Source organism: Nicotiana tomentosiformis, chromosome 4 (assembly GCF_000390325.3).
Source record: "Nicotiana tomentosiformis chromosome 4, ASM39032v3, whole genome shotgun sequence".
In the NCBI taxonomy this organism is placed as follows: domain Eukaryota; kingdom Viridiplantae; phylum Streptophyta; class Magnoliopsida; order Solanales; family Solanaceae; genus Nicotiana; species Nicotiana tomentosiformis.
The window spans coordinates 104,587,449-104,659,537 of record NC_090815.1 but is presented as its reverse complement, the minus strand read 5'-3'; the positions used below and the strand labels follow the sequence as shown (position 1 = coordinate 104,659,537).

General features: G+C 40.3%; 3 protein-coding genes and 1 long non-coding RNA gene across 4 annotated transcripts; 1 reads left to right on the top strand and 3 right to left on the bottom strand.

Moving 5' to 3' along the window:
* The first annotated feature begins 23,508 nt into the window (after positions 1–23,508).
* Positions 23,509–23,922, top strand: LOC138910278 (uncharacterized). The gene has a single exon (XM_070201507.1). The coding sequence runs from the start codon at positions 23,509–23,511 to the stop codon at positions 23,920–23,922; it is 414 nt and encodes a 137-aa protein (XP_070057608.1).
* Positions 23,923–38,122: 14,200 nt separating this feature from the next.
* On the bottom strand, positions 38,123–39,392 carry LOC138910672 (uncharacterized). The gene is made up of 2 exons (XR_011415821.1): positions 39,273–39,392; positions 38,123–38,407 (listed from the first exon to the last, which is right to left on the bottom strand). It is a non-coding gene; the product is annotated as an uncharacterized lncRNA (long non-coding RNA).
* A 15,647-nt stretch (positions 39,393–55,039) lies between these two features.
* Positions 55,040–56,065, bottom strand: LOC104113540 (putative clathrin assembly protein At4g40080). Its single transcript, XM_009623729.1, has one exon. It carries the CDS (start codon positions 56,063–56,065, stop codon positions 55,040–55,042), a length of 1,026 nt encoding a protein of 341 aa, XP_009622024.1.
* Positions 56,066–61,717: 5,652 nt separating this feature from the next.
* Positions 61,718–63,162, bottom strand: LOC104113539 (E3 ubiquitin-protein ligase ATL15-like). Its single transcript, XM_009623728.4, has one exon. The coding sequence runs from the start codon at positions 63,016–63,018 to the stop codon at positions 61,822–61,824; it is 1,197 nt and encodes a 398-aa protein (XP_009622023.1). The 5' UTR covers positions 63,019–63,162; the 3' UTR covers positions 61,718–61,821.
* Between the last annotated feature and the right edge of the window lie 8,927 nt (positions 63,163–72,089).

Here is a 72,089-nt window from a genome sequence, read left to right as displayed (position 1 = left end):
ACTGGGTACCGTTTCGGTGTATTCATACTACTCTTCTGCACATATTCTTTTGAGTGTAGATCCAGGTACTACTTAGCATCCCCACTATTAGCTGAGAGTGCTTGCTGATGTACGGATACTTCAAGGTATATCTGCCGTGCTCGCAGACCTCGGAGTCCCCCTCTGTTCTCTCCTATGTCATTTACCTTCCGTACTTCTTTTGTTAGACTCTGGTGTATAGAGATACTAGTTTCCTTCTGTAGCTTGTGACTTACGATGTTCTGGGTTTTGGGAAGACTGTGTATTATAGGGTATTGGTTATTGTACATGCCGAGTGGCATTATTATTAGTTATTCAGTTATCCACTGCTGTTAGTTGCCAAGTTTTACTTTTGTTTTTGTTATATTTTCGCAATTTATTAGGTTTACCTGGTCGTAGAGACTAGGTGCCGTCACGATGTTATACAGAAGGAGTTTGGGTCATGACAAGTTGGTATTAGATCTCAAGGTTCATAGGTGTCGTGAGTCACAAACCGGTCTATTAGAGTCTCGTGGATCGGTACAGAGGCATATGTACTTATTTTCGGGAGGCTATGGAACTGTTAGGAAAAATTATACTTCTTTGATTCCTTGTCGTACGAAATTTGTTGACATAAAAAAAATTCTAAACTTCGGTATTCTATTCTCTCACAGATGGTGAGGACACGTACATGCAGATCTGATGACCAAGCACCCGCGCCTCCTACTAGAGTCGCGAGAGGCCGGGGCTGGGGTAGAGGCCGAGGACGTCCACACGGTGCAGCCAGAGCACCCGCATGAGCTGCTACAGAGGAGCCCCCAGTAGCTCCAACTAGAGGGAAGACACCTGAGACACCTATTGCTGCACCAGCTCTCCAGGAGACTCTAGCCCAGTTTTTGAGCATGTTCAGCACCTTAGCTCAGGATAGATTGATTCCACTTTCTCCTGCCATATGTCAGGCCGGGGGAGGGGCACAGACTCCCGTAACCCGTACTCTTGAGCAGAGGGTCCAGGCTGACCAAGTCCCAGAGTTCATCCCTATGCAGCCGGTAGCTCTGGTTCAGCATGAGACTAGGACAACAACTTCTAAGGCGGAGCAGCTCAAACTTGAGAGGTATAAGAAGTACCACCCACCTACCTTCAGTGGATTGGCATCAGATGATGCTCAGGGTTTTCTGGAGGAATGTCATCGTATTCTCTGTACTATGGGCGTAGCGGAGACGAGTGGTATTTCTTTTACCACCTTCCAGCTTAGAGGAGAAGCCTATCAGTAGTGACGTGCTTATGAGTTGAGTAGTCCGGATGAGGCAGCTTCACTTACATGGACTCAGTTCTCAGACATGTTTTTGAGAGAGTATGTCCCTCAAAGCCTCAATGATGCATGGCGTACAGAGTTTGAGCAGCTACGCCAGGGTGCTATGACTGTGCCAGAGTATGCAATTTGTTTCAGTGATTTGGCCCGACATGCACCGGCCTTGGTTGCCACAGTTCGAGAGAGGGTTTGTCGGTTTATTGAGGGACTCCACCCCAGTATTCAAATTAATATGGCCAGGGAGTTGGAGATAGATATTTCTTATCAGCAGGTTGTGAGTATTTCCACGAGATTGGAGGGCATGCTTGCCCGGGATAGAGAGGAGAGAGAGGCCAAGAGGTCTCGAGAGACTGGTTCTTATTCTGGTGCTTGTGCCCCAGTAGTTCACCATGGTAGGGGTTATGTGAATCGCCCCATTCATTTAGCTCTTCCAGCCGCCAGTGGTATTCCGATCCCTTCTAGGCCCAGGAGCCTTATTATGCACCGCCAGTATTGTTACACCCCATGTTTTCGTACATAAAAGTACACCATGAGTAAATTGATATAAGCTCGAAGATAAGATTATTTTTGAGGTTATAAGTATTATGTTATTTCAAATAAATGAAAAGTAAATTCGTGAAGGTGCGAGGGTAAGCAAATCAAAGAAAATGAGTTTCGTCAAAGTTGACATTTTGAGGTAAAATACGGTCCAAGCTATAATACCCTGTATTTATGGACAAGTGCCATACAAGGTACCACATGACTATGATAGTAAAGGGTATAAATGTGTTAAAAGTAATTAGTATTTTAAGTAATTTGAGATAATTCCTAAATATGTGGATAATTGGATAATTATTGGTTAGTGGGGGATTAGCAAATTAATAATCAATGAATAATTTATTAGGATCTTGGATAAGCCTAAGAGGCAAAAATGTGGCAGCCCCTCCCCTTAAGATTTAGATGACTCATAAAGTCATATGAAATGTGGCAAATTAGGGACATGAGTCTTATATGTGAGGCAAATGAGAGATGTAAGTCTTACAACATTTATACTCTCATTTTCAAGCAACAGTAACTTTCTTCTACAAATATTTCAGCCAAGATTCTTTCCATAGAAATTGAAATATTATTTCCTATCTCTTAAGAAAGAGTTTCCTACAAAGATAAATTTCCAAATAGCAACGTTATTTCTTTGGGTATTTCATAAGAATTGTTCCCTATTTCGATCTCGTTGTTATGTGTTTCGTCGCAATTGGCATGTGTTAGAGGGATGATCAAGAGAATCGGCTCAGGTATGTTAAGGCTATCCCTTCTTTCTTTTTGGCATGATGAATACGATACAAATGAAATGAGCAAATGCACAATTTTCATAAATGACTCTATTCATAGAAATATTAGGGGTGTCTATATTCTTGATTCCCCATGTGAATTATTATTATATCTTTTGTTCATGAGTCTCAGAAAAATACGTATTTGATAAAATTTATCCAACAGGCATATTATTTTTACGACATTCCGAGAAAATTTTATTAACGTATTTCTTATGCATTTCATGCATTTATACATGTACATTGACCCATGACCAGATGGCGTTATATATGCGTATATTATATGTGTATGGGATATGGAAAAAGGTTATGGCATTATATACGCACCACCACCAGATCAACTGGTATACATTGATGATTTGCCCACAGTGGCCGAAATGATATGATGGGATGCCCTCAGAGGCTTGATGATGTTATGAACACATATACATATGCATGCTATGACATTTATACGCATATGCATGACGTTATAAGAAATGAAATGACTCACAGAGCTATGCAGATGTGCATGTCGAGTCTTTTACTTCATGTTTTTCTCATGTCTATTATTTATTGATTTTCATTCCTTACATACTCGGTACATTATTTGTACTGACATCCCTTTTGCCTGGGGATGCTGCGTTTCATGCCCGCAGGTCTCGATAGATAGGTCGAGAGTCCTCCAAGTAGGCGATCAGATCAGCGGAAGATGTTGGTACACTCCATTTGTTCCGGAGTTGCTTATGTGGTCACTATGATTAGGACATGTACTGACTAGTATGGCGGGGCCCTGTCCCGACCTTTATGATATTTATGTACTCTTAGAGGCTTGTAGACATATGTCGTATACGTGAAAGATTGTACGGCCTTGTCGGCCTATGTTTTGAGTTTATAAATGATGATGTTGGCCTATTAGGCCTGTATGTTACGTTTATATGATGATGTAATAAGAAAGATACGTTACGTTGGTACTCGATTGAGTAAGGTACCGGGTGCCCGTCGCGGCCCATCAGTTTGGGTCGTTAAAAAAGTGGTGTCAGAGCAGTTCTTCCCTAGGGAGTCTACAAGCCGTGTCTAGTAGAGTCTTATTTATGGGTGTGTTGTGCACCACACTTATAAGCAGGAGGCTACAGGGCCTTTAGGACTATCATTCTTTCTTCTTACTCTAGATCGTGTGGTAGAGCTCAGTTGTAGGAACTCAATTTCTAAACTCTATCTTATTCATAATACGATGATACCTACATCCAGAAAGACAGTTGGTAAGAGATTGAATGTGGCTATGGAAGAGTTGAGCCAGAGGAACTCGATTTTTCATGATGCTTATGATAAGTAAATGTAAGGTTTTCAGTAGATCATGTGTGTACTAAGACATGTAAGCTTCTTGATAAGGATCCCTAAGGCAAGAATGCCTATCCACTCTTATGGTAAAAAGTAATGAAAGATTCAGAAGATAGATACAAGTTTCAACAAGTAACAGAAACAAGATGAAGAAGGGTACGAGGTGCCTAGTTAATGAAGATTATTAGTATTTACAATTCAGGCGGAGGAATATAAACCTTTTGAATTACCTTCAACAATAACAGAGGTATGTATAATTGGCCACGCCCATCTAATTTATGCCCTATGGGGACTAAAAAAAGTAGTATAAGAGAAGGACGGGTATCAGGCTCCGGCTGGGGTTAGAGTGACCCAAAATGATGGATGGATTGTTTGCGTTAGTTGACATTTCTGAAGGATATTGCAAACGTGTTAATAGATGGTGTACTCTAAAATAATACATCTAGATATGAGTACTACAAGGATAGGCAATGAAATCCTTGAAGGGATAAATATTACGTTAGTGTGGCTCCCGTCCCTAGTAGACAGAAAATGTTAGGTAACCCGAAGTGCCAGTGGATGGAGCAAAGGGGAGCTAAACCAAAAGAATGTCTTGTTGAGGTTTTTAGTATAAAGTGATAGACAAAAATGTTAGCAGAGAAATAAGAAGAGAGATAATGAAGCATTATGAGTAAGATATGATATATGGATGACAACGGTAGAGTATTACAGAATCTATAGTCAAGTGAAGGAATAGACGAGAGGTGATGGGCCTTAAGACAACAAAAGAGTATAGGCCATACAGTCACATCCTCATTTCGAGAAATACATTCTGACTCTAACATGATTACCAGAAGGAAAAAGTTAGATCCCAGAGTAACAAAAAAAGTCAGTATGGGTAGGTGAACGAGATAAACTAAACATGCATTAGGGACTGAGTGATTTGATAATAGTCAGCATCATGAGAATTTCAGATTGCATTCCGGCAATAATAGAATGGACAACAGAAGAAGATTCATGAGAAATTCAGAGAATGGTCATTCAGGAAGACAAGTAAGAAATATGAGCAAAGTTAAGCTTGAGGGACTGTGTGTGCCAGTTACATTAGGTGTCTCCCTCATGAGTAAGGAATTTTGTTATCCTTGGTACAGAAGGATTACCGCAAGGCGAGTAAGGGTCATCGCCAAACATGAAGAGGTAAAATATCTATAGGTAGATAGTCGTAGCTCGAAATCTTAGCACTCCCCTAAAGGGGGGAATATGGAGTGATGTGGCATGAAGTCAGAATTAAGTGGTTCTAGTAATCATGGAATGGTAAAGGAAGAATGCGGTAAAAAAAAGGGGAATGAGATTACACTTATTCACCTCCTACGTATATGCTACGATTCCAGAACATTATGCAAACACAACGTCAAGGAGAGGAAGTGCGGGTTCCTGCTCGAGATGTTATTGATTAATAAGGAGCCAGTGCGAGAAGAAAGTTAAGACAAAGGAAATAACCCAAGAAAGATCACGTGGAATATTGATATGAGAATGGGTCAACGAATAGTTAATAGTTGATTCAGGAATAGCCTAGTTATGGCTAGACAAGAGGTTACAGACAAATCAACAGATCGTGCAAGATAAACATAGTAAACCCCAACATGGGAATTCAGTCTCGCAGATACGACATCGTGACCCTTGAGAAATATTCTGATAGGAGTTGGGATAGTCAAAGGTACCGTAAGTGTTACAGAAATAAAAGAGAATGCCACTGGGAAGACAATCAAAATATCAGCTCAGAAGCAACCCTACAAGTACACGAGCGTGGAGGTAAGTAACTGCGGATAATTATAGGCAAGGAAGGACATCGAAAATTCCGTCGAGTATATGATATAACAAGCTTGCAACTTTATAAGAGCCAGAAGGTCTCCTTAAGTACTATACAGAAAGACTAGCCAAGAAAATAAGGAAGAAGGCTTCAACTTAAGCATAATGACATAAAGAAGAAATGGTCCTGTAACAATAGTTTCACTACAATATTGTATACACTCCATAAGAAAGTGGCATCATCGTGGCTAATGAACAGGAAGTAAAGTAAAAAAGTAATATTCGAGATCATATGAGTTGCACGAATATTTTGGCATGTGTGGGAACTAAGATAAGCTAACCATGCACGCAATAAGGAGGCAAGAAGACCGGGAAAAATAATAGCTTACGTTTAAAGAAAGCTGAGGAGGAATGGAAGGAATTATTCGATCAATGATCCAAAGTTAGTTACGTTATGAACGCACTTAAGTTTTTGGAGCATTATCCATACAGCATATATGTTAGCAATCACACAGTCGTAGAACACTCTGGTATAAGTTAAAGGAAAGAAATTGAGTCCAGGTCATAGACAAAGGATTGAATTGTTAGATGAAGGTATCATGGATATTCCATAGCGCCCATGAAAGGCTAAAGTAATAACTAATACCATGAGCTGCAGATCGGAAGATAGCTTAAGCCTACATAAAGGTTGATCAGAGGAAAGAGGAAACTAAAGAGTTACAACAACGAAGTAAATTAGGAGTCTGATTATTGGACCCAGAAAATTATAGAAATCGTGATTGAGAACATTGCAGAATCACTCTTAATATCAAAGGTCCAAGAGAGATAGTATAGTTGCCATATTTTCTAATGGCTCTACGATAGAGCCAGTTAGAAGAGTACTAGCCTCATAAGAAGTCAGTGTGAAGCTCTCACCGAATCATGTAAAGAGGTGCACGTATTATAATAGAAGTTCAAGTTGTGGATGTGAACTGTACCTATGTGGAAGGGAGGTCACGAAAGAGATAGAAGATATGATGCGAGATTTTAAGATAAGGAAGGTAAATGTGGACAACGTACAAGATACTCAAATGCAGAAGGTTGTGAATAGTCCTTACTTCAAATAGAAGGCTAGAAGTGTGGGGATTCAATATCCAGGAATGATAGCAACGTCATTTGTGGCATATCTTCCAGCCTATGGTTTCTAGGTACCGAGATATATAGCCAAGATAGTAAAGAAGAGTTAGAGACGATGTGATGTCTCGTTTGATGTTCCAGAATAACTTAAGGAAATCTATGGTGCAAGCAAGTTGAAGGGAGGTTGCGAATAGTATAAATAGAGATGTATAGGTCGCAAGCTAAAGTATAGTAAAACAACAAGGTTTTATGACAGGAGTAAGGATAAGAAAGGGCAAGTGAGAAGGTGACGAGAAGGGATAAGTCCTCGGGATTAAGCCCATGAGAACAAGAATTATAGAAAGCTCAGTATAGCCTGAATATACTCAAAGGAGTCTAAGACTATTAGAATTTAAAGGAGATGGAATGCTGCCCTGGTAATAGAATAAGGGTGTAATTGTGATCGATAAAGGATGACGTTTGGGCCTTCGATTGAGTAATGATTTGAAGAGGATTGCATGAATTGTACGGGATCAAAATACCCACGTAAGTGAATCACATTGGGATGCTATAAAATACGGTTATTGAAGTATAGTATCGCCACTAAATGGATTAGAAAAATCACTTCAAATATTCCTCGATGCAACGTAAGCCCCAGTGGCAATGTATTACGTAAGAAATTTCAAGTTATCAGTGGTATATTATAGATAAACATTGAGGTGAATCAACAATGGATTGATAAGTTACAACAGTATGACATGAGATCAGTTTGTCATTCTTAAGATGAATAGTAATGAGGAAGCAGTAAAGGACTTAGACATATGGGATAAGCAATGAAAATAACCTGGAGTTCAGTAGCAGACCTCAGTAACGATAAATCGAAGTAAGAGTTATGATATAGTATGACCTACCTAGATGCAGTAAAGTCCTACGAATGGATAACCAGGCCTATGAAATAAGATATAGCAATATTCGTAAGTTCCACAAAGTACCGAGCGAAGAACTTCGGTATAGATGCCCAGGGGGACATCTTATTAAGCTTTGTATATATTTACCAAGTGAGGCCTAGAGGTTGGCTAAAAGATGGAGGAAAAAGGAGAGAAGAGTCGCATATGTGCATTTACAAAGTCAGAGTCATACATGCTGCATGATAAAAGGTAACAACAGTTACAAGATTGGAAGGATTCCAACCACGAGTCATGGTGTGAGAAAGAGGCCTAAGGGGGGTAATGCCCTGGCCTTTGGGATTCATTCACAGAACAGTTGCCTAGATGGCAAGAGGAGTACTAAATTATTCGGAGGGTATAGGTTATGAAAATGATAAATGCACCATTTAACATTCGAGGAAGAATGTTCCAAATGGGGGAATGATGTTACACCCCATGTTTTCGTACATGAAAGTAGACCTTGAGTAAATTGATATAAGCTCGGGAATAAGATTATTTTTAAGGTTATAAGTATTATGTTATTTCAAACAAGTGACAAGTAAATTCATGAAGGTGCGAGGGTAAGCAAATCAAAGAAAATGAGTTTCGTCAAAGTTGACATTTTGAGGTATAATACAGTCCAAGCTATAATACCCCGTATTTATAAACTAGTGCCATACAAGGTACCATATGACTATGATAGTAAGAGATATAAAGTGTGTTAAAAGTAATTAGTATTTTAAGTAATTTGAGATAATTTCTAATTATGTGGATAATTGGGTAATTATTGGTTAATGGGGGATTAGCAAATTAATAATCAGTGAATAATTTATTAGGATCTTGGATAAGCCTAAGAGGCAAAAATGTGGCAGCCCCTCCCCATAGAAATTGAAATATTATTTCCTATCTCTTAAGAAAGAGTTTCATACAAAGATGAATTTCCAAATAACAACGTTATTGCTTTGGGTATTTCATACGAATTGTTCCCTATTTCGATCTCGTTGTTACATGTTTTGTCGCAATTGGCATGTGTTAGAGGGATATTCAAGAGAATCGGCTCAGGTATGTTAAGGCTATCACTTCTTTTTTTTTGGCATGATCAATACGATACAAACAAAACGAGCAAATGCACAATTTCCATAAATGACTCTATTCATAAAAATATTAAGGGTGTCTATATTCTTGATTCCCCATGTGAATTATTATTATATCTTCTGTTCATGAGTCTCAGAAAAATACGTATTTGATAAAATTTATCTCCCAGGCATATTATTTTTATGACATTCCGAGAAAATCTTATTAACGTATTTCTTATGCATTTCATGCATTTATACATGTACATTGACCCATGACCAGATGGCGTTATATACGTGTATATTATATGTATATGGATATGGGAAACGGTTATGGCGTTATATATGCACCACCACCTGATCAGCTGGTATACGTTGATGATTTGCCCACAATGGCCGAAATGATATGATGGGACGCCCTCAGAGGCTTGATGATGTTATGAACATATATACATATGCATGGTATGACATTTATACGCATATGCATGACGTTATAAGAAATGAAATGACTCACAGAGCTATGCAGACGTACATGTCGAGTCTTTTACTCCATGTTTCTCTCATGTCTATTATTTACTGATTTTCATTCCTTACATACTTGGTACATTATTTGTACTGACGACCCTTTTGCCTGGGGACGCTGCGTTTCATGCCCGCAAGTCTCGATAGACAGGTCGAGAGTCCTCCAAATAGGCGATCAGCTCAGCGAAAGATGTTGGTACACTCCATTTGTTCAGGAGTTGCTTATGTGGTCAGTATGATTAGAACATGTACTGACTAGTATGGCTGGGACCTGTCTCGACCTTTATGACATTTATATACTCTTAGAGGCTTGTAGACATATGTGGTTTACGTGAAAGATTGTACGGCCTTGCCTGTCTATATTTTGAGTTTATAAATGATGATGTTGGCTTATTAGGACCGTATGTCACGTGTATATGATGATGTAATAAGAAAGATATACTACATTGGTACTCGGTTGCGTAAGGTACCAGGTGCCCGTCGCGGCCCATTGGTTTGGGCCGTGACAAGTATCTAGTGTGGCTCCTGCTCGGGGTTCTTTTAGCGGTGAGTCCAGCAGACCTGGCCCGAGTCAGTCACAGCAGCCACGCCCTCCGAGGGGTTGTTTTGAGTGTGGCGACATCCGCCATATAGTGAGGGATTTCCCCAGACTTAGGAGGGGTGCACCTCCACATACTTCTCAGCCACCACGTGCTCTACCGGGTACTCCGGCTATGATTCCAACACTTGATACCGCACCACCTACTCAGCCAGCTTAAGGTGGAGGTCGGAGAGGTCGAGGTCGCCCTAGAGGAAGAGGCCGGGCCAGATATTATGCTCTTTCGGCTCGTATAGAGGCAGTTGCTTCTGACTCTGTCATTACAGGTATTGTTCTGATCTGTCATAGAAATGTGCCGGTATTATTTGACCCATGCTCTACATATTCCTATGTGTCCTCTTATTTTGCCCCGTATTTGGGCGTATCTTGGGATTCTTTGAGTTTCCCTATTTATGTGTCTACTCATGTGGGAGATTCTCTTGTTATAGACCGCGTGTATCGGTCGTGTTTGATTGCTCTTAGTGGTTTTGAGACCAGACCCGATTTATTATTACTCAGCATGGTAGACTTTGATGTTATCTTGGGCATGGACTGGTTATCGCCCCATTATACTATTCTTGATTGTCATGCTAAGATCGTGATGCTGGCTATGCCAAGTTTACCGCGATTTGAGTGGAGAGGTAACTTTGAGTATACTCCCAGAAGATTTATTTCATTTATTAAAGCTCAACGAATGGTTGAGAAGGGGTGTAACGCGTATCTAGCTTATGTGATATATGTCAGTATTGATACCCCTACAGTTGAGTCAGTTCCAGTAGTGAGGGACTTTCCAGATGTGTTTCCAGCTGATCTCTGGGCATGCCGCCCGACAAAGATGTTGATTTTGGCATTGATTTGTTGCTGGGCACTCATCCCATCTTTATTCCTCCATATCGTATGGCTCCTTCTGAATTGAAGGATGTGAAGGAGCAGTTACATGAGTTGCTAGATAAGGGATTCATTCGGCCCAGTATGTCACCTTGGGGGTGCTCCTGTATTATTTGTGAAGAAGAAGGATGGTTCTATGCGGATGTGTATTGATTACCGCCAGTTGAACAAAGTTACAGTGAAGAACATGTATCCATTGCCTCGTAGTGATGATTTTTTGATCAGCTACAGGGTGCCAGGGTATTTTCCAAGATTGATTAACATTCCGGCTATCATTAGTTGAAGATTCGGGAGCTAGATATCCCGAAGACTGCTTTTAGGACTCGGTATGGTCACTACGAGTTTCTCGTGATGTCATTTGGGTTGATCAATGCCCAGCAGCTTTTATGCACTTGATGCACAATGTGTTCCAACCTTATAGAGACTCATTCGTCATTGTGCTTATTGATGACATTCTGGTGTACTCCCGGACTCGTGAGGATGATGAACAACACCTGAGGACTGCGCTTCATACCTTGAGAGAAAAGAAGTTATATCCGAAATTTTCAAAGTGTGAGTTTTGGCTAGACACAGTGGCATTCTTGGGTCATGTAGTATCGAGTGATGGGATCCAGTGGATCCGAAGAAGGTGGAAGCAGTTCAGAGTTAGCCTAGACCGTCATCAACGACGGAGATCTGAAGTTTTCTTGGTTTGGCGGGGGTATTACTGTTGATTTATAGAGGGTTTCTCATCTATTGCAGCACCTATGACCAGGCTGACCTAGAAGGGTGCTCCGTTCAGGTGGACAGAGGAATGTGAGGAGAGCTTTCAGAAGCTTAAGACACCTTTGACTACAACTCCAATATTGGTATTACCTACAGGTTCAGGGTCTTATACTGTATATTGTGATGCATCGCAGATCGGTGTTGGTGCGGTGTTGATGCAGGACAGTAGGGTGATTGCCTACGCGTCCAGACAACTGAAGGTGCATGAAAAGAACTATCATGTCCATGGCCTTGAGTTAGCAGCTATTGTTCATGCCTTGAAGATTTGGCTGCACTACTTGTACGGTGTCCCTTGTGAGATTTACACCGATCACCGGAGTTTGATGCATCTGTTCAAGTAGAAGGATCTTAATTTGCATCAGAGGAGGTGGTTAGAGCTGCTTAAGGATTATGATATCACCAATTTGTACCACCCTGGGAAGGCTAATGTGGTGGCCGATGCTTTGAGTCGCTGAGCAGAGAGTTTGGGGAGCTTAGCATTTCTACCAGCAGTAGAGAGGCCATTGGCATTCAATGTTCAGGCCTTAGCCAGCCAGTTTGTTAGATTGGATATTTTTGAGCCGAGTTGAGTATTAGCTTGTGTGGTCTCTCGGTCTTCTCTTTATGATCATATAAGGGAGCGTCAGTATGATGACCCCTATCTGCTTGTCCTTAAGGACACGGTCCAGCACGGTGATGCTAGGGAGGTCACTATTGGGGATGATAGTGCATTGAGGATGCAGGGCATACTATGTGTGCATAATATGGATGGTTTGCATGAGTTGATTCTCTATGAGGCTCACAGTTTGTGATACTCCATTCATTCGGGTGCCGCGAAGATGTATCAGGACTTAAGGCAGCATTACTGGTGGAGAAGAATGAAGAAGGACATAGTGGAACATGTAGCTCAGTGTCTAAATTGCCAGCATGTGAAATATGAGCATCAGTGACCAGGTGGGTTACTTTAGAAGTTAGACATTCCGGAGTGGAAATGGGAGCGGATCACTATGGACTTCATTGTTGGACTCCCACAGACTCAGCGGAGGTTTAATGCAGTTTGGGTGATTATGAATAGGCTGACCAAGTCAGCTCATTTTCTTCCTGTGATGACTACCTATTCTTTCGAGCAGCTGGCTCGAATATATATCCGCGAGATTGTCAGGCTTCATGGCATACCGGTATCTATCATCTCTGATCGGGGTACGCAGTTTACATCACGGTTCTGGAGGGTTGTACAATAGGAGTTGGGTACTCGGGTTGAGTTGAGCACAATATTTCACCCTCAGACGGACGGACAGTCCGAGCGCACTATTCAGATACTGGAGGATATGCTCCGCACTTGTGTGATAGATTTTGGGGGTGCTTGGAATCAGTTCTTGCTACTTGTAGAGTTTTCCTACAACAACAGTTATCAGTCGAGCATTCATATGGCACCGTATTAGGTTCTTTATGGTAGGCGGTATCGGTTTTCAGTGGGTTGGTCCGAGCCAGGCGAGGCTAGATTACTGGGTACAGACTTGGTTCAGGATGCCCTGGATAAGGTGAAGGTGATTCAGGATCGACTTCGCACAGCCCAGTCCAGACAGAAGAGTTATGCGGATCAGAAGTTTCGCGATGTTACATTCATGGTTAGAGAGCGGGTCTTGCTCCGGGTTTCGCCTATGAAGGACGTTATGAGGTTCGAAAATAAGGGCAAGTTGAGCCCAAGGTTCATTGGTCCCTTTGAGGGTTTGCGGCGAGTTGGGGAGGTTGCTTATGAGGTTTGCCATACCTCCCAGTCTAGCAGGAGTCCATCCAGTATTCCATATTTCTATGCTCTGGAAGTATCACGGCGATCCGGCTCATGTGTTGGATTTCAGCTCAGTCCAACTGGACTAAGATCTATCTTATGTTGAGGAGCCAGTGGCTATTTTGGACAGGCGGGTTCGAAAGCTAAGGTCAAAAAATATTTTTTCAGTGAAGTTTCAGTGGAGGGGCCAGCCGGTCAAGGAGGCGACTTGGGAGACCGAGCAGGATATGCGCAGCCGTTATTCTCATCTTTTCACCACTTCAGGTATGTCTTTATGCTCGTTTGAGGACAAACGATTGTTTTAAGAGGGGGAGGATATAACGACCCGGCCGGTCCTTTTGAGAGTAATATACCCGATCCCCTATTAATTTATTCCCCCGTATCTTTTCTGCTTATGTGACTTGTCGGGAGGTCTTATTTTTGGTTTCGGAGTGATTTGGGTACTTAGTCCCTAAAATGGAAGTTTAAGTCTTAGGATTTTGATCGTAGTCGGAATTGTGTGAAGACGACTCCGGAATGAAGTTTCGTTGGTTCCGTTAGCTCCGTTGGGTGATTTTGGACTTAGGGGCATGTCTGGATTATGTTTTGGAGGTCTGTAGCTGATTTAGGCTTGAAATGGCGAAAGTCGAATTTTATTGGAGATTTTGACCGGTAGCGAACTTTTTGATATCGGTGTCAGAATCCGATTTCGGAAGTTGTAATAGGTCCATAATGTCATTTATGACTTGTGTGCAAAATTTGATGTAAATCGGACGTGGTTTGGTAGGTTTCAGCATCAGTTATAGAAATTTAAAGTTTCAAGTTCATTAAGTTTGAATTGGAGGGTGATTCATGTTTTTAGCGTTGTTTGATGTAATTTCAGGGCTCGAGTAAGTTCATATGGTGTTTAGGACTTGTTGGTATATTTGGTTGAGGTCCCGGGGGCCTCGGGTGAGTTTCGAATTGTTAACAGATCATTTTTGGACTTAGGAGATTTTCTGGTGCTGGGCTGGTTCTGGTGTAATCGCACCTGCGCAAGGCTAACCACAGGTGCGAGCCCGCAGGTGCGAGAAATATGGCACAGAAGCAGAGTTGGGTGGATTGGTCAGGGGTCACAGGTGCATGGAAAAGGCCGCATCTGTGATGCCCACAGATGCGCAAGGCTGACCACAGGTGCGAAGTGAGACCGCAGAAGTGGACGAGATTCCGCAGGCGCGCACACGCAGGTACGGCCCCTTCATCGCAGGTGCGGAGGAAGAGGGGAATAAGTGAACTGCGTAGAAGCGCTCATTATTTGCACAAGCGCACGCGCAGGTGTGAGCCCAGGCTCCGCAGGTGCGGAAATGCTTGGGCAGTGTTTAAAACCGAAGGGCTTCATGATTTTTGTCATTTTGGACTTTGCAAACTCGGTTTAGGACAATCTTTGAGAGCATTTTCGAGAGATTTCTTGAGGTAAGTCCCTTTTGCTTATTTTTTATCAATAATCTTGCTTTCCCATTTATTTTCCCACCTAGTTAGGGTGTATTTAAGGTGAAAATTGGGAGTTGGAGGTTAGGGATTTGTTGAGTCGATTTGAGGAATTGAGTGGCGATTTGGTGTCGGATTTTGGTAATTTTGGTATGGGTGAATTCATGGTCGAGTGGGTGTTCGTATTTTGTGACTTTTACCTGATTCCAAGACGTGGGCTCGGGTAGACTTTTTAGGACGGATTTTGGAATTTTTGTTAAAGTCTTGATTTCGTTAATTAGATTAGTCTATTATAGTTGTATTTATGATATGTAATTATTTTTGGCTAAATTTGGGCCATTCAGAGTCGGATATTTGGAAAATGCATTGTTACCGATTGATTGAGTTTGGTTCGAGGTAAGTGGCTTTCCTAACCTTGTGTGGGGGAGATCCCCTTAGGATTTGGTACTGTTGTGATATGTGAGAGCCGGGTACGTGAGGTGACGAGTACGTACACGAGCTATTTTTTGAGAAATCCGATTTACTTTTACTGAGTAGCGACTTGTTTCCTTTAATTTGACTTATACTGTTTAAATGAGTATTAGTCTGTTTTTCATTCTTAATTGAGTTATTCCAACATGCGTAGTTATCCTGTTTAGTCTAATATCGCATGTCTACGTGCTTTAACTGCTTATTTGAACTCTATGAAGCATGCCTAGTTGATTTCCTGTTTTTCCTTGTTCTTTATTAGTCTTAACTGTAAAATTCTTTCTTTTGACTATGGTTTTTATCGGTTGAGTTGTGTGTTTACTTTTGAGACTACGAGGCGGTAAATCGGGATTTCTCCTTGCACATTTACTTTTGAGACTACGAGGCGGTTCCTCGGGAGTTCTCCCTGCATATTTACTTTTGAGACTATGAGGCGGTTCCTCGGGAGTTCTCCCTATATATTTATTTTTGTGACTACGAGGCGGTTCCTCGGAAGTTCTCCCTACACATTTAATTTTGAGACTACGAGGCGGTTCCTCGGGAGTTCTCCGTGCATATTTACTTTTGAGACTACGAGGCGGTACCTCAGAAGTTCTCCCTATATATTTATTTTGGGACTACGAGATGGTATCTCGGGAGATCCCCTGCTGTTTACCCCTGTGTGTTGTGTCGTTGCCTTGTTGTGTTTCCTTTTGTTAAATTCTAGTCTCTTATTATACTGTATATTCTCTTGCTTTATTTATTATATAGCAGCGGGCCTGACCTGACCTCGTTACTACTCGACCGAGGTTAGGCTTGGCACTTACTGGTACCGTTGTGGTTTACTCATACTACTCTTCTGCACATATTCTTTTGTGTGCATATCCAGGTACTACTTATCAGCCCCGCTATTAGCTGAGAGTAATTGTTGTTGTACGGAGACTTCAAGGTACATCTGTCGCGCCCGCATACCTCGAAGTCCCCCTCTATTCTCTCCTATGTCATTTACCTTCCGTACTTCTTTTGTTAGACTCTCGTGTATAGAGATACTAGTTTCCTTCTGTAGCTTGTGACTTACGATGTTCCGGGTTTTGGGAAGACTGTGCATTATAGAGTATTGGTTATTGTACATGCCGAGCGGCATTGTTATTAGTTATTCAGTTATCCATTGCTGTTAGTTGCCAAGCTTACTTTCATTTTTGTTATATTTTCGTAATTTGTTAGGCTTACCTAGTCGTAGAGACTAGGTGCACAACGTTATACGGAGGGAGTTTGGGTCGTGACATAAAGCCTCAATCTTTATCAAAATCTAAAAATCGATCCAAACGTCGACCCCCAGGCCCGCACCTCAAAACCCGGCAAATTTCACAAAACCCGAACACCTATTCCAATATGAGTTCAACCATACTAAATTTATCAAATTCCGATACCATTTTGTCCCTCAAATCATGATTTTTTATTTTGAAATTTTTCTTCAAAAACCTCTATTTTTCTCAACTCAAAACACAAATTAAATGATAACAATAAAGTTAAAATCATGGAATATATTAAATTCTAGGTGAAGAACACTTACCCAATTGATTTGCTTGAAAAACCCACAAAGCATCGCTCAAAACCGAGCTCTAGAACTTCAAAAATGTTTAAAATGGCTAACCCTCGGGATAGAGAACTTTATATTCTGCCCAGGTATTTGTACATCGTGATCGCGGAACAAATAATGCGATCGCGAAGAAGAAAAATAACAACTGCCGAAATGAATTACGCGATCGCGTAAGGAACAATGTGATCGCGAAGAGGGAAAAATGTTAGGGCCAGGTACTGCACTACGCGACCGCATGAGTGTGCATGCGATCGCGAAAGGGGAAGGGGGAAATCACCAGCTATTACAACTGAGCTACGCGAACGCGGGAAATGAAGTGCGAACGTGGAGAAGGCAGAAGCACACGTACGCAATCGTGAACAGGATTACGCGAATGCAATGAAGGAATGGTCAGCCCACCAAACAAGCCTTCGCGATCGCATAGAAGGGGACACCAGATATTAGCATAGGTATACCAAACAATGAGAAAATGGCCCGTAGCACATCCGAAACACACCCGAGGCCCCCGGGACCCCGTCTAAACACACCAACAAGTTCCATAACCTAACATGGACTCGCTCGAGGTCTCAAATCACATAGAACAATGTCAAAACTATGAATTGCACCAAGAATCGAACTTATGAACTTTCAAATCTTCCAACTTCTAAAACTCGTGCCGAAACCTATCAAATCAACCCGGAATGACGTTAAATTTTGCAGGCAAGTCCAAAATAACATAACGGAGCTGTTCGAACTCTTGGAATCACATTCTGACCCCGATATCACCAAAGTCAACTCTTGGTCAAACCTCTCAACCTTCAAAACTTCAACTTTTCCAACTTTCGCCGAATTGCTCCAAATTACCCTACGGACCTCCAAATCCATATCCGGACGCACGCATAAGTCCAAAATTATCATACGAAACTGTTGAAATTATCCAAAATCTATTCCGGAGCCGTTTACACAAAAGTCAAATTTCGGTCAACTCTTACCGCTTAAGCTTCCAAAAATTGAATCATTTTTCCGATTTGACTTTGAATCATCCGGTAACTGAACTCGACGACGCACGCAAGTCAATACACATAATATGAAGCTGCTCAAGACCTTATGCCGCCGAACGAGAATTAAATTCTCAAAACAGCCGGCCGGGTCGTTACACAAATTAAGAAAAGAGACATTCCTGGACAGTGAAATATTAATTTGATTTGATTTGATTTTTTTTTAATTTTTAAAGACAAAATGGTTTACATAAAAAAGTACTGTAATAAAAGTAAAATGTCCGGATTACCCCCTAAAATAATCCGGATGCAGAAAAGATAGCAAGACCGGCTACCGAGACTCCCATGTGACAGAGAACTTTTCAGGTTTGGCGCTCATTTATAGGTTTCTCTTCTGCCGAGGAAATGACTACTTTGGCTTTTAGTGCTAGATCATCAAGTCTTCAACTGCCTTTTTGAGGGTCCAACGGTCCTTTGTATCATGTTTCACTGCTCCAGAGTGGTATTCACATCTAGCATTAGCTTGGTGCAATGGGGACTCAGGGTTTGGCCGGTTCGGGGCCACTACTGCAGCAGACCTAGCCCGATTAGCTTTTGAAACAAACTTGAATATGATTCACCAATAGGGGTGAACTGATTCCTTCTGAGGGGCTCTCTTGGGCAAGGATTGTATTGGGAACATTTGGTTGGGGATTATATAGAGCTTGGTAGGGACGGGCATTTCTGGGAGGTGGAGCTCGATTTTGTGTATAATGTTGTGGCCGCGTGTAAGGTTGCGCGTTCATCACCACATAGGGAGGCGATGCCACAGCATAAGCAACATCTTGATGGGGATAATAGTGTTGTGGGACCTTAGGAAGCATATATGATTTGGTTGAATGACATGCAGGTCCCACTCGAGCTTGAAGCCATCATGGCTCCCTCTTCTCTCCCGTTTTTGTTCATCAAAACCCCCAAACCATTCATAACGGCTTGTGATGTGGCCTTAAAGGCAGCATGACTCAAGATTCGGCCCGTTTTTAAACCATTTTCGATCATATCCCCAATTTTGATAGCCTCGGCGAACGGATTACCCATAGCGGACATCATGTTCTGGAAGTAGTTCACCTTTTGGGACTGTTGGAAGATCGTAACTATTTCTGCTTTATCCATTTGAGGCTTTATCCTAGCGGCTTACTCGTGCCATTTGACAGCTTGTTCACGGAAACTTTTCGTGGTTTTCTTTGTCAAACTGGACACAGAGTTCTCTTTTTAGATTTTTCACTCTTGCTTTCTTTTTCTTTTTTCCTTTTTTTTGCTCTTATTTTTGTCACTCTTTACTTTCTTTTTCATTCTTCTCTTTTTTTTCTACCCAGTTTATTTGATGACAATGATTGAATTAGATGGGGGTTCCCTATATATCATGACGCCACATGAATCAGATCTTGTGTAGTTCGGAAATAGACTGACCCATTTTTCCTTTTTCTTCTTTTTTTATAAAGACTTTTAAATATTGTTGTCTCTTTTTTTTGGGGGGGGGGGGGGTTTCTTTTTATGGAATTTTGATTTTTTTTAAAAGAAGGAAGAAAATATTTTGGATTTTGACTTGAATTTTTTTTTTCTCCTTTTTTTTATCGAATGAAAGACTTCAAAAAAGAAGGAAAATATTTTTGGATTTAGTTTTTTTTTTTGGATTTTCTAAGGAAAGAATTCTTAATAAGGAATTAAGGAAAGGGAAAATATTTTTGAATTTTTTGAAAATTGGGGCCGGAACCGATGAGGTTTGCCTACGTATCTCACATCCGGTGAGAATCAGACCCGCGTAGTTTGGTCAAAAGCGGGAAATATTTCAAAATCTTAGTCTATTTTTGAACACCTTTTGAGTAAAATCAGACGCATATCAATTTTTGAACACATGGATTTTATGAGAACCATGTGAATTTCACTCTCTTATTCTCCCTCTCTTGGTTTTTTTTTCAATTGTCTTTCCCTATTCTAAAAGCCGTCAACATACAAACCCGATCAAAAAAAATACAAGTAGCACGTAAGATGCATCAGGATGGTCTAACTAGTTTCGGGTACACCTGTCCTAGATGGACCCAATGTTACATCTCGTATTTTCGTACGTAAATGTTTCGTCGTAAGTTAATCGACGTAGACATAAAGGGTAAGCGAATTAAAGAAAATGAGTTTCGTCGAAGGTGGTCAATTTGGGATATAATACGATCCGAGCCATAATGTCCGGTATTTATGGACTAGTACCATACAAGGTACCATATGACCATGATAGTATGATGTATAAGGTGTATTAAAAATAGGTAGTATTTTAAGTAATTTGAGATAAGTCTTAATTATGTGGGTAATTTATTAATTATCGGGTAACGGGATATTATCTAATTAATTAATGAGTTATGGGATAAGATTAACCCCTCCCCCCAACCCCCACGTGGCAGCAAGCCACTATCAAAACAAATGACTCTTAGTCATTAGGGGTAGGTGGCAACCAATTCAGGACTCTTAGTCATTAGGGGTAGGTGGCGACCAATTCAAGCATAAGGAATTTTTAAATCAAAGAAGGCTACATATATTTGGACAATTCAAAGATAAGCATTGTAATTCAAAGTAGATACACATCTTTCACCATTTAAAAGAATAGCAAAGTAGAAGGCAATCTGCAGTAACGCAGAAGGGTACGAACCTTCAAATATTTAAATAAAGATTTCATAGTATCTTAAGCAACGTGAGATTTTGCAATTTTAAGGAAGTACGGTGTAACCCTTCTTAAGAATATCACACGGATTTTTCCTTACTCCAGGTATGTTAAGGCTACCCCTTCTTTTTTTTTTTGGCATGATCTATACGACACAAACGAAATGAGCAAATGCACAACTTCCATAAATTACTCTATTCGTAGAAACGCTAGAGATGCGTATATTCTTGTTTTCCCATAAGTCTTATTATTCTATCGTCTGTTCATGGGTCTCGGAAAATAAGTAAGTTGATAAAGTCTATTTCATGATATTAATCAGAGGCATAATGGTCTTATGATACTCCGAAAGATTTTATTGGCGTACTTATCATGCATTGCATTCATTTACATTGACCCATGACCAGATGACGTTATATATGCGTATATATGTATAATATATGTATATGGGATATGGGAAAAGGTTACGGCATTATATACGCACCACCACCTAATCAGCTGGTGTATGTTGATGATTTTGCCCACAGTGGCCGAGATGATATGATGGGATGCCCTCTGAGACTTGACGATGTTATGTACACCTATACCTATACATGACACGAAATTTATACGAACGTGCATGACATTATAAATGTTTCAGGATTTACAAAATTATTTAGACTTACAGGTGGAATTCTTTATTCCATATTTCATCTATGTCTTTTATGTACCGATTTTTATGCCTTACATACTCAGTACATTATTCGTACTGATGCCCTATTTCCCGGGGCCTACGTTTCATGCCCGCAGGTGTAGGTAGGGAAGCTGACGGTCCCCCTTCTTAGGATCCTTGGTCAGCGAGAGTTGGCGTGCTCCATTTGATCCGGAGCTGCTTTTGATTTTGGTATGATATGCTTGTATAATGTATGGGTATGACGTGGCCAAATCCTGTCCTTGTACAATTGTATATTCTATTAGAGGTCTATATACAGTATTTATAGTTGGATAGTATGTGGCCTCGCCGGCTTCCAGGTTTGGATATATAGTTGTCTATAGCAGCCTTACCGGCTCGCCCAACTGTATTCCGCATGTTTATGTATATATGTATTTTGGACAGGTTTCCCTCACGTACAGTAATCATGTTTATATCTTAGACGCATGATTAAAGGTGTTCGACATGTAGGACTCGGGCATCTGTCGCGGCCCATCGGTTTGGGTCGTGACAAAAGTGATATCAGAGCAGTTCTATCCTAGGGTTGTCTACAGACCGTATCTAGTAGAGTCTTATTTATGGGTGTGTTGTTCACCACACTTATAAACAGGAGGCTAAAGGACATATAGGATGTTATCCTCTCTTCTTATCTTAGATCGTGCGATATAAGAATTCATGTTCCTAATGATATGTTACGTTTTCAGCGATGCCTCCGAAGACTACAGCCGCCCAGAAGGGAAAGTCCATGGTTGGTGAGGTTACTAGTCGAGCGCCACGAGTTACCAGGGCTCAGAAAGAGTCTCATAGTGAGATTCCATCTCAGACTTCACATTCCCCGCCCTCTCCCGAAGGGCTCCGAGGAGCATCAGCTCCAGCGCCCGCCCTTGTACGTTCAGCTCCTCAGCCAGATGAACCGGGTCAGAAGATAAGAGATGCTATTCAGCTATTAACCCGATTAGTAGCCGCACAGGCTCGGTGTCAGGAAGTAGGTATTGGTCATGCAGATAGGTCCATCAGTGCGAGGGTTCATGATTTCATTAATTTAGACCCTCTGGTATTCACGGGGGCAGATCAAATGAGGACCCTCAGGTATTCATCGAGAGAATGCAGAGGACTTTGAGGATAATGAAGGCCATTGCGACTAAGTTAGTTGAGATAGCTTCCTATAGACCCCAAGACGTTGCAGTTAATTGGTATGAGTCTTGGGAATTGTCCAGAGGTGGGGATGCCCCTCCAGCGGTATGGCAGGAGTTTACAGAATCTTTTTTTCATCATTATCTGCCACCAGATCTTAGACGGGCCAGAGTTTATAGGTTCTTGAGGCCGGGTAACATGAGTATTCGAGAGTACAGTCTTCAGTTTGATTTGTTGGCTAGGTATGCTCCCACTATTATATCTAAGATGGAGGATCGGGTTCACCGGTTCGTGATGGGGTTAGAGCCGCACTTGCTTAACGATTGTATGCCGGTCTCACTTCAGGCAGACATGGATATTTCTCGTATTCAGGCATACGCTCAGGGTGTAGAGAAGCGTAAGCAGAAGCAGAGGGCCGATCGTGAGCATGATAGGGCCCAAAATAAGAGAGCGAGGTCTTCTGGTCCTTCTGATGAGTTTCGAGGTGATCAGAGACAACAATACCCGAGGTATCTAGCCCAACCATCGGCTAGCACGCCCCCTCAGTTTGACGGTAAGAGATTTGATCATTCCACATATTCAGGGCCTGGTCAGAATTCCAAGGCCTCAGGTTCTCAGTATAGGGGTGAGTCAAGTTAGATGAGGTCACCCTTGCCCCGATGTGCTCAGTGTGGTAAGCAGCATGCCGGGCAGTGCCGTATGGGGTTGGGTATTTGTTATACTTATAGTTATCTAGGCCACGTTATGAGGGATTGTCCGACGAGAGGTGTTGCAAGTATAGCTCAGCCAGCAGGATATGTAGCTAGTTCGTCATCATCAGTACGCCCCCTGGGCAAGGTTCACAAGACCAATGAGTCGGGGTAGAGGCAGAGGCGGAGCATTTAGCTCGAGCGGTCCTCAAAACCGCATTTATGTGTTGGTAGGACGACAGGATTAGGAGTCATCGCTCGATGTTGTTACAGGTATATTATCAGTCTTCTCATATGATGTATATGCACTGATTGACCCAGGTTCCACCATATCATATGTTACTCCGTTGGTTGCTAGTAAGTTTGGAATAAAACCTGAATTGGTTAAACCTTTTGAGGTGTCTACACCTGTTGGGGACTCAGTAATTGCTAAGCGAGTATATAGAGGTTGTATAATAGTAGCTCATAGTCGATCTACCGTAGCGAACCCAATCGAGTAAGATATGGTAGAATTTGATGTTATAATGGGTATGGATTGGTTGGCTTCTTGTCATGCCAACGTTGATTATAGATTGAAGATAGTCCGATTTCAATTTCCAAGGGAGCCTGCTTTGGAATGGAAAGGTAATATGGCATCGCCGAGAGGTAAATTTATTTCCTATCTCAAGGCAAGGAAGATGATCATAAAGGGCTATATTTATCACTTAGTTCGGGTTCGGGATGTGGAAGTAAAGTCACCAACCATTCAGTCCATCCCTGTGGTTAATGAGTTTTTCGATGTTTTTCCCAATGAGCTTCCTGGTCTTCCGCCAGAGCGAGAAATTGTGTTTGCTATTGACCTACTACCAGATAATCATCCAATATCTATTCCTCCCTATAGAATGGCCCCTGCAGAGCTGAAAGAGTTGAAGGAATAACTAAAGGACTTACTTGAGAAAGGCTTTATCAGACCTAGTACATCACCGTGGGGAGCACTTGTGTTATTTGTGAGGAAGAAAGATGGTTCCTTACGGATGTGTATTGATTATAGACAGTTGAATAAGGTGACGATCAAGAATAAGTATCTGCTCCCGAGAATTGATGATTTATTTGATCAGTTGCAAGGTGCCAAGTGTTTCTCAAAGATAGACTTGAGGTCCGGGTACCATCAGGTAAGGGTTAAGGAGAAAGATATTCCAAAGACAGCATTCAGGACCAGATACGGGCACTTTGAATTTCGTGTTATTTCGTTCGGTTTGACCAATGCCCCAGCAGTATTCATGGATTTGATGAACTGTGTATTCAGACCCTTTTTAAATCTGTTCGTAATTGTATTTATTGATAATATATTGATTTATTCTCGTTCAAAGGCTGAGCATGAAGATCATTTGCGTACTGTGCTCAAAGTTCTACAAAAAGGGAAGTTTTATGCAAAATTCTCTAAATGTGATTTCTGGTTGAACTTTGTAGCCTTCCTCGGGCATATCATTTCGAGTGAAGGTATCCGGGTTAATACACAAAATATAGAGGCAGTAAAGACTTGGCCTAGACCCACGACACCGATGGAGGTTCGTAGCTTTCTCGGTTTGGCAGGTTATTACAGGAGATAGTATGTGGCCTCGCCAGCTTCCAGTTTTGGATATATAGTTGTCTATAGCATCCTTGCCGGCTCGCCCCACTGTATTTCGCATGTTTATGTATATATGTATTTTGGACAGGTTTTCCTCACGCACACTAATCATGTGTATATCTTAGACGCATGCTTAAGCGTGTTCGACAGGTAGGACTCGGGCATCCGTCGTGGCCCATCGGTTTGGGTCGTGACACCCAACCCCCGTGTTGAGTCCCCAAAGTCAAATGCACGTGATGCAAACAAACGTTCCTACTAGGGATCAGTCATGAGGCTATGTTATTCTAGGTTTGAATCCTAGGGTGTGTTGTTCTAGACCTGGCTTACCCGAGTGGACAACTCGAGCCGAGGGGGGCAACGTACCGGGAACCAAAAGACCATCCGGCTTTGTAACTGATCCGATCCTCGTTCTAAAATTAGGGATATGACACTCTAACAGAAAAGAAGCCACGCCAGCTTGTGCTTCCCATAAGATTTAGAAGACGCAGAGAGAAGAAGGGTGGCGTAACAGTTTATATATACAGTTCACAAAATATCAAAGCGATAAATGAGCGGCTATTAGCACATTAGGCTCAAACATGTAATATCAGACAATCACAAGAAATCCAAGCATAACAGTTGTTCTTAGCTCGAATTCTGAATCCTAAACCAGAAGTTTTGGGTTCTTGTCCCTAGCGGAGTCGCCAGAGCTGCCACACCTCCTTTTTTCCGAGGGATATGGGAGTTTTTCCAATTAAAGAGATATTAATCAAAATGGAATTATTTATTTAATTCAGAGCCGCCACTTGGGATAATTAGTATGGTATCCCAAGTCACCGATTTATTTTTAAAATCTAAATCGAGGAAATTTGACTCTATTTATGGTCTGCGAACACAGAAGACCGGGTAAGAGATTCTATTAACCCGGAAAAAGGTGTGAGGCACTCCCGAGTTCTGTGGTTTCAGCACAGTCGCTTAACAAATTACACTTGGCTTAAATGTCTAATTATTATAAGTTTATGTACCTATTGTGCATTTTATCTTTTACCGCTTTTAATTATTTATTTAACCACTTTTAGTATTTGTAGAATTTATTTGAACAAGTCGCGATGTCGCGCACTCGTTGTTATTGTACATATTGCGAATCGCATCATGTAAAATATTTCCGTGACTTACAACATGTTTATTATTATTATTTGAAGTTATGGTCAAGTCGCATGAAACGCCTATCTGAGTTGGGATTTACGTATCGTGACCATGCCACGGAAACCGTACCCATGATCAAGATGATTTATTATTAATCATTCCGAAAGTAACTAGCGCATTTGAATTATTTATTTTTTCTAAGTTTGGGATGGCATGTGGAAGTTCACATATTATGGCAATACAGTTGTGGGGGGTGTCAATTCCTATGACTACTTCGATTTTATGTCCATTCAAACACAGCTCATTGGAACTACGGAAATGGGTGAATTATTAGACATAAGAATGAATTCGAAGTAGCAAATATCAGGGGGAAAAAGTTGATCAAATAACTATCTAAATAAAGCTCATATTCCTTAGAAACAGTGTTCGGCTCGACTGAATTTTGGTGGCCTTAAACTTCCCCCCACACAAATTTAAGCTACTTGCCATGAAAATCTTTTCTCAACAATTGCTGCTAGTCTTCAACTAGTTCAAAATTATGAGTGAAATTCGCACAACACAAGAAGCTTCAAATGAGAATTTCATTTAAATTACCCAATTCCCAAACATAAAAAAAATGCAATTGAACCTAGAATACTCAAGCAACCAATAACAATATTCTAATCAAAATCAGGAATTAAAATTAAACGATGTAAGTATCATGTTTTTATCTACTTCACTATTTCAAATACTTTTCCCAATTAAAACACAAAACACATTGCTGGATATTAGATTCATAACAACGAAAATCAAGCAAATTTACAAAATCACATAAGGATTTAACAATCTAATCACTCAATACCGACATAATACAATGAGGATTCGAAACTTACCTAAATCGAACAAAGGATGGAACTAAAGTGAGCCAAATAGAGGCAGAAAACAGCAGCTACAGTTGGAGCTTAGTCAATTCCAGAAGAACAACAGAGAAAATCAATACCTTATTTTTTTTAATTTAAGCAACCTTCTAAATCCCAGCAGAATGCAAAAATGAGCAACAGAATCGAAGTAGGCACGACTTGAATATTTTGTTTTAGTTCATGTTTCTGTTTTCCTTTTTCTTTTTGGAGCTTTTCTGATTCTCAGATATGGAATTTTGAACTGTAAACTTCCAGCTGATTCTCAAGGCTTGTATGAGTGTGAATTGTGTGTGTGTGTATGTGAAGGTGAGAGATGGGGCGACAACTAGGGTTCTTAGGTTTTAGGAGGATCTCTGTTCTCTATGGAATTTCTCTATTATTTTTCTTGCATTTTTCATATTTGGAATCCTAAATTTGTCTAGCTGCTGTAGCACTCTTTTTTCTGTCCCAAATGAATGAGAAAGGATCCTTTTATAAAATATTTTTAGGGCAACAAAACCTGATTTTTCTAATTCAATCCCCTCTCTAAACGTTTTGTCTTGTTAACTTACCCCTCCCCCCTTTTTCTCCTTGCATTGCTCAAATGGCCACTTTTAATTAAACACCTATATCAAATCTAATTTGCAAAATTAACCTATTGATTTGTTTTAATTTAAAATTAAGCTAATTAAAATATTAAATTTATTATTTGCCTAACTAATTGAAACTACAAATGTAAAAAGCAAAGAAGAATAACTAAAAGTAATTTGTGATTTTTTTATTTTTAACAATGCATTTAACATGTAGTTCTAAAGCTAAAAATGCGATGGGTGAAAGATCACAAAAATTATGGTTTAAAATGTTCTTAATAATGCAGTGATGCAAATGACCTAGAAACGTAATAAAAATGAAAGATAAAAAATATTTTTGATGTTTTCATGATTTAAAGTATTTCTAATTATGAAAAATATAACTAAATGCCATAAAATGCACACAACAAAAGAGAGAGATCCTTAAAAATTCTATAAAAATCAAAGATAACTAGAAAATTATTTTTTGTTAATTCTTTTGGAGTAAATATGCATAGGAAAATAATTACGTGCTCACAACGGGGTTGGGTGACTTGGAGGTACCGAGAAAAAGTTCGTCCTTGGGGGCAGGTGGGCCTAACTCGAGCCCGAGACTGGTCAACCGGTTCTCTGCCCTGAGTTGGAATCTTGGTCGGAAGCGGTCAATTATCATCACCGTTTCGGAGGATGCCCGGGTTCTTTTCGCCCCCGTAGGGATAGCCAGTTACCTCCGGTGCCTAGTGACCGAAGAAGACCAGACCAAAATGAACGAGGTAGATGCGACATGCCTGTTCAACGAAGCACAACAGGCGCTTAACCAGGTAACTCTTCATTATTCCTGATGATTTCAATTTTTCTTCTGATATTTGAAATAATTTTTTGATAATTCTAATATATTTCCTCATATTTGTAGGCCTCGGTGCTCCACCACGAGACCTTCCTCTGATACCGGGATGAGTTAAGCTAACTCGAGGCCGAAGCCAAAGAGCTTGCTGAGAAAATAAACATGCAAAAACTTCTCAGCGAGCAACGTGAGGGTGAAATCAAGAGCCTCCGAGCCGAGTTGGATATGGCTCATAAAGAATATGCCGACTCATTAGAACAGGTAAAAATTTTTGAAGTTAGTGATGATGAGTTAGACACGGTATCTAACGATCAGAATCCACAGGTCCAGCAGAAGATTGATCGGGTTGACCTGCTCAAGGCTGAGATGGACGAAGTCAAGGCCATGGCCGAGGAGTGGAAGGACAAGATGGACTGATTGGATTCTAAAAAATAAACAACCAAGGAGCAATTGGCCTCGGCGGAGGTCCAACTTCGATCGATGAAGGAGAAGTTATAGGCACGGTCCAGAAAAATTGAGGAGCTCAAGTCTCAACTGAGCTCGGATGTTGCCGATGGGGAAACCCTCGCCAAGAAGCTTAAAGCAGCCAAGTCAGTGGCTGAAATTGCCAAGGTCGATGCCGATGAGATGGTGGCCCAGTACAAAGCCGATGTTATGGCTGCTCAGGAACGCTTAAAGACCATAGTCGATCATGCGAAGTGGCAGTCCCGGAGGAAGACCCTCGAAGCGGTTCATGCCCGGGGGTTCGATTTATCGGCCGAGCTTGAAAATGTTAAGAGGCTCGAGGTCGAGGCCAAAAAGTTGGCGTACCCCGAGGATGGGGAAGATTTTGAGGGATCGGATGGATCCTAGGGCGGGGAATATTCCGGCAATTCCGGTGATGAGGCGGGCTCCGGTGAGGATTGGGCTTCTTAGGTGCCTTGTAAATTTTTTCTTTTGTACCTTTGTATTTTGTTGAGGCCGTTTGGCCTTTGTAAAATCAAGCTTGATTTATTTTCTTTTTCCCTTATGATTGCAAAGATTTCAGATGCCTTAGCATGTAATAATTAGGTCTTATTCGGAGGCTCGAACAATATTCATTTTCGAGACTATTTTGCTTAAGGCTCGTGGTGGTGGGGGGGGGGGTATGACCGAAAGCTTTCCCTGAAATGTTCACTTGGAATTTTTTATAATTTTGTGAAGGGTAGCCTTCGAACCGGTTTAGAAATTTTGAAGGCTTTATATTTTGGTTACGGATCTCGGATGTCTCCAAGCCATTCTAGGATGGCCGTAGCCTTTTTAAGTTTGGGTATTGACCAATGGGCTTGTTACCCCGAGTTATCCGGGCTTGCCCAGGATGATATTTTTGAATGGGGATGGCCGTAGCCTTTAAAGTTCGAGCACTGCCTAATAAGCTTTGTGCCTCCGGGCTTCGATACCTCGGGTCGCCCGAGCCTTCTTTGGACGATAGTATCCGAGTGAGGGTGACATCTTGGATCCGGACAGAGGTGACCCTTGGGCTCAATATCTTTAGGAGACCGGATGTAGAGATCCTTTTCCATGTCGATCTAGTAGTAGCCGGCTCTGATTATTTTCCGAACTAATGATTTGGCGCCCGAATGATTTCCGTAGGTGCCTTCGTGGACCTCCCTCAGAACATACTCAGTATCTCCCGGTCCTAGACATATTGCGAGTGGGCCATCGAATGTTCTTCTAAACAAGGTACCATCTTCGGACAAGCTAAACCAGGCCGCCTTCATGCGTAGAGCCCTCAATTCTTTAGGATCCGATGGCAGTTTTTTGGTCTTCAGATACTCTATATATTTGTTTCTCCAGTCTTAAGTTAGGCTTGTTGAGTTTATCTCGGCGTGACCTTCTTCCACCACCGATCTTATGAGTTGTACGATCGCCCCCGAGTTGAACTCATCATCATCGACCGGCGATCCTAATTTAGCAAGCGCATCGGCCTCACTGTTTTGATCCCGAGGTACATATTGTAGAGTCCACTCCTTGAACCGATGTAACGTTACATGCAGCTTATCCAGGTATCTTTGCATTCGTTCCTCTCTGACCTCGAACATCCTACTGACTTGGTTCACCACAAGGAGGGAGTCGCACTTAGCTTCGATCACTTCTGCCTCAAGCTTTTGTCCAGTTCGAGACCTGCAATCATGGCATCATATTCGGCTTCGTTGTTAGTCAATTTTACAATCCTAATAGATTGTTTGACTACATTGCATGTTGGTGGCTTCAATATGACCTGCTTCACCGGTTTGGTCAAGGCCAGTGTCAGTAGTTGCTATTTGGTTTTTCCCTTGGCATCCAAATTCAGATCCTTTGGTGTAGAAAGTACGGATATCGGGACCACCTCGTCGACCGCGAACATCTCCTTTACAGCCGGTTGTTCTCCGTAAATTGCTTTTATCCCTCCCGGCGTTGGGAATTTCAACACTTGGTGCAGAGTCGAGGGTACTGCCCTCATGTTGTAAATCCACGCTCTCCCGAACAAAGCATTGTACCTTATGTCTATTTCGATCATGCAGAACTTCGTTTCCTGAATGGTCCCGGCGGTGTTCACCGGTAATGTTATCTCCCATTTAGTGGTCTCACTTGCCATGTTGAATCTGTTTAGAACTCGGACTGCAGGCACGATTTGATCTTGTAGACCAAGCTGTTCCACAACCCTTGATCTGGTGATGTTGGCCGATCTACCTAGATAAATTAACACACGCTTAACTCAAGATTTATTTATGAGTACAGATATTACCAGTGCATCGTTTTGGGGCTACACGATCCCTTCAACATCCTCATCATTAAAAGACAAGGTTCCCTCCGGCACATAATCCTGAGTTTATTGTTCCCTTGTGATGGATACTTTGGTGTGCTTCAGCATCGGCCCCTGGGGAATCTCGACCCCATCGACGATCATGTTAATGACGTGCAGAGGTTCCTCATGCTCGATTTGTTTATTAGAATCTCTATTCCTGAAATGATTCTTGGCTCGATCTCTCAGGGACGGATAAGGACGACGACTACAGAGTTCCCAGGTCTTTCATAGCCCCTGACGATTCCCACGCTACCAAATCGATAGTCGAGGAACTGGAGCAAGTCATACTGATCGAGCACTTGCCCGATTGAAAGGTATACCTGGGCACGGGGTTGAGTCCCGAGCTCAAGAAAAAACTCATTCAATTCCTTATAGTTAACGTAGATTGTATCACTTGGTCCCACCTTGACATGATAGGGATCCCGCCAGAAATAACCACTCACAAGCTGAGCATGGACCCAAAGTTTCACCCGGTCAAGAAGAAGAGGAGGCCCTAGTCTGAAGTCAAGCATGCGTTTATCAAAGATGAAGCATCTAAACTCCTTAAAATAGGGTCCATCCGGGAGGTTAAATACCCAGACTGGTTAGCAAATGTAGTAGTAGTCCCTAAAAAGGGAAACAAATTAAGAATGTGTGTAGACTATAAAGACTTGAATAAAGCATGTCCAAGGACTCTTTCCCTTTGCCTAACATCGATCGCATGATCGATGCAACGGCCGGCCACGAGATCCTCAGTTTTCTCGATGCTTATTCCGGGTACAACCAAATTCGGATAGACCTTGGCGATCAGGAAAAAACTTCCTTCATCACTAAGTACGACACCTACTGCTATAACGTGATGCCATTCGGACTAAATAATGCTGGTGCCACTTACCAACACCAAGTCAATCGGATGTTCGAAGAACAAATAGAAAAATCAATGGAGGTTTACATTGACGATATGTTGGTTAAGTCCCTGCGAGCAGAGGACCATTTGAAATATTTGCAGGAAACCTTCAGCATATTGAAGAAGTATAATATGAAGCTGAACCCGGAGAAATGTGCATTCTGAGTCGGGTCTGAAAAATTCCTCAAATTTATGTGTCAAACCGGGGAATCGAGATTAAACCCGATAAGATCAAGGCCATCAAAAATATCACTGTTGTGGACAACATCAAGGTCATCCAAAGGTTAACCGGATGCATAGCCGCCCTAGGCCGATTCATCTCGAGGTCCTCCGATAAGAGCCATCAGTTCTTCTCGCTGTTGAAGAAAAGAATAACTTCTCATGGACCCCGGAGTGCCAACAAGCCTTGGAGGAACTCAACCGGTATCTCTCGATCCTACCTCTACTTCATACTCCGAAGATAGACACACGACTATACCTGCACTTAGCAGTATCCGAGATAGCGATAAGTGGAGTCCTGGTCCGGGAAGAGGAAGGTATGCAATTTCCAATCTATTATGTTAGCAGGACTCTAGGCGAGGCTGAAACTAGATACCCTCACCTAGAAAAATTGGCGCTCGCTTTGCTAAACGCCTCTAGGAAGCTGAAACCGTACATTCAATGTCACCCTATATGTGTTGTATCTACTTAGCCATTGTAGAATGTAATGCATAAACCCGAGCTCTCGGGACGATTGGCCAAATGGGCCGTAGAGATCAGCGGGTAAGATATCGAATATCAGCCCCGAACCGCCATTAATCCTCAAATTTTGGCAGACTTTGTGGCCGACTTTACGCCAGCCCAAATACATGAGGTCGATAGAGAGGATGTCTGATGTTGAATAGTTGGGCTACTTCCTCTCTTAGTTGTCGGCAATCCTCTATTCTATGGCCATGAGTGCCATGATATTTGAACATTAGGTTAGGATCCCTTTGGGCTAGATCAGACTTTAGAGGTCAATGCCATTTGGTGTCTTTGATACATCCAATGGAGGATACGATGGTAGTGTCGATGTTAAAGTTGTATTCCGATAACCTTGGTGCTTCCTTAGGCCCGATGGGCTGTGTTTTCTCATGAGTCCCCCGTTATTTTGACCCCGATCACTCCTCCTTTCGCTTCTCAGAGGGTTTCACCCAGACCCACTACTTCTCCGTTCTCTATTGTATAGCTGATATTGATCCCTGTTTGATCTTGTTTCATGATCAACGTATCTCTTGACTCCGTCGATGGCTCTGATAGGATAAACGAACCCGGATGGGGCCCCAAGATGATCATCTTTGACCCTAATATTTGATTGATACCGGTTATGCACATCGACCCAAGTAACAGCCAGGTATTCTACCAGATTTTGTTTCAACTATTGTGAATCCAACGAGCTTCGAACATTGAGTCCTTGGGTAAAGTCCTGAACGGCCCAATCGTCCACGATCGGAGGCAGGTCCATCCATTCCATTTGAAACCGGGACACGAATTCTCTGAGCATCTCATTATCCTTCTGTTTCACGAAGGAATCTGCAAGCATAGAAAACGAGTCAATGAAATTAGGAGGTAGGTTGTGATACCATATCATAGCTCCCTTTGACAGAGTTTCCCTGAACGTTTTCCGCAGGACAGACTCGATCTCATCATCCTCCAAGTCGTTCCCTATGATGGCGCATGTGTAGGAGGTCACATGCTCATTTGGGCCGGTTGTTCCGTTGTACTTAGGAATCTCGGGCATGCAGAACTTCTTAAGGATCAGCTTCGGAGTTGCGCTTGGAGGAAAATATTTTTGAACAAACTTCTTGGAATCCAGGCCTTTTAATATCGGCGGTGCCCCTAAGATTTAGTCGACCCTGGAATTGTAGGTTTCCACCTTTTGTGCCATTAGCTTCGATTTTCTTCTCTCCCGATTCTACCCGTTTTGTCAGCTCCTCGAGCATCTTTACGATCTCGGGGTTGATCCCCGATTCATTTCCATTCGACCTCTCCATGACCGGTTCATTTCTGCAGGTGACTTCTCGGGATGGCTCGGGCTCAATTTTGCTTGGCGCGCGGCTTTGGTTCTGCAACTGGGCTATCGCTGCCTGTTGAGCTTGTAACATTTTGAAGATCACCCGCAAATTCATCCCATCACCTTCACCGTTGTGCATATTTTTGGCAATCGATCAGACTTCTCTACGGATGTTGTTCTCAGGATCGATAGGCAAATTTATATTGATGGCCACATGCGAACTAGCGTCGATCGGGTCCGCGGTTGAAACTCCGCCGAGATCGACGAGGGACACCTCGTTACTTGGTGCTACATTATTGTTCTCTCCATGGTGGCCGGATTTGACATCCATGCTTAGAGAGACAGATTGAGAGTTCGACATTCTCAACGTAGATTCGATATCAAAGACACATCAAAGAACAAGTGTGAAGTAGGGTGTGTTATGAAAATTTGTATCAAATTGCCACTATTATCCTTAGCCCCACGGTGGGTGCCAAACTGTTTACCCTCAACATTGGATAACAATTAAATTTGTAAGTAATTTTAAGAATACGCGAATTAATTTGATACAAAGCGATATATTAAGTCAAATTGAACAAACAAAGATAAAATATATTCAAACCACACGAGGAGGATAGTTCTAACCTTATTGAAATATTGAAATATTTATCCTCGATCCGGGCTCGCTATGGCCATCACTGATGAACAAGAGAAAGAGCTAATAACAGAAGAAAAAAAAATATATTACTTTGGAATGCGTGTTACAATGGATGTCATGAATTATCATACCCCTTTTATATAGTAGGGGAATCCTACTCGTGGTACAACTCTATAAAAGGTAAAAAATCCTCTGATTAATTGATTGGCTGTTCTTCATCGATACGTGCCGAGATTTCCGCCGTGATATCCGGCCGATCACGGATATTTCGGCTTTTCGTTGGCCGTGCTTGATTGCCCGACAATGTTCTTCGAAGTCGTTCAAGACTAGGACCGATTCTGAAGCATGATCCCGTTATTCTCGAGGGCGGACGTCATGCCCGCGGATTCTGACTTGATGGGAATTTTGCCTCGATTTCGGTCCCATGTCATCATGTCTCGAGCTTCGCTTATTTTGTCGGAGATTACCCGTACACAATTTGGTTGCCATGGAAATTCAAATTTTGAGGCAATTTTTATAGGATAGTCTCGTGGCAATAGTACTTATATTTAGTTTCGATTTCAAAATTTTATAGCTATAAATTAAAGTATTTGCCACAAATATTTTCGTTAGTTGCTGAGAATCCATTCTTTTTGCTATGAAATATATACAATTATAGCTAAAGATTTTCTACGTTTGCTATGAAATTTAAAAATATATAATCATATTTTTTGTTGCGTGGCAATTATATATACGTGTATAATTAAAGCATCACTGTTATCACCACTGCTACTAGCTTTTCAGAGTATAGCGTGATTCATCAAATAAACAGTAAATTAAGAGTATAGTGTGATTCATCAAATAAACAGTATCTAATATACTGGAACTCGAGTAATAAGATTTAAAAATTTATTTATGTTTATGTTAATTAATTTTAAATAAAAAATATTTATGGACAGTCATATACTAAGAAAAAGACAAATATTTCACATTACATTTCGGGATAATATTTTAAAAATCAGATGTTATTCAAATTAATACACCATAATTTGAAAGAGACAAATGGAACCTCAATGTCATTATTTTGGAAGAGTATAAGAATATGGTGCATAGGTTTAGCTTGGGGATTTATAGGAATTTAAATCCTTATTTTTAATGTCCTTATTTTGGAAGAAATAAGATCATGTCGGAGACAGGAGTAGGTGTAATTTTGGAATGTACAGGAATTTTATGGTATTCCGTCCCCAAGTTGTTGTTGTCAATGAGGCCGTCACTTGTGCGATAACTTTTTTTTTTTTTTTGTTAATTAAAAAACAGCAAATACGCTTTAACTATTTGATAGCATCTTTATGGTGATGAGCATTATCCAAATTAGTTTAATTTATACAAAGTTACTATCTGCAAGTTTAATCTCATTACTCTAGTCCCCAATAATGGTTTTCAACAGTCATTTAGCCATGTTTTGAATCAATAATGTAGTTAAAAAGTTCAGTACACTTGATAGATAAATTACTCTTTTATTTTAAATGGATCATTAGTTAAAGAATATTAGTAAATCGTATAGGCCTGATTTGACTTGTGATGAGTCATTAGTCATTCGGTAATAAGTTTCATATTATTTGGCCGTCTTTATTATTCCCTCAGTCCCAAAAAGATATTTCTAATTTCAAGAGTCACTCTTCTTTAACTTTATTTTGAATTCGAATATAGAATATTTAAGCTGTTTCAATGAAATATATATAATTGAAAACTACATAAAAAGTAACATAAGTCATAATAATTAACAATTTAAAAGGTATAAAAAAATCATGATCAAAGAACAACTTGTTTGATTCTTATTTACCCGAAAAAATGGATAGAGTTAAATTTGTATATGGTTCTAAGGATACGTGATATAACTCGGTACAAATTGCAGAGTGAAATAGAAATATATATATTATTTGACAGATGTAATGAAATATAAGGCAAAGAAAAAGGAAATGTTGATGAACAAGACAAAGTAAATAAGCCCAAAAATGTTAATCTCTCTGAAGTTGTCTTTGTTCCCATCCCCTTATGCTTACAAGGATTCCCCTCTTTATATTAGAGGGATCCTACTTTATCTATAAAAAATATATAATGAAAAACCCATGATGAATTGTCTTTTCCTCGATTCCTGCCAAGATTCTCTCCCCTAGTGCGGTTGCAACGACTCTTGTCTGTGAGCTTGATACCGGCTCGAGCTCGGTCTTGGATCGAGCCCTCGGCCTCGGTTCGAGCTCGACTCTGACTTGGAGTCTCGATATTCGGGGTGAGTGTTGGTCGATCTATGCATCTTCGATAATCTCCGCTTTGCCTCGCGATAATGATACCGAGCTTGTCGTTGATCTGTCTTAGAGCTCGAAGCTCGAAGCTCGACGCCCGTACTTCGGACCTCGATCCGTCGTCGCGCAGATACCCTTTGATCGGAGTATTATTACCTCGACCAGTCTGTACGGCTGACTTAATCGGTTTTGACCGTACACAGATAGTCCCCTCGTTTCTCGAAAAAGGATGTGGCGAGAAACGATATGATTTTCCAACAGCTCGATCAGATATATTCTGACGTCTACATCGATCCCGACTATGACGTACGTGATAGCTGTCCCATCGGTTCAGTTTTACTAAGGCATTTAATGTGTGTCAGACGGTAGTTGGCCACCGCTGATATTGAACCGTCATTGCTTCAATCTATAAAACCCTTCCTTCCACCATTCATCACTTTTGCGTCTTCAATCTTCCAAATTTTCTAAGTTCCCTTTCGTCTTTTCTGAGTGTTCTGTCTGCAAATTTGTGAGTTTTGCAAATTCTTTCTTAAAACATCAAATACTCCCGTTCTTTGTTCACGGAATTTTAAATGGCAAAAACGACTAAATCTGTTCTGCAAAAAGAGACCGCTTCTTCATCTCGACCTGCTGGTGGTGAGGATGTGGAAGAGCCCCTCCCTGAGGAATTCGTTCCGGTAGGGTGCTCGACTGTAGGTTATTTTAAAATTGAAAAGCCTTCTCCGATACCGGGTCGGTGTGAGCCGATGTCGAGGTACCAATGTTTAATTACCGAGAAAGTTCTCGATAAAGTCATACAAGAATGCAACTGGGATAATAAACTCGTAGTAATCCCATCGCATGATGAATCAATTACTACCCACGTCGAAGGGTTCTTAAGTGTTTACACTTATCCTTTCATGTTGGGCCCTCTAGACCCTGTCATCGTTGCCTTCTGTAAGAGGTACGATGTGACCCTCGGCCAGATCCAACCTTCCTTTTGGAGGATAGTGATTCTTCTTCGATTTTTCTCGAGCAAGGTTGAGGGGCGTATCTTCACCCTCGATCATCTTATGCACCTCTACAGTCCCCGACTTTATCGAGGAGGGTTAATCAAGCTTGCTCGCCGAGCAACCAATGCGCCATTCTCGAGCATAGACGAGACTCGGTATCGGGGTTGGATGGGCCGTTTTGTTCAAATCAAAACTTCGGACCTGATCCCTGTCGATGACTTACCATTTCCCGAGAAATGGAATATGAGCCATGAGTAAACGTTTGTTTTTTCCCATTTTGATTTTGTGATTGCCTTTCATTTTGTTGATCAATTTTTCTTTTCTTATCCCAGTCATAGCTCGGATGCCGGAACCGATCTCGGATCTTAAATGTCACGACCCCAAATTTAACCCTCCGTAAGGTGTTGTGATGGCACCTAGTCTTTACGACTAGGTAAGCCTAATATTACGAAAAATATAAAGAAAACACAACATTTTAAAGATAAACAGCATACTGTGAATAGCCAAGAGTAGTACCACTCGGCATATACAAAATATTTTTCCAAGACCCAGAATATCACTAAGTCACAAGCTGATATAATCTATGTAGCTCTATACAAAAGTCTGAAGATAATAAAGAAAGTCTTTAGGCGAGAGAGTAGAAGGGGACTTCGAAGATCTGCGGCCGCAAGCAGTAGTACCTTGAAGTCTCCTAAAATCAGCAACACGTACTAACCCCGAGGCTAATAGCTCGCACCTGGATCTGCACACGAAAACATGTGTAGGAAAGGGCATGAGTACACCACAATGGTACCCAGTAAGTGCCAAGCCTAACCTCGATCGAGTAGTGACGAGGTCAGGTCAAGGCCTTACTGGGGTAAATATAATAAATTAAACAGTAAAAGATATAAGTAAAGTTTACGGTAACACAGTTAAAGAAATTCTCAAAAATTTAACAGTTAAGGGAGCCCTCGGTTCAGAACAAGGTAAACACAGTGGGGAAACTCCCGGGATACCGTCCCGTAGTTCCAAATGAATATGCAGTACAGGGGGATCTCCCGGAATCCTTCTATAGTCCCAAAGTAAATATGCAGTGCTGGGGGATCTCCCGGAATACGTCCGTAGTCCCAAAGTAAATATGTAGTGCTGGGGGATCTTCCTAAATACGTCCGTAGTCCCAAAGTAAATATGCAGTACAGGGGAATCTCCCAGAATACATCCGTAGTCCCAAAGTAAATATGCAGTACATGGGGGATGTCCCGGAATACGTCCGTAGTCCCAATTTAAATATGCAATGCAAGATGTAATGGCATGTAAGGCATCGAGTTATACAGTTTATACTAGACACAGATAAGAGAAATAGGGACTTAACTAAGTATGGCGCACAGAATGTCAATTAGGCAGTTAAAACACGTAATCATGCTTCTCTAATCTAAGTTTAACAATTAAATGTATCAATGCAATTTAATAAGGAAAAACAGTTTATGATTTAGAAAGTATAAACGGGAGTTTTGCAATAATAGCCTGTGTACGTACTCGTCACCTCACGTACACGGCGCCCATACATTAATTAATATCAAACATCCTAAGGGAAAGTCCCCCAACACAAGATTAGGCAAGCCACTTACCTCGAACCGCTCAAATCAACTCGATATCACGTTCTTGCCACGAGTATCCGACTCCAAATGGCCCGAATCTATTCAAATAAATTGCATAATGTAAATATAACTACAAGTAACTAATTTATCTAATTAATTTGAAGCTAAAGAGTAAAATTAGGAAAAATGTCCAAAAAGTCTCCCCGGGCCCACATCTCGGAATCGGGTAAAAATTACAAAATACGAACACCCATTCACTCACAAGTCTAACCATATAAAATTTCTCAAATCCGACCACAAATCCCCTTTCAAACCTCGAAATCTTTGTTGGAGACCATAGATTAGTGAAATATAACCATAGATTAAATGATGAAATCAACCATAGATTAGTGGAATATAACCATAAAGGAGTTAGAAATTATAACCCAAAAACTTTCTCCGAAATACCGAGCTCTCAATCAAATTTTTGTGTTATGAACTCAACCCTCATTTTTGAACCTTAAATTCTGCCCAAGTGCGTTCTTCTTCGCGAATGCGACATCACGATAGCGAACGCGATGAACAATCTTCCACTGCCCCAAAATTCCTCCTTCACGAATGCGAGGGGACTCTCGCAAACGCGTACCTTCCACTGACGGACCCTTCGCAAACATGGGAACCTCTTCGCGAACGCGTAGGCTTAATGCCCGAAGCTTCCTCTGCCCCGTTCCTCAACACGAACGCGAGGACCATATCGCGAACGCATAGGCTTAAGGTCCCACACCTTCGCGAACACGGGAACAACATCGTGAACATGAAGAACAATTTCACTGCCTTTCCCAGATGCTCTACGCGATCGCGAGGCACCTCTCGCGAACGCGATAAAGGATTATTCTGCAATAAAACACCAGAAATCTGCTACTTCTCTAAGTCCAAAGATGACTCGTTGAGCATCCGAAACACACCCGAGGCCCTCGGGACCTTTACTAAACATACCAACAAATCCTAAAACACCATACAAACTTAGTCGAGCTCTCAAATCACATCAAACAATGCTAAAATCACGAATCACCCTCCAATTCAAACTTAAAAAACTTGAAACTTCAAAATTCTACAACTGATGCCGAAACCTATCAAATCATGTCCGATTGACCTCAAATTTTGTGCACAAGTCATAATCAACATTACGGACCTACTCCAACTTTCAAAATCAGAAAATGACCCCGATATCACAAATTCCACTACTGGCCCAAAACTTCAAAAATTCGACTTTCGTCATTTCAAGCCTAAATGAGCTACGAACCTCCAAAACACAATCCGGACACGCCCCTAAACCCAAAATCACCTAACAGAGTTAACGGAACTGACAGAATTCCATTCCGGAGTGGTCTTCATATAGTTCTGACTCCTAAGGCTTAAGCTCTCATTTAGGGACTAAGTGTCCCAAAACACTCTGAAACTCAAAACCAATCATCCCGGCAAGTCACAATAGCAGAAATAGATATGGGGAAAACAGTTAAGAGGGGTTCGAGGCTCTAACTCCCAAAATGACCGGCCGAGTCGTTACATCTTCCCCCTCTTAAAACAATCGTTCGTCCTCGAATGAGCATAGAGACATACCTGAAGTGGTGAAAAGATGAGGATAACGGCTGCGCATATCCTGCTCGGTCTCCCAAGTCGCCTCCTCGACCGGCTGTTCCCTCCAATGAACCTTCACGGAAGCAATGTTCTTTGATTTTAGCTTTCTGACCTACCTGTCCAAAATGGCTACTGGCTCCAAGTAGCTCCTCAACATAAGATAGATCCTTGTCCAACTGGACTGAGCTGAAATCCAATACATGAGTCGGATCACCGTGATACTTCCGGAGCCTAGACACGTGGAATACCGGGTGAACTCCTGCTAGGCTGGGAGGCAAGTCAAGCTCATAAGCAACCTCTCCAACTCACCAAAAAATCTCAAAAGGACCAATGAACCTCGGGCTCGGCTTGCCCTTCTTGCTGAATCTCATGACGCCCTTCATAGGCGATACCCGAAGCAAGACCCGCTCACCAACCATAAATGCCAAATCACGAACCTTCCGGTCCGCATAACTCTTCTACCTGGACTGGGCTGTGCGAAGTCTCTCTTGAATCACCTTCACCTTATCCAAGGCATCCTGGACCAAATCTGTGCCCAACAATTGGGCCTCGCCCGGCTTAAACCATCCTACTGAGGACCGGCACCGCCTACCATACAAAGCCTCATACGGTGCCATCTGAATGTTGGACTGGTAACTGTTATTGTAAGCAAACTTTGCAAGTGGCAAGTATTGGTCCCATGACCCTTCGAACTCCATCACACAGGCACAGAGCATATCCTCAAGAATCTGAATCGTGCGCTCGGACTGCCCGTCCGTCTGAGGGTGAAAGGTTGTGCTCAACTCCACCCTATTACACAACTCCTGTTGTAAGGCTCTCCAAAACCGTGATGTGAACTGTGTACCTCTGTCTGAAATGATGGATACTGGAATAGCATGAAGGCGGACAATCTCTCTGATATAAATCTCAGCTAACCTCTCAGAAGAATAAGTGGTCAACACTGGAATAAAATGAGCTGACTTGGTCAGCCAATCCACGATCACCCAAATAGCATCGAACCTTCTCAAAGTCCGTAGAAGTCCAACTACAAAGTCCATGGTGATCCGCTCCCACTTCCACTCTGGGATCTCTAATCTCTGAAGTAATCCACCCGGCCTATGATGCTCATATTTGACCTGCTGACCATTGAAACACTTGGCTACAAACCCAACTATATCCTTCTTCATACTCCTCCACTAGCAGTGCTGTCTCAAATCCTGGTACATCTTCGCGGCACCGGGATGAATGGAGTACCGCGAGCTGTGGGCCTCCTTGAGAACTAACTCCCGAAGCCCATCTACATTGGGCACACAGATCCGACCCTGCATCCTCATCACACTATCATCACCTATAGTTATATCGCTGGCATCACCTCGCCAGACCCTGTCTTGAAGAACTAGAAGATGAGGGTCATCATACTGGCGCTCCCTGATACGGTCATAAAGAGAAAATCGAGCAACCACACAAGCTAATACCTGGCCTGGCTCTGAAATATCCAACCTCACGAACTAACTGGCTAAGGCCTTAACATCCATGGCTAAGGGCCTCTCAGCTGCCAGAAGATATGCCAAACTCCCCAAACTCTCTTCCCGGCGACTTAAGGCGTCGGCCACTACATTGGCCTTCCCCGGGTGGTATAATATAGTGATATCATAGTCTTTAAGTAGCTCCAACCACCTCCGCTGACGCAAATTAAGGTACTTTTGCCTGGACAAGTACTGCAAACTCTGGTGGTCAGTGTAAATCTCACAGGGAACACCATACAAATAATGACGCCAGATCTTCAGGGCGTGAACAATAGCTGCTAACTCGAGATCATGAACCGGATAATTCTCCTCATACACCTTCAACTGTCTAGACGCGTAGGCAATCACCCTACCGTCCTACATCAATACCGCTCCAAGGCCAATCCTCGAGGCATCACAATAGACAGTGTAGGACCCCGAACCTGTAGGCAATACTAATACTAGGGATGTAGTCAAAGCTATCTTGAGCTTCTGAAAGCTCTCCTCACACTCCTCGGTCCACCTGAACGGAGCACCCTTCTGGGTCAATCTGGTCATAGGTGCCGCAATAGATGAAAATCCTTCCACAAAGCGTCGGTAATACCCCGCCAAACCAAGGAAACTGCGGATCTCCGTAGCTGATGACGGTCTAGGCCAACTTTGCACTGCCTCCACCTTCTTCGGATCTACCTTGATCCCATCACAAGACATTATGTGGCCCAAGAATGTCACTGAATCAAGCCAGAATTCACACTTAGAAAATTTTGCATACAATTTCTTCTCTCTCAAAGTCTGAAGAACTGTCCTCGGGTGCCGCTCATGATCTTCCCGAGACCGGGAATATACCAGGATATTGTCAATAAACACAATAACGAAGGAATCAAGATAAGGCCGGAACACACTGTGCATCAAATGCATAAAGGCTGTTGGGGCATTGGTCAACCCAAATGACATGACAAGAAACTCATAGTGACCATATCTGGTCCTGAAAGCAGTCTTCGGGATGTCCGACTCCCGAATCTTCAACTGATGATAGCCAGAATGCAAGTCAATCTTGGAAAACACCCTGGCACCCTGTAACTGATCAAATAAATCATCGATGCGAGGCAAAGGATACCTGTTCTTTACTGTAACCTTGTTCAACTGCCGATAATCAATACACATACGCATAGAACCATCCTTCTTCTTCACAAATAAGACCGGAGCACCCCAAGGTGATACACTAAGCCTGATAAAACCCTTATCAAGAAACTCCTGCAACTTCTCCTTCAACTCCTTCAACTCAGGAGGAGCCATACGGTAAGGAGGAATAGATATGGGCTGAGTGTCCAGCAACAAATCAATGCCAAAATCAATATCTCTATCGGGCGGCATGCCCGGAAGGTCAGCTGGAAACACATCTGAAAAGTCCCTCACTACTGGAACTGACTTGACTGTAGGGGTATCAATACTGACATCTCTCACATAGGACAAATACGCATCACACCCCTTCTCAACCATTCGCTGAGCCTTAAGAAATGAAATGACCCTGCGGGGAGTATACTCTAAGGTACCTCTCCACTTTAATCTTGGCAAACCTGGCATAGCCAGCATCACGGTCTTAGCGTAACAATCAAGAATAGCATAATGGGGCAACAACTAGTCCATTCCCAAGATAATATCAAAATCTACCATATTAAGTAATAACAAATCGGCTCTGGTCTCGAAACTACTAAGAGCAATCAAACACGACCGATATACCCAGTCCACAATGAGAGAATCTCCCATGGGAGTAGATACATAAATAGGGGAACTCAAAGAATCCCGAGATATCCCTGAATATGGAGCAAAATAAGAAGACACATATGAATACGTAGAGCCTGGTCAAATAATACTGATGCTTCCCTTTGATAGATAGGGACGATACCGGTGATGACTGAATCTGAAGCGACAGCCTCAGAACGGGCTGGAAGGGCATAGTACCCGGCCTTGCCTCCCCCTCTAGGGTGACCTCGACCTCCCCGACCTCCGCCTCGAGCTGGCTGAGAAGGTGGGGTAGGAGCTGGTGCTGGAAGAATGGCCAAAGGACCCGGTGGAGCACGTGGAGGCTGATAAGTCTGTGAGGGTGCACCCCTCCTAGCCCTGGGGCAATCTCTAACCAGGTGACCAGTGTCACCACACTCAAAACAACCTCTCAGAGGGCGCGGCGGCTGAGACTGACTCGGACCTAGCCTGCTGGACTGGCCGATAATAGCACCTCGAGTAGGAGGCATACTAGATACTTGCGGTGCATAATAGGGCTCATGAGGTCTAGGAGGAGCTGGAACACCGCTAGCTACTGGAAAAGTTGAATGAATAGGGCAACTCACAAAACCCCTACCATAGCGTACTGCTGGTGCACGAGCTCCTGAACAATGACCAGTCTCTCGAGACCTCTTGGCCTCTCTCTCCTCTCTGTCCCGGACAAACATGCCCTCCACTCTCTTGGCAATGCTCACTGCCTACTGATATGTGATGTCCATCTCCAACTCCCTGGCCATACTGGTCCGAATACTGGGGTGGAGTCCCTCAATGAAGCGACGAACCCTCTCTCTGACTGTAGCAACCAGAGATGGTGCATGGCGAGCTAACTCACTGAAACAGACTGCATACTGCGACACAGTCATAGCACCCTGATGCAGCTGCTCAAACTCTGCACGCCAAGCATTTCTAAGGCTCTGAGGAACATACTCACGCAAGAACATCTCTGAAAACTGAGTCCAAGTGAGTGAGGCTGCCTCGTCCGGACTACTCAGCTCATAGGCACGCCACCACTGATATACTGCTCCCCTCAGTAGGAAAGCGGTGAAAGAAACCCCACTCGTCTCCACAATGCCCATAGTGCGGAGAATACGATGACACTCCTCAAGAAAACCCAGAGCATCATCTGACGCTAGTCCGCTGAAAGTAGGTGGGTGGTACTTCTTGTACCTCTCAAGTCTGAGCTGCTCTGCCTCAGAAGCAGCTACCCTAGTCTCATGCTGAACCGGAGCCACTGGGGGCATAGGAATATACTCTGGGGCCTGATCAATCTGGACCCTCTGCTCAGGAGTGCGGGTTGCGGGAGTCTGTGCCCCTCCCCCGGCCTGAGATGTAGCGGGAGCTATCGGAAATAGTCCAGCCTGAGCCAGAGTGCTGAACATGCTCAAGAACTGATCTAAAGTCTCATGGAGGGCTGGAGTAGTAATAGGGATCTCCGGTGCTGTCCCTCCAGCTAGAGCTCCTAGGGGCTCATTTGATGCAGCTCTCGCAGGTGCTCGGGCTGCACCGCATGGTCATCCTCTACCCCGACCCCGGCCTCTTGCGGCTCTGGCAGGGGGCTCGGGTGCCTGATCGTCGGTCCTCTTGGTACGGGTCCTCACCATCTATGAGAAAGAATAGAACAGAGTTTTAGAATTTTGATGTCAATAACTCGCACGACAAAGAAGTCAAAGGAATATGATTGTTCTTAACAGTTACATAGCCTCCTGAAGATAAGTACGGACGTCTCCGCACCGATCCACGAGACTCTAATAAATCGGCTTGGGACTCGCGAGTCCTATGAACCTAGATGCTCTAATACCAACTTGTCATGACACCAAATTTAACCCTCCGTAAGGTGTCGTGATGGCACCTAGTCTTTACGACTAGGTAAGCCTAATATTATGAAAAATATAAGGAAAACACAACATTTTAAAGATAAACAACATATTGTGAATAGCCAAGAGTAGTACCACTCGACATATACAAAATATTTTCCCAAGACCCGAAATATCACTAAGTCACAAGCTGATATAATCTATGTAGCTCTATACAAAAGTCTGAAGATAATAAAGAAATTCTCTAGGTGAGGGAGTAGAAGGGGACTCCGAAGATCTGCGGACACAAGTAGTAGTACTCCGAAAATCAACAACACGCACTAACCCCAAGGCTGATAGCTCGCACCTGGATCTGCATACGAAAACATGTGCAGGAAAGGGCATGAGTACACCACAATGGTACCCAGTAAGTGCCAAGCCAAACCTCGGTCGAGTAGTGACGAGGTCAGTTCAAGGCCCTACCGGGGTAAATATAATAAATTAAACACTAAAAGATATAAGTAAAGTTTATGGTAACACAGTTAAAGAAATTCTCAAAAATTTAACAGTTCAGGGAGCCCTCGGCTCAGAACAAGGTAAACGCAGTGGGGAAACTCCCGGGATATCGTCCCGTAGTTCCAAATGAATATGCAGTACAGGGGGATCTCCCGAAATACGTCTGTAGTCCCAAAGTAAATATTCAGTGCTAGGGGATCTCCAGGAATACATCCGTAGTCCCAAAGTAAATATGTAGTGCCGGGGGATCTCCCGGAATACGTCCGTAGTCCCAAAGTAAATATGTAGTACAGGGGGGATATCCTGGAATACGTCTGTAGTCCCAATTTAAATATGCAACGCAAGATGAAATGGCAGTAAGACATCGAGTTATACAGTTTATACTGGAGATAGATAAGGGAAATAGGGACTTAACTAAGCATGGCGCACAGAATGTCAACTAAGCAGTTAAAACACATAAGCATGCTTCTCTAATCTAAGTTTAACAATTAAACGTATCAGTGCAATTTAATAATGAAAAACAGTTTATGATTTAGAAAGGAAAAATGGGATTTTTGCAATAATAGCCTGTGTACGTACTCGTCACCTCACGTACACGGTTCCCACATATCAATTAATATCAAACATCCTAAGGGAAAGTCCCCAACACAAGATTAGGCAAGCCACTTACCACGAACCGCTCAAATCAACTCGATATCACATTCTTTCCACGAGTATCCGACTCCAAATGGCCTGAATCTATTCAAATTAATTGCATAATGTAAATATAACTATATGTAACTAATTTAGCTAATTAATTCGAAGCTAAAGCGTGAAATTAGAAAAAATGCCCAAAAGGTCTCCCCGGGCCCACGTTTCGAAATCGGGTAAAAATTATAAAATACGAGCACCCATTCACTCACGAGTCTAACCATATAAAAATTTCTCAAATCCGACCACAAATCCCCTTTCAAAACTCGAAATCTTTGTTGGAGAAGTTCTTCCAAATTTTTCCCAATTTCAACCCCAAAATCCAAAACTAAATTATGAAATCAACCATAGATTAGTAGAATATTAACCATAAAGGAGTTAGGAATAATTACCCAAAAACTTCCTGCGTAAATCTCTCCAAATTTCGCCTTCTACCGAGCTCTCAATCAAATTTTTGTATTATGAACTCAACCCTCGTTTTTTAACCTTAAATTCTGCCCAGGTGCATTCTTCTTCGTGAACGCGACATCATGATCGCGAATGCGATGAACAATCTTGCACTGGACCAAAATTCCTCCTTCGCGAACGCGAGGGGACTCTCGCGAACACGTATCTTCCATTGACGGACCCTTCGCGAACGAGGGAACCTCTTCGCGAATACGTAGGCTTAATGCATGAAGCTTCCTCTGCCCCGTTCCTCTACGCGAACGCGAGGACCATATCGCGAACGTGTAGGCTTAATGTCCTATACCTTCGCGAATTCGGGAACAACATCGCGAACACGAAGAACAACTTCGCTGCCCTTCCCAGATGCTCTACGCGATCGCGAGGCACCTCTCGCGAACGCGATGAAGGATTTTTCTGCAATAAAACACCAGAAATCTGCTACTTCTCTAAGTCCAAAGATGACTCGTTGAGCATCCGAAACACACCCGAGGCCCCCGGGACCTCGACCAAATATACCAACCAATCCTAAAATCATGAATCACCCTCCAATTCAAACTTAAAGTACTTGAAACTTCAAAATTCTACAACTGATGTCGAAACCTATCAAATCATGTCCGATTGACTTCAAATTTTGTGCACAAGTCATAATCAACATTACGGACCAACTCCAACTTCCGGAATCGGAAAACGACCTCGATATCAAAAATTTCACTACCAGCCCAAAGCTCCAAAAATTCAACTTTCGCCATTTCAAGCCTAAATGAGCTACGAACCTCCAAAACACAATCCGGACATGCCCCTAAACCCAAAATGACCTAATGGAGCTAAAGGAACTGACGAAATTCCATTCCAGAGTCATCTTCATACAGTTCAAACTACGGTCCAAATCCTAAGGCTTAAGCTCTCATTTAGGGACTAAGTGTCCCAAACTACTCCGAAACTCAAAACCAATCATCCCGGCAAGTCAGAATAGCAGAAATAGATATGGGGAAAACAGTTAATAGTGGTTCGGGGCTCTAACTCCCAAAACGAACGGCCGGGTTATTACATTAAACAATGGGTCGAAGGTCTGGTGTTGTAGAGACCGTACTCTGAGCGTGCTTGGGTCGAATTATCAAAGGTTCGATGGAAGGCCCGCATTCATGGTAAATCTTTTTATTGATTTGTCTCTTTATCGGTTTATATGGTAAATCTCCCCTTTTCACCTTTGTAGGACTTGGGAAAGATGTAGTCATGAGGCCTCCATCTGTTGGTGAAGAAGTTCCTGCCCTGAAGCAGGTAAAAGAAAGGAAGAGAAAAGACATATCGGGCTCCCCGAGCTCAGAAAAGAAGAAATCCGCTAAGAGATCTCGAAAGACGAAGGGGGGATCTGGTGTTATGTCTTCGGAAGTGGTCCGCCATTTAAGGGACGAGCCCGAAGAAGGAGAGGAGAATTTAGCCTGCGTACGGGCTAATGTTATGATTAAATAGTCTTCCAATTTGGTGAAAGCAAATCAGGCAACCCTAGCCATAATCCCAGAACAAGAAGAAGCTGAGATTATCCCTTCTCGAGCTAAGATGATTGAAAGGGATACCGAGGGTGGGTCTTCTCGGATAGTAGAAGATATTTCAAGGGATGAGTTCGGGATAGTTGACATTAGCGGATCCCCTCAGATTTCGGATGCAATGATTCGAGAGGCCAGCATGTTGGAGGATCGGTCCTATGAGGGTATTCAGGAGTCGGCCCATATCCATAGTTTTCTGGAGGGGCTTGAGTCAGGTGCCTCGGAGGAGGTTACCGGTTTTGGTGGAATGCCTGTACCCAAAAAAGCATCGTGGTCGGGTTCTACCAAGCCTTCATTGATTAACAAACTGGTGGACCGATTCCCAGCCTCGAGTATCGATCTCGACCTAAGGCGGAAGATAGTGCTCTCCGTACCTGAGGTTACCCGAATTGTTTCTCCCCCTACGGGGATTGCCAATAACCTTCAGTCCTTGGTGACCGAAGAAGATCAATCAGTGATGAATGCAATGGGGCCTGCTTGTCTCTTCAACGAGGCCCAACATGCTTTGAATCAGGTAACTCTAATGGCGTTTTTGCCGCTTCTTTTATACTTAGAATTGTAGGTAATTCTAATGTTTCTCCTTCTATTTATAGGCTTCGGTATTGCATCACGAGGCCTTTCTTCGAATCAGGGAGGAGCATTATGCCGAGGTTCGGAGCCTCACTGAGAAGAGTGATTCGTACAAGCTCCTTAGTGAAAAACTTCAAGCAGATTTGACAGCGGCTCGGGAAAAGCATGAAGAGATGGCTGAGTAGGTATTCCGAATGTTCCATGATAGTGAAGATGAAAAAGAGATAACCACTAACGATCCAATTTTGCAGGTTCGGCAGAGGATCGAGGAGATTGGACGGGTTAACTCACAGGTAGACGCGCTACTGGCCGAGGCAGAAGAGTTTAAAAAGTGTATGGATATCCCTGCCTCGAAAAAGGAAGCCGTTCAAGCTCAGTTGGAGCTGTTTGATGCCCAACTTTGATCTGCGAAAGAAAATGCTTTGGGGCTGATTGAAAAGATAAAAGAGCTTCAGCATCGGTTGGATTTGGCCACTTCAGATAAAGCAGATTTGGCTAAAGAACTTGAAGTGGCCAGATCTGAGGTAATCGGAGCCAATAAAAGAGCCGATGCCAAAGTGGCTCAGTTCGGGATCGATGTTGAGGTTAACCAAGCCAAAGCTAAGAACATGGTCGAACATGCAAAATGGCAATCCCCGAGAGAAGCTCTCGAGGAGGTCAGAGCCCAAGGCTTCGATATTAGGGCCAAGATTGAAGTCGCCAGGGCGGAGGAGAGCAAAGCTCGAAGGTTGGCCTTTCCTGAGGAGGACTCCGATGACTCGGGGGAGTCTGAAGATGAGGAAGATTCTGACAACACGGCCTCCGATGAAGATTGAATCATTTAGGGCCTTAGGTCGTTTGCTGCGTTCTTTTGATACCGCTTTCGGTTTTTGTATAAAGAACTTCCTTTTGGCTGAGTTGCCACCTTTGTACAAAAATTTGTAAATATAAATCTTTCTTCCTTTTGAATCAAAATAGCCTTTTAAGCTAAATAGATAGTTTTAATTTTAATCTTTGTTGCCTTCAGGCCTTGTAGGTAGTCCCCTTTGCTTTATTGGGCTCGAACAGCCTTCAGCCTTTAAATAGTCAAGTGTTCGTTTGAACTCGAAGTAATGAGTAATGTTACTCGAAGTAATATAGCCCGTAGGCATTGATTGGTCAAGTGGGTGATTCGAACTTGAAGTAATGTAGTCCGTAGGCGTAATGGTCGAGTGAGTGCTTGCTCGAACTCGAAATAAAAGTATCCCGTAGGCTTAGTAGTCGAGTGAATGATTAGAACTCGAAGTAATGTAGCCCGTAGGCGTAATGGTCAAGTGAGTGCTTTCTTGAACTCAAAATAAAAGTAGCATGTAGGCTTAGTAGTCGAGTGAATGATTCGAACTCGAAGTAATGTAGCCCGTAGGTGTAACGGTCGAGTGAGCGCTTGCTCGAACTTGAAATAAAAGTAGCCCGTAGGCTTAGTAGTTGAGTGAATGATTCGAACTCGAAGTAATGTAGCCCGCAGGCATAATGGTCGAGTGAGTGCTTGCTCGAACTCGAAGTAATGTAGCCCGTAGGCTTAGTATTCAAGTGAATGATTCGAACTCGAAGTAATGTAGCCCGTAAAAATAATGGTCGATTAAGTGCTTGCTCGAACTCGAAGTAATGTAGCCTGTAGGCTTAGTAGTCGAGTGAATGATTCGAACTCGAAGTGATGTAGCCCGTAGACATAATGGTCGAGTGAGTGCTTGCTCGAACTCGAAATAAATGTAGCCCGTAGGCTTAGTAGTCGAGTGAATGATTCGCACTCGAAGTAAGGTAGCCCGTAGGCTTAATGGTCGAGTGAGTGCTTGCTCAAACTCGAAATAAAAGTAGCCTGTAGGCTTAGTAGTCGAGTGAATGATTCGAACTCAAAGTAATGTAGCCCTTAGGCTTAATGGTCGAGTGAGTACTTGCTCGAACTCGAAATAAACGTAGCCCGTAGGCTTAGTAGTCGAGTGAATGATTCGAACTCGAAGTAAAGTAGCCCGTAGGCATAACGGTCGAGTGAGTGCTTACTCGAACTCGAAATAAAAGTAGCCCGTAGGCTTAGTAGTAGAGTGAATGATTCGAACTCGAAGTTATGTAGCCCGTAGGCTTAATGGTCGAGTGAGTGCTTCCTCGAACTCGAAATAAAAGTAGCCTGCAGGCTTAGTAGTCGAGTGAGTGCCTGCTTGAACTCGAAATAATGTAGCCCGTAAACGTAATGGTCGAGTGAGTGTTTGCTCGAACTCGAAGTAATGTTGCTCGTAGGCTTAGTGATCGAGTGAGTGCTTGTTCGAACTCGATCCTGTTTGTATAATAAGTCTTGGATATAAGATATCGGTAAAGAAGAGAGCTTTCTTTGCAAGTCATTATACATGTGTTCATGTTTTACGTCAGGGCTCGGGCCAACTACATGAGCATGGTTTGTTTTGACCATTTGGCTCTTACAAGGTTTCCTGTCGAGACACTGTTTGTCATGAAATATCGAAGTAACTTCCTTTGCATCGTACTTGATAATTGTCATTGATATGTTTGATGACGATGGTATGTCCCCCAGTATTCGAGGTTGATTGTAAGGAGGCCTCGAATACTGTTGAATTGTTCCGAGTTAGCATGATCAATGGTTTCCTCATTAAAAAACCTTGCCGAAAAATTCATTTGGGACAAAACTGGTCTAAGGGAAAAAAGAGTGCAATGCGTGCTTTCAGACCTAAGACTTCGTGTAAAATAATCCATCTTTGTTCCTGATCGAGTTCATTAATCCTCGTCTTTGGTCGAACACCTGCATTGGTTAGTTTTGAAATATAATTAAACATGAGAGGGGGGGGGGAGGGGTCGTACCTTAGCAGTAGTATCATTTTAGCCGTTTATCACACTGAGCTCGTAGGATTTCCATTATAGGGTCGGTATCAATCTTTGATCGATCTCTGTTCTCGGTTGGCAGCCCTTTTAATAACGGACCCAGAACCCAACTGGTCGTCTTCGATTCTTATTTTGAATTGATACCGATTATGCATATCAGCCCAAGTAATAGATGGGTACTAGATCAGGTTATGATTCAGCCGCCGTGAAGCCATCGAGCTTCGTTCGTTTAGTCCTTTAGTGAAAGCTTGAACAGCCCAATCGTCTGTGACTGGAGATAGATCCATTCATTCCATTTGGAAACGAGATATGAATTCTCTTAGCGTCTCGTTATCCTTTTGTCTTACCTTGAATAGGTCAGACTTCCTGGTCTCGACCTTTATGGCCCCATCATGTGCTTTTACGAAAGAATATGCAAGCAAAGCAAAAGAATCGATAGAGTTAGACGGTAAATTATGATACTATATCATTGCTCCCTTTGTCAGGGTTTCACCGAATTTTTTCAATAATACAAATTCGATCTCATCGTTCTCTAGATCGTTCACTTTGATGGCACATGTGTAAGAGGTGACATGTTCATTGGGATCGGTCGTTCTATTATATTTAGGAATATCGGGCATGCGAAACTTCTTTGGGATCTGTTTAGGAGCCGCGCTTGGGGGGAAAGGCTTTTGCACGAATTCTTTTGAATCCAACCCTTTTATCATTGGTGGAGCTCCCGGGATCTGATCGACCATGGAGTTATATGTTTCTACTTTATTACCGTTGGCTTCGACTCGCTTTGTGAGTTCCTCAAGCAATTTAGCAATTTCGGGAGCAGTCCCCGGTTCTTGCTCATTTGACTTCACTATGGCTGGCTCCGTTCGGTGGGTGATTTCTCGAGGTGGATTGGGCTCTGGCCTGCTTTGTAGCTGGGTTTGGCTCTGGAACTGAGGTATTGCTACTTGTTGAGCTTGCAACATTTCAAAAATCATACGCAAGCTGACACTGTTTTCCTCGACGTTATGGGTATCTCGAGATGCAGACCGAGTGCCACCATGAATGCTATTTTCGGGTTCAGAATGTAGGTTCGCCTCAATGGCCACATGCGAATTGATATCTATCGGTGCTCCGATTCGGGCTCCAACGGCGTTGACAAGTGGTCTTTCGGTACTGGGTGTCAAGTTATTATTCTCATCTTGAAGACCGGCTTCGTTGTCGATCGGTGTGGCCATTTGACTAGTAGTTAGTCGTTGCTAATCCAAAATCCAAGATATTTTCGGAAACAAGTGCAAAACACAACGGTGTATTTTTGCAGATTCGTATCAAGTAACCACTGTTATCCTTAGCCCCACGGTGGGCGCTAAACTGTTTACCCGAAAAATTGAATAGAGTTAAATTTGTATATGGTTCTAAGGATACGTGATATAACTCGGTACAAATTGCAGAGTAAAATAAAACTATATATATTCTTTGACAGATGGAATGAAATATAAGGCAGAGAAAAAAGAAATGATGAACAAGGCAAAGTAAATGAGCCCAAAAGTGTTAATCTCTCTAAAGTTGTCTTTGTTCCCATCCCCTTATGCTTACAAGGATTCCCCTCTTTATAGTAGAGGGATCCTACTTTATCTATAAAAAATATATAGTGAAGAACCCATGATGAATTATTTTTTCCTCGATTCCTGTCAAGATTCTCTCCCCTAGTGCGGCTGCAATGGCTCTTGTCTGTGAGCTTGATACCGGCTCGAGCTCGGTAGAGCTCGACTCTGACTTGGAGTCTCGATATTCGGGGTGAGTGTTGGTCGGTCTATGCATTTTCGATAATCTCCGCTTTGCCTCGTAATCCGATTTGGATATGAGCTCGATAATGATACCGAGCTTGTCATTGATCTGTCTTAGAGCTCGAAGCTCGACGCCCGTACTTCGGACCTCGACCCGTCGTCACGCAGATACCCTTTGATCAGAGTATTATCACCTCGACCAGTCCGTACGACTGACTTAATTTATTTTGACCGTACTCAATTCTCAAAAGCAAGAAAATATCATCTTTTGGTAGTATTCCTTTTGTTCAATTTTAGCCTTATAGGAAATGAACGCGGGTGCTACACTAATAAGGATGAAAAGGTGTGTAGCTTATGCTAAACTAAAGCTGGGAAGTTAAAGTAATACGTTTTGTATGATCTTTGTTCATATGGACGTATTACCTATCCAGCTCGAACACTCAGTTATTGGATTTCTATCAGTAAAATTGAATATATTGTTTTCTCAGCAAATAATATTCTTGGAACAAGAAACAATTGGATGTAATTATTTTTATTCGCAATGAGTCCTTGCTGGAGCATTGACAAAATTCGTGTAAAACAAAATCAACAGCTTCAGCAACACAGTTGCTATGATTTACACTAAATGAGCCCTTTTTCTAATGAAAACCATATATACAATATTATTGCAAACACAGAAACTGTTATAGGCCAGCCCAGGCCTCTAAACAGAAGCTAAAGCCCAAAAATCACTTTCACCATTATCTTCTATGCAGCAGCAAACAAAAGTTGTTGATTATTTCCTGCAACTTTTTGGGATGACCGAGTTAACTCACCAGACTTTTCATCTACATTCCACAGTAGAAAACTTTGTCTTTCCCTTTCATATTTCAATTTCTCCATCTCCATTTTCTTTTCATTTACCATTTCCCAAAAAAGATCGTTCTTTCTTCTTATAAACAATTTATTCAACTTTTTCCTGCATCCCTCAAGTCTCTTCAAAGACAATATCAACTCAGACAAATCCAGGTAATTCAATCTTGAAACTCGGTCACCTAACTCAACGAGTCTGATCATAATATGGTACTGAGTTGAACGATAATCTTCAGCGACTAATATCATAACCTCATGCACTAGGTCATTTTTTTGGAAATGTTGTGACTCTGGCGTTTCACAAATCCCCTCTACCATACATACCAAAGATTCCATTTCTGTTACAAAATCTGATTTGGAAGAGAAACCAATATTTCCTTTTCTCTCTGTAATTTTATCGAAGTTTATCGATAATCTCGAGGAAGGAGAAATATAGGAACCCAAAGCCCTAGACGTTATCATGTTACGTTCCAAAACATTAGCGTACCAACGTACCCACGACGAGAGTTCTCGTGTTTCGATATCGGATTTGTCGTAAAACCCAGAAAGATTTAGAGAATTATGACCACCGGACGAAGGGGAAAAGGATATATGATCTTTGTAAAGAAGTGAACCTTTAGCCATGATGTTATGGAATACGAAGAGGCATTTTAGGGCAACGTATGGATTGTGAGTGCGGTGAAGGCGGTCCATGATAGCTTCGATGCATGCATAAATGGCAGGGAGTGAGTGGTCGCCGGCGGAGATGATGGCGGAGATGCGGTGGTCATGTGGCGGAGATTCGGAGGCGTGGGTGGTGGCTCGTATGACGGCGACTTGAATTGATGAAACGCTGCGTTTGGTTGATAAGTTGGCTTTGATAAGTGAAGCTTTGTCTTTGAAAATTCCCATAAGGTCTCTGAGTTTTCTTTTTCTGCTCATTGTTTTGAGGTTTTGGGGTTGGGAAAGAATGGTGGAAGAGAAAGAGAAGCGAATTAAGAGGATGGAAAAGGAGTGAGGGACCGTGTATGATTCGTGTATATAACAGTTTATTAGAACGTTGTGTTCCTTTAATTTGAAGTTTAAATTTTCTACATATCCGTGTTTGAAATTTGAATATAATAGTATTGTGAGATAGTGACATATGACTTTTTCTATTTATATTAGTATGAATTATGACACGAAGAACGGTTCAGAGTATACATATAATATCCAACCAACAAACAGTATAAGAAATTTGTTTTTTTAGTCAACTAACAGGAAGATATATTTACAACAAGTGGCGAATGCAAAGAATATATAAAAGCAGTGTCGATATTAACTTACATATTTTCACATTATGATTTGTAAATGGGTTTAACAACTGTTGTAGGGGTACAAAGGAAACCGATCCACCAAATTGATAATCCAGATCAATTAAAAGAGAAAAAAATTCGACTATAGTTCGGTTTGATTTGGTTTGGTATTGGAAAAAAATCCGATCATAATTGGTTTGGTTTGGTTTTAACTAAAAAAGGTCAAACCAAAACCAAATCAACCCGACATTACATATATGGAAGTTTTAAAGATTTTAACACATAAAAATATTTATTATAGTATAGCTTATAAATATTTCTTAAACTTTTACATGGTATTATCTTTTAACGTATTATTTCAAACTTGAACTTATAATTTTTTAATGCTCCAATAAGTTTTATAGTCCATAAATGTTAGTAACTCAAATAAATCCCAAACCAAAATCAAATTAATATTAATGCTAACAAAAGACATTCAATTCAATTGTACTAGCAATGACAACAATGCTAGATATCTATTTTTTTAATATTTGCCTTAATTTAGATAAAATGCATAACTTATGTTTTTAGTGTTTAATCATGCAATAACACTACTTATTAGTCGTACTTATTTTAAAAACTTAATAATTTTAGATTATATTCATTTTATTATGGCTTATTAATAATATATATATAATGCGACTTTATTATCTTTATTGTTGAATATATAGTACAATGCCATCACTCATCTCATATTTTATATTATTTTCTTGAAAAATATCTTATATAGTTCTGTCTTACTAGGATCAAAAAAATATTTGAAGCACAATAAAATTCTATGTTTTATATTATGAATACTTTATGAAAAAAACCGAGAAAACCCGAAAAAATCGAGAAAAACCAAAATTAGAAAACCCGACTTTTACTTCTTTTTGGCTAAAAATGCTTCTTCTTTTTTAAAAAGTACTTTTTTTCAAAAGCTAAGGTCAAACGGCAAGCTTTTAGAAGAAAAAAAAAAAAAAATTTTCAGTAAAAGCAGAAACAGTTTTGAGAAGCAGAAAAAGTAGTTTTTCTTCAAAAGTAATTTTTCTTCAAAAGTACTTTTTGAAAATAAAATTTTAAAAAAATATTTTTCAAAATAATCTGATTTTAGAAGCACGATCAACCAGGCAATAAGTCTAAGATTAAGTTGATTTTAAGGCGTGACATCCAATCTCAAATTAATATTTAATTTGTACGCTTTTAAGCGTGTAGACCTATTATATACATATATACATGAGTTTTTATTTTTATTTTTATTTTAAAGAATTTATGTAGATAAACATATGAAGAAGATTTTTGCAAAACGGTAGCGTATGATACTTTTGTAAAGGGTATTTCTGCCACTATATATAGTGTAGATTTTTACCCACTAACAAGTTAATTAGTAAGGAGAACTCCATAAGTTGATCACAAAAAATGATACCGTGATCACAAGACCTTGACTTGGATCAAGATTCCATTCGCATTAGAGAAAGTTATTTCATGAAGAGGTACATAAGAAAAATGAATAAGTTTTTCTCAAGTGTCACTTAGTTCAAGTGTTTTTTCCTGTTTTTTTTTTAGAAATCAATTAAATGTAGTTGTACTGATATATTAATATGTGAAATGGCAAATCGACAAATGGATACGCGCAAGTGGACTAGACAAGGTAGACAAGGGAAAAGTCAGAAATACATAGGCAAAGACTTTGTATTTGGATTAGAAAAAATGAGTTGCACCTCTTATTAGCCAAATAAGGAGCCGCCTTGACCAATGCTAAACAAGGTCCACTGTTTAGCATTGGAAACTTAGAGGAACTTTCATATATTTCATGTTTCATTTAGATGCTACGACTTTGATTTAAATTATAAGAAATGTTAAATGAAACTGCGAACATGATAAATTACTCTTTCAACAAGTTAAGTTTTTCTTGTGCAAAGGCATATCTATGATTTAACTTTTTGGGTTCAAGATTTCGACTTCAACAACTGAACCCATCACCTTGTTTAAGTTATGAGTTCATAACTTATTTTTTTCAGCAATTTTAATGAATTTTATACTGAAAATCCAGGTCTAAGATTAAAGTTATGAATTCAATTGAACTCATAATTAAGCTTTTAGATTCATCCATGATCGTAGGTTAGTTATCATTTTTACGAACTATGCAATTACCAATTACGTAATATATAATAATTATAGGAATTAACCTACAATTACCTTAAAATGACCTAATTGTATAAATATTTTGTATACCATTGAGTGCGGAACCACATATTGGATTACTCCAGTGCGGCCATTTCACTCGAGAACTCAAAGGAAGAAAATAATTCTTCAACATAATCACAAGATTGATGCATACAATTTAAACTCTATAGAAAACTAGACAAAGATCATTGTCCTTGGTAGCAAAAAATGAAAGGGTGATTTGCAGTCGTACCCTATATTTGTGCCATCTTTTAACCTGTACCCTATTTTTTAAAATTATTGATTTGGTAGCCATCTCACAAAAAATCCGTAATAATATGACAGTTACACCCCTGACAAAAGATATAAAACGATCTCCTCCTCTCCTCTAGGCAACTTTATAAAAAAATCAGAAACTTGTCCAGATTTATCTTCAGAAGCACACTTGCATGAAGTTGTTTCACCTTAAATCTAAAACTTCATGCTAATGTAGCATGAAGTTGTTTCATGTTGAAGCTAAAACTTCATGTTAATATAGCATGAAGTTGTTCCACATTGAAGCTAAAACTTCATACTAATGCATGCTGAAGTTATTTATCCTGCAGTCTACAGTTTTGACATGAATTTTATCCGAAACTTCAGTCTAAACATGCTGAAATTATTTAGTTCATTTGCTAAAACTTCAGACTAAACATGCTGAAGTTATTTAGTTCATTTGCTAAAACTTCAGACTAAACATGCTTAAGTTATTTAGTTTATTTGCTAAAATTTCAGACTAAACATGCTTAAGTTTTTTAGTTCATTTGCTAAAACTTTAGACTAAACATGCTTAAGTTTTTATCTTGTAGTATGTAATTTTCTAATGAGTTTTTGCTAATGCATGCTGGAGTTATTTAATTCATTTGCTAAAACTTTAGACAAAACATGCTAAAGTTATTTAGTTCATTTGCTAAAATTTCAGACTAAACATGCTGAAGTTTTTTAGTTCATTTGCTAAAATTTCAGACTAAACATGCTTAAATTTTTGTCTTGCAGTATATAATTTTCTAAAGAGTTTTTGCTAATGCATGCTGAAGTTATTTAGTTCATTTGCTAAAATTTCATTTCAAAACATGCTGAAGTTTTGTAACGCAATCTACAGTTTTTTTCTGAGTTTTATCTGAAATTTCAGTCTAAACAAGCTGAAGTTTTTTAGTTTATTTGCTAAAATTTCAGCCTAAACATGCTTAAGTTTTTGTCCTGCAATTTGTCAATAGTCTTTATTAAAGAAGGGCAAAAATCATCTTTTTAAAATACTTTTAACAAAAAAATGGGTACGAATACAAACAAAAAAATAAAAAGAATATAAGTTAAAAAGGGACGATCAAATAGGGCGCCCTTGCAATTTTTACAAAATGAAACAACCAACGAATCAAGGAAAGCATTTGCAAATCAAGCCCAAAGTAAAAGCTTGAAGTATACTGACCTAATGTGATATATAAGGCCCATAAATCAGCTGAGTCAAATTTTCAATTTCAACTAACAAAGCAAACTCAACCAAAAAGCTACGGTCCAATGAAACTTAAGGTTGAAGAAAGGGAGGAACACGAAGATGGAGAGATAAGAATTGTTTGCTTTATTATTATTTTATCCAAGTATTTATCAGTTCCCCAAGTGTAGAGAAAATAAAACAATTAATTTATATCTATTTTAAACTCAATACTGAAAGCTTACATATTATAAACAGATTTCCTTAAATTAAAAACAAATAGCTTGAAGAATCCAAAGTCATGCATTGAAATTTAAAGTTTTACAACAAAATGGTTCAGAAATTGTGATTAGCAGCTTTCACATTTTTGACATGCTAGAGTGACATGCAATGGCGAAGACAAAATCATATCAAAGAGAATAAAAGAAAACACAAGAATACTATACCTATTTTTCGAACTAGTCGCCTATATTAACTGTTGAACTCTCCTTCTACCACTATATTTAAAGCCATCCATATGCTAAAAGAGATTCAAAATTTAGACATATAAATAAAAATTAATTCACCCTATTTGCGTGATATAATTTTCTGACTAAGGGATCAATTGAAACCCCTCATTTAGCTCTAACACTGGTGACAAAGCATTTTATAATTTCGTGATTACCAAATTTTTAATGTATTCAACTAGTGGATAACATCTACACAATAACAACGTTACTTTTCTTCAAAAGTGACAAATAGCGAGGGTGTTACATTTCAAGGATATACATGGATTTGAACATTTTTATTTCTATGATATCACATACCTCAGAACTTGGAACCTACTATCAGTCTATATATGGATTTGATTATTTTTATTTCTATGATATCACATACCTCAGAACTTGGAACCTACTATCAGTCTATATATGGATTTGAACATTTTTATTTCTAAAGCAAGCAAATTAAGAAAGCAAATAGTCTGAGATCAGGGCCTATATGTGAAAGCACGATGAGATGTGATCAGGGCCAGCCACAACTGCTGAAGAAAGTGTCACCTAATTAATTAATTAACTAATGAAATCTTAAATGATATTAAGGGACATAGTAAGGACATTTCATATCAAAATATATGAAGTTGTTGCAGATTTGGTATCATTGACAATTTGCTTGTTGCTAAAGTATCACTGTAATCACTTTGATGAATAAGGCCAAGGAAGGGACAAAAAATCTAAGGCATTGGCAGGATTAAAAGGTGGTAATAGTAAAAACATGGCATTTATGTATTTACAACAACAGCAAACTCAGTATAATTTCACAAGTGAGGTCTGGAGAGGGTATAGTCTGTACGCAGCCTGACCCTTACCTTGCGCAGATAGAGAGGTTGTTTCCGATAGACCATCGGCTCAAGCAAGACACAATCAATTAGCCTTTCTGCATCTAGGGGAGAAAATCAAATTCTAATACTTTAAGCACGATAGCACATCAATATAAGTTCCTTATTTGTTAATTTATTTTCAAATTGCAGATTAACTTAAATTCATTTTAGACTTTTGTCAAATTGAGATGAAATAAAACTAAGTACTCCATAACAAATGTATTAGTCAAACACTTGCTCACTAATCCGTAGCAATTAAACCTCTTTATACTCATTCTTTTCTCCTGTCATAAATTGAAATGATAAGAAGATAATATCATAAAACTAACAAATGTGAGTATATACAAATTAGTACAACAAAATTAATGTTTAAAAAGAATATCATATAAGTATCTCAATTGCTTGAACTGCCTAACCTAAGTTTATTAAACGATCTTTCACCAGTGCTATCTTTCTCAAAAATGCGATCAAACGGAAACTTAACAGACTTAAACAAATTCTTGGGAACCGCCGTTATATCATCACCAGCTCCTCCGTTACTATCCTTAGACGACCGGGTTGAACCGCCCCTCGAAAAGAAAGGAGGCACATTCATTAAGCCCCGCCGGTCCGCCCGTCCTTCCTCATTAAATCGCTCATAATAACCATGATTAATCCGTGCTGAACCGGTTCCCACACTACTACTTCTGTACCCATTCCTCACACTTCTCTCCCTTGGAAAAGGCGAGTTGCTTTGTGCTCGACTCAAACCCGAGTTAATCAATTTGTTCCGAACCTCCTCTGGTAATCTTAACGTAAACCGTTCACAATCCTGACCGGGTTGAATCAGTGAATGACCGGTCGAGTGAGACCTCGGGAATTTTCCTGTAATTTTCTCTCGTTTTGGCGTTGACCTTGGTGGACGATTTTGTACAGGCGTTTGTGCTATGTTTATTACTTCAGGAGATGCAACGATTATATCAATCACTGAGTCATTTACTTCATGAACCGGGTTACCATATTCCGGGTTGGTTGACTCGGAATTAATTGGGTAATGACCAAGAACCGTGATTTTCTCATCACTGGGTTTAGGGAGTAAATTGGCACGACAAACAGGACAAGTGATATGGGAAATTAGCCAAGCGTCAATACAATCAGGGTGGAACACGTGGCAACATGTAGGAAGAAGTCGAAGAGTTTGATCATCTTCGAACTCGTTTAAGCAAACTGCACATTCTAATACTGATTTACTAATTTTGAGATCCTTAACATCAGAGTAAAGAAACATAGGGAAAGTATCAATGACATTTGGGTCTAAACCACGAGCTGCCCCGCGGCGAGAGTTTTCATCTACGTGTACGAAGTCGTTGGCAAAGCGGCGTTCAGCACATTGACGTACGTAAACTGAAACAATCCCCATAGCAAAAAATACACTGATTAGGGTAACAAGAATTATAGCCAAAGGTGGATTGATTTTGATATTTCTGTCAAATGAATATGGTGGTGTTGGTGCTGTTTCTGCAGTTTGTGCTGCGGCACAAGCCACAAGTATAAAAAGGAGGAGGAAAATAACGCAAAAGCCATGGCTAAGCTCGTTTATTATCTTCTTCATCTAATCTAAGTATAATGAAAGAAAAAATTAGATGAATGGTAGACAAGTAATATTCATTTGCTCTGAGAGGAGTTTGATTACAAATTATTTCAGTGCCGGACGTGGAGCGAAGAATATATAAGGCAGAAGTTAAGGACGTGGGGTTGGGAGATTTCGTTTGTTTTAAGGGAGATGGAGATAATGATTTGTTTTGACTAAGTTGAGTGAGTTGGTGGTGAAATAAACTCAATTTAATGGTAAGTTGTACTCACTAAAGGCATATTAATTTTTTACACTATCAGATTAACTTAATTTGTGATCAATGATAAAACATAGTACCTTTTCATTAACAAATGAAATATGTAAATAATGATCTATTATAGTTGATCAAATTGTATTTATAGTATAAGAAATCGTTACACTATTAATGTATATAACTTAAATTTATAAAACTGTACTATGTTATTTATCTTACAACAGAAGAGTTATCCATTTGTGGTCTCCCTCTGCTTTGTGATTTTATCTTAGTTAGATGTTGACAATGAAGAAAAAGAAACATAGAATAATTGGTTGTGGCACTCATGTTCCTAATAATTAGGTAGAACTAATCATTAGAACACTTATAGATTTAAAATGACTTTTCAATTTGTTGATCCTAGTCAATTTTTTGGGAGGTACTCAATCATTTTCTCAAAGAAATAGTCTTTAAGTTTGTAGATCTAATTATATTTTTCCGCAATTGATATATCAATTTAGGTTTAATTGACCAATTTAACATATTCTGTAAGACAAGATTGCATATTGTAATTCAATGATAAAGACGAGTGACGACAGAGAAGAGATATAGCCAACAAATTAAATTTTGTAACTCTTAAATGCCTAAAATAAAACTAACTCAGGTTAATTAATAACTATTAAGTGCGTTATTTTTTTTAGATTCAAAAGTGCTGTTGCTATAGAGTTTTGCAACAGAGCTTTCACTGGTCAAAATAAAAATGTTTGGCAAAAAGCTGTTCTTGGTATGCTTGCTAGGTTTTGAGCAGTGATTGAAAAATAGAAATTGGATAATAGTTGTCGATAACATGAGTTATAGCATCAAACTTGTTGGGTTTAAGCTTCTTGGAGCTTAAAATAGGGTAAATAGAAAATGGAGGGAAAATAAAACTTTGATTTTCCCTCCTTGATAAAGGGACATTGTCCCATATTGGAGGAGAAAATTTTTTTTGATGGGTATATATACAATTACTTTTCTTCTAGCTCTTAAAGAGTTAAGAAGAAGGCAAGTCTCGCGTCGTCGCTCGCTCGCTCGGCTTTGGCTTCACACTGTGAATTCAGTGTGCTCGGAATAATTATGTTTTTCTACATTTTTGGTTTTTATTCTTTGAATATATTTTCGAATACAGATTATTAACAAGCTTAAGGAACTTAATTTATTTTTTTTGTATTCATCTTATATTCTGATTGTGGGAAATTAAATCCTAGTGATTTTTACTCTCAGTTTGGAGACTAAAATCTTCGGATTTTCTACTCTTTTGGTTGACATTACGAGATTAAAATCTTTGTGATTTTCTACTCGTTCTGTATTTGGTTTGAAGAAATAAAATCTTCATCGTGGCATTTAATCTGTTTCTATTAAAGTTGTTCGGTTTGAAGATTTTAAATACTTCATCGTTAATTAATTTTATTTCTGTTTTGTTGTTAGCAGAAATGACAGAAACGGTAACTCCCGTGATTGGCTCTACGAGCAATGTTGCTACTTCCACTCGTTCTGTGCCACCACCGACTTCGGCAGAAAAGCCCGAAATTTTTTTCGGGATTGATTTCAAACGTTGGCAACAGAAGATATTCTTCTATTTGACTACTTTGAGTCTACAGAAGTTCAATCAAGGAGGACGTTTCGGTTATGCCGGAATCATCTCCTGATAATGAACGTTTTATAGTGATTGAGGCATGGAAGCACTCAGATTTCTTGTGTAAGAATTACATTCTTAACGGACTGAAGGATGATCTTTACAACGTCTATAGGAATGCATAAACTTCTAAAGTACTATGGGATGCGTTGGAAAAGAAGTATAAAACCGAGGATGCCGGTTTAAAGAAGTTTGTTGCAGCCAAGTTTTTGGACTATAAGATGGTAGATAGCAAGCATGTCATTACTCAAGTTTAAGAGCTGCAAGTTATAATTCACGATCTCCTTACTGAAGGTATAATCTGAATTGATGTTTTTGTTGAAAGTATTAATTTTGTTACTAATTACGAATTGTTCATTGAAGGTTTGGTCATCAATGAGGCATTTCAAGTTGCAGCAATGATTGAGAAGTTGCCTCATTTATGGAAGGACTTTAAGAACTACTTGAAACACAAGCGCAAGGAGATGAAACTCGAAGATCTCATCATTCGATTGAGGATCGAAGAGGACAATAAAGCTGCAGAAAAGAAGACACGTGGGAACTCAACAATTATGGAAAAAATATTGTTGAAACTTCTCTAACTATTCCGAAGAAGCGAAAGAAGTCTTCTGGACCAAACAACTATCCCAGCAAGAAGAAATTCAAGGGAAATTTTCACAACTGTGGAAAGGTTGGGCATAAAGCTGTAGAATGTCGTGTTCCAAAGAAAGAGAAGATAAAGGGACAAGCAAATATGGTTGAAACAAATGATGATATTAATGATTTGTGCGCTATGTTGTCTGAATACAACTTAGTGGGAAATCCTAAGGAGTGGTAGACTGTTTCTAGTGCCACCCGCCATGTTTGTGCTGTTAGAGAAGCATTTGCTTCATATGCTCCTCCTGGACCCGGTGAGACCATTTTTATGGGAAATTCTGCAACGGCCAAAATTGAAAGTTATGGAAAGATATTCCTGAAGATGACCTCTGGCAAGGTGGTGAGTCTGAACAACGTTTGTCATATTTCTGAAATACGGAAGAACTTGGTTTCTATTTCGCTTCTCGTCAAAAACGAGTTTAAGTGTGTTTTTGTTTCAGACAAAGTTGTAATAAGTAAGAACAGGATGTACTTAGGAAAATGTTACTTTACTAAGGGCTTTTTTAAGCTGAATGTAATAGTTATTGACAATAATAAAATTTCAGCTTCTTCTTGCTTACTTGAGTCAAATGATTTATGGCATATACGTTTGAGACATGTCAATTATAAAACCTTGCAAAAAATAATTAATTTAGAAGTATTGCCTAAGTTTGAATGCGACAAATCAAAATGTCAAATATGTGTGGAATCTAAGTATGTTAAACATCCTTATAAGTCAGTTGAAAGGAATTCAAATCCTTTAGACTTAATTCACACAGATATTTGCGATACGAAGTCAATACCATCTCGCGGTGAAAAAAAGTATTTCATAACTTTTATTGACGACAGTACTCGATATTGTTATGTTTACTTACTTAATAGTAAAGATGAAGCAATAGATGCATTCAAACAATAAAAAAATGAAGTTGAAACGCAACTTGACAAGAAAATTAAAATGATAATAAGTGATAGGGGTGGTGAATACGAATCTCCTTTTGAAGAAATATATTTAGAATATAGAATTATTCATCAAACAACGGCCCCTTACACGCCTCAATCCAATGGGATTACGGAAAGAAAGAATCGATCATTAAAGGAAATGATTAACGCTTTGTTGATAAGTTCTGATTTGTCACAGAACTTGGGGGGGGGGGGGGAGGGAAGCCATTCTTACGGCTAACCACATATTAAACCAAGTACCCCAAAGCAAAATGCAATCCATTCCATATGAAAAATGGAAAGGAAGGAAGCCCAACTTGAATTATTTTAAAGTGTGGGGATGTTTGGCAAAAGTGTAAGTTCCTAAACCAAAAGGGTAAAGATAGGACCGAAAACTGTTGATTTTGTTTTCATAGGATATGCAACAAATAGTAAAGCATATCGATTTCTGGTTCATAAATCAAAAAATCCCGACATTCATAATAATACGATTATAGAATCAGATAATACTTAATTTTTCGAAAGTATATATCCGTATAAAAAAGTATGTGAGTTGATTGGTGAAGGATCTAAATGACTTCGGGAGAAAACAAAGGAAAGTATGTATAATCAGGAGGATCCAAGACGTAGTAAACGTCAAAGAACGTCTACTTCATTTGGACAAGATTTTGGGACTTTCTTATTGGAAAATGAGCTTCGAACATTTAAAAAAGCTATGACTTCTTCTGAATCATTATTTTGGAAAGAGACAGTCAATAATGAAATAGAATCCATACTGAACAACCATACATGGGAATTGGTTGATCTTCCTCCAAGCAATAAACTATTGGTTCTAAATAAATTTTTAAGAGGAAAATGAAAGATGATGGTACTATTGACAAATATAAGGCAAGACTTGTGGTCAAAGGGTATAGACAATGAGAAGGTCTTGACTATTTTGATATATACTCTCCAGTTATAAGAATTATGTCCATACGAATGTTAGTAGTATTAGCTGCAGTATATGGTCTTGAAATTCATCAAATGGACTTTAAAACGTCCTTTTTAAATGGAGATTTGGAGGAAGAAATTTACATGGAACAACCTGAAGGGTTTGTGGTTCCAGGTAAAGAAAAGAAGGTATGTAGACTTTAAGTCACTTTACGGACTAAAACAAACACCCAAACAATGGCATGCGAAATTTGACTAAACAATGTTACCAAATGGCTTTAAGATAAATGAATGTGATAAATGTGTATACATTAAAAATGTTACAAATTACATAGTCATTGTTTGCTTATATGTGGATGATATGCTGATAATGAGTAATGACATTGCCAACACAAATGCAACTAAGCGTATGCTAACTAGCAAGTTTGATATGAAAGACTTGGAACTTGCCGATTTAATTCTGGGTATTAAGATCCATAAGACTCCTCAAGGTCTGGTATTTTCGCAATCTTATTACATTAAAACAGTACTTAAAAAATTCAAGCACTTAGGTTTTAAAGTTTCAAAGACTCCAATTGACGTGAATCTTGCACTTGCAAAGAACAAAGGCCAAAGCATATCACAATTGGATTATGCTCGTGTGCTGGGATATTTAATGTATATCATGAATTGCACTCGACCTGATGTAGCTTGTGCCATAAGTAAATTGAGTCGATACATGAGTAATCCAGGTCAATCTCATTGGATGGGGATGAAACGAGTTTTGGGATATTTAAAACATACCTAAGAATTTGCTTTGCACTATAGTAATTATCCTGCGGTGATTGAGGGATACTGTGATGCAAATTGGATCACCGGTTCAACTGATTCTAAGTCCACAAGTGGATATGTATTCACTATTTATAGAGGAACGATATCTTGGAAGTCATTCCAAACAAACGTGTACTGCCCGCTCTACAATGGAGGCTGAATTTATTGCTTTAGATAAAGCCGGTGAAGAAGCTGAATCGCTCCGGAATTTCTTGGAAGACATTCCATTTTGGCCCAAACCATTGGCACCAATATGCATACATTGCGATAGTCAAGAGGCGATTGGATGGGCTAGGAGCGTTATGTATAACGGTAAATCTCGTCATATACGACGAAGATATAAAACCGTTAGGCAACTACTCTCTAGGGGGATCATCACAATTGACTACATAAAGTCAAGCGACAATGTGTCGGATCTACTTACGAAAGGCCTACCTAGAGAGGTAGTTGAAAGATCATCTAGGGGAATGTGACTATGGCCGAGGACAAGTTATTGTGGCGACAACTCTACCTAGAAGACTGGAGATCCCAAGATCTATGTTCAAGGAGATCAAACAAAGTCATTAATGACGGTTCAACATTGTCAACTAAATTTTTTGGTCCATTCTCGTGATGAGACAATGTTAAGTACCAATGATAAAGCAGTAAGGCTATTTAATGGTTTCTAAATTTGATACGGGGTATATCAAAAAGTGTATCTACAGGATGACACGTTTAGAAATCACCTACGTAAGTGAGAAGTGTTAACCGCTTCAAGGAGAAATTTGCAAGGCCAGTTCTCTATGCACTTATGAAACCAGGCGGTGTTCACGGCTAAAACGAACACAACAATAAGAACCAACGACGGTTAAGAGTTAGTTGTGTGACTTATGGTTGTCTAGGTATACACCAAAGTTCGACAATTCAAAGATATCAAATCTATCGATTGATCGAGTATATCCGACATATGTTCACTACGGAAAGTTCAAAGAAAAACCTACTTATCCATATGCGATTAATCCTTGCTTGTAAATCACACAGTTTTTCATGCATATTTTCGTAATATAGCCATTCCCCATTCATGTGGGGGGTTGTTGGGTTTAAGCTTCTTAGAGCTTAAAAGAGGGTAAATAGGAAATGAAAGGAAAATAAAATTTTTTATTTTCCCTTCCTTGACAAAGGGACATTGTACCATATTGGAGGAGGAAAAGACTTTTGATGGCTATATATACATTTTCTCTTCTTCTAGCTCTTAAAGAGTTAAGAAGAAGGCAAGCAGCTTCAGCTTCGGTTTCGCTGAAATGATCGATTGATTGATTATCGTTTTGGACTAAATTTATTTGTTAATATTAACGCAATATTAATTAATTCAAATTAGACCGTTTCTATAACGGTAATTCAATTTTCCTTCGTTTTAATTTTTCTGTTATAATTTGAATTTGGCGATTTGCATAAATGGTTATTTTATGAAACAACCATTTTGAGTTGCAACCTTACATGAAGAGTTGTAACTCTTCAGTATAACCCAACGTTTTTTGGCTATAAATACATGATCTTTCCCTCAGATTTTTCTTACGAAAATTCTGATTTATCCTTCTTCTTTCTGTATTGTTTTAACAGAAAAGAAAGTAGTGAGTGTGATCTACTACTGTTCTTTGCGTTTGTTGTCATTGAGTTTGAAGTACCGCTACACCAGTGAGGGTAATCCGTTCTATCCTGGGAGGAAATAATCATAAACCTCGGGTACTAGAAGGGGATTAAATTTCTTAAGGAAACACTATAAATTCAATGGGCTCGGAATAATTCTGCTATTCTACATTTCTTTGTTTTTATTCTTTGAATATATTTTCGAAAGCAGATTACTAACCAAAGGAAATAATGCTTTTACCATGTTTTGGTCCTCCTATCAAACCTTTGAGTACGACAATAGCTACCACTTACTAAATTGAGGAATCATTTCAACAAAATCATTGAAGTTAAGCTTGCGTAATAAGTAAGTCATGTCCTTAATTTTCTCTTTCACATTGGACGTGTAACTTTTATTAATTAATGTTAACACACACGATCATTCAGGTCTTTTGTCTTCTGTAAGTTAACATATATTTCAATGGAATTCTAATCATAGGGATGCTTTTATGATGAATGACGTTGAAATCTAATCATTGTTAAGTAAGCTACTTCTAAAGTGATTAACCATTCAAGGAGTTAACCATATCTATTTAAGCAGATCAGTATTAAGTAAACCAATCATATACTATATTATAAGTGTGAAGTCAAAAAAAAAATTGAATTACTAAATTACCCATTAAAAGTTGAGTGGCCAATTTGCCCTTCAATTTAATACTATTTCTATAATTTTTGGCACTAAAAAGTAAATCTACTTTTCAATAAAGTATAATGTAATTAAAATAAAATAAGATAAATGAATTCATACTTGGTCGGCTACAACACTCACTGTATCTTATTCAAGGGGTTGGAATTTCTTTCATATTCCAACAGTTATTGCAACCATTAGAATACTAATTTAATGTTTTGAAATTTTTTTCAGCTTCCTACAATAATTATAAAATTGAACTAATATTATTTGAAAAGATGAAGTAACTATGCAATTGAACTAATATTTGCTAAAATGCAAGTAATGATCAAGGTCTTCAATGGAGGAATACTTTAGAAGAGTTCTGGAGGGAGTCGGTGAGCTAAGAGAAATGAGCAAGCTACTGTTCTATTGCATTCTTCTCCGATATATACAAGAACAGAAGTAAGAAGAGGACTAATGTGCAGTAAATGACTAATCTACCCTTAACTTACAATTAACAGTTTTAACTAATCCTAACCACCTAACTAACTCTATGAGATGCATGGCACATGCCATATTACAATATGCCCCATCAAGCTAGAGGGTGCAAGACGTTGAACACTCCAAACTTGCCAAATAAGTGAACATGCTGAGCAGTCCCTAATGCCTTGGTCAGTAAATCTGCCTGCTGCTCCTTAGTGTTGACATGTACTGCCTTAACTGTTCCATCCTTGATTTTGTCTCGAATAAAATGACAATCAATCTCTATATTCTTAGTTCTTTTGTGAAGAATATGATTTGCTGCAAGTTGAATAGCTGACTTGCTATCACTGAAGACTGTAACTGGTTGAACTATACTCACACCCAACTCCTTGAATAAACCAAGTAACCAGGTTACTTCAGCAATGCTGGCTGCCATACTTCTGTACTCTGCCTCTGCTGAACTCCTTGAAACAGTGTGTTGTTTCTTTGACTTTCAAGGGATCATTGAACCTCCAAATTTTATAACATAACTAGTGACTGATCTCCTAGTATTTAGACATGCAGCCCAGTCAGAGTCACACCAACAAGTGAGTGTCTCTGCATAATCATACCTCATCAAAATTCCTTATCTGGAGCATTTTTCAAATATCTTACAACCCTTAAAGCAACATCCTAGTGAGACCTCTTTGGTGTTTGCATAAACTTGCTTAATGCCTGCACTGTATAGTTTATGTCTGGTCTAGTGATGGTGACATATAAAAGCTTCCCAACGAGTCTTTGATAAGCATTGATGTTCTGCAGAGGTGGATCTCCTCTAACCCCATTTTTCTGATCATACTCCATTGAGGTCAATTTTGAATTTACTTCCAATGATGTACTTGCAGGTTTAGCTCCACTTAACCCCATGTCTGAGATTAATTCCAGTATATACTTTCTTTGATTCAACAACACTCCACTCCTAGATCTCAGAACTTCAATTCCTAGAAAGTATTTAAGCTCTCCTAGATCCTTCACCTTGAAACTTTGATGCAGTATATCTTTAGCTTTCTTGATTAAGACAGAACTGCTGCCTTTGATGAGGAGGTCAGCTACATATACCAAAATGATCACTATTCCCTCTTGACTTCTCA

What these genes read in the sequence shown, in the direction of transcription:
- LOC138910278 (XM_070201507.1), top strand. Translation starts at nt 23,509, where the DNA reads ATGGTAGAATTTGATGTTATAATGGGTATGGATTGGTTGGCTTCTTGT.
- LOC104113539 (XM_009623728.4), bottom strand. Translation starts at nt 63,018, where the DNA reads ATGAAGAAGATAATAAACGAGCTTAGCCATGGCTTTTGCGTTATTTTC.
- LOC104113540 (XM_009623729.1), bottom strand. Translation starts at nt 56,065, where the DNA reads ATGAGCAGAAAAAGAAAACTCAGAGACCTTATGGGAATTTTCAAAGAC.